Source organism: Sphaerodactylus townsendi, unplaced genomic scaffold (assembly GCF_021028975.2).
Source record: "Sphaerodactylus townsendi isolate TG3544 unplaced genomic scaffold, MPM_Stown_v2.3 scaffold_18, whole genome shotgun sequence".
NCBI lineage: Eukaryota > Metazoa > Chordata > Lepidosauria > Squamata > Sphaerodactylidae > Sphaerodactylus > Sphaerodactylus townsendi.
Window position 1 is genome coordinate 2,632,154 of NW_025950341.1, and position 60,948 is coordinate 2,693,101.

Consider the following 60,948-nt stretch of genomic DNA (forward strand, 5'->3'; position numbering starts at 1 on the left):
GAAGATGGATTCTATGCCATTTTACCCCACTGAAATCCACCCCCCATCCCTAAATCCCACCTTCCTCAGATGCCACCCCTAAAATCTTCAGGTATTACCCAACCTGGAACTGTCAACCCAATGGCTGGCAAGGTGTTCCAGCTATATATCTGCAAACTGCAAAATGCTTAGATCTGACTCATCTCCCTTATCTCATTTTCCTTCAACTGCTTCTTCTTGATCCCTCAAATTCTCATTTTTCACATTAATGGGAGAAGTCCTGTGAACATGCCCCGTCTCATTGGCTCAGGGAAAGGTTCTCTTGCATTATCCAGAACTGGCATTTGCATTGACTTCAGTGGGTGTAGAAGGGTGTGACTCTACTTCAAGTTGCACTGTTACAGTATACTTTTTCTGCATGTACACGGCTAGTCTCAGAAACTGTTCTGAGAATACATTTGCACAAAGACGTCTGTGAATTACCACGAGACGAAGTTGCTGCTTGGGGTGGGGGGAGGTGAAACCAGCGGATGCCGCCCAGGTAAGGGCGGAAGGGGAAGAGGACCCATTCCTGGCAAGGGCTAATGTCAATGGAGGAAAGGAGGGGCGAACCAAGACTTTAAGGGACTCGCCCTCCTTTGTGCCAGCCATGTGCTCACTGGCTGACAATTTGCCTCCTGCCTCTCCCTAAAATTTTCTTCTACGTTAATGCATGCTTCTCTGTCATAGCCTAGATAAGTTGGCGGTTTGGCGCATGGGTATTGATCTGGAAGGGCAAGGGGAAGGGAGCTAGGGAACTAGACCTTCCCCTTGAGAATGGCGGCAGCGGCAAGAGATGACCGCCCCTGCCAAACAGGACCGAGGGGGAACATCTCTTGCCAGAAGCGTCCACCCGGCAGAGCCCCTATTAGTGTAAAAGCTTCGAGATGCGGGGTGCCATGCAGAAGCTTCAGCACAACTCTGCCATGACCAGATCCAGACCCATGCTTAGCCTCACGCTTCCGCTCAATAAAATGGCTATGGCCAATTTATAACCCCAGCAACCGAGTGGCATGTGTTATTGGTAAAGGGTTTCGCACGAAAGAAAAATGGGTCCACCCTCGGACAGCAAAGACATGAAGTTGGTCTCAGTCCCCATAATCATTGTGCAAAATGGGTTTTTGTGCATTCTATATTGTAAAAAGCCAGATATAGCTTTATCTCATTATCATGAAATGCCACTTACAAAAACAGACGTGATTGTTATTTCTAGCGAGCCAAACTATATACAGCAGCTAGTGACAGACTGGCCTAGTAACGGTGCAGAGCTTGTTCCAAAAAGAGATGGAGAGAAAAGAAATGTCATGAGGAATGGCTTTTTGGTCACACCAACCCATTAGCACATTGATTGAGTAACAGTCAAAGTAGAAAGGTTGTCATCACACAGAGAGGATGAAGCGTTGTCTCTTGAAGCATGCCATCTGACAAGTGACAAAAACAGAACCAAACCCACAATTGTTCCTTATTTGTGACATGATCATCGCCTTGGTGTGGGCTTGATTTTATTTTTCTGTGTATGTGTGTAGGGTTTTTCACAATATCTCTTAACTTCTATTCGTACAAGCATCCATCAATCAAATGTGAGCCAAATGTATACTGTCCAAAGGCGAGTTTAGTAGCGAAGGAAATTAGGAATGAAAATCAGTGAAGAAATTAAAACAGAAATGAGAACATGATCCAGCCAAATGTTAAGCACTTTTAAGCCTTGCTGAGTTTCAACTCACGGGAAGCAATAGCATAATTCTTCCTTTGAAATCTGTGGGCGGAGACTATGCTGTTTTGAGTGTATTGTACCCTTAGGATTAATTGTTTTGCTTTGCCCAAAAAGACTCTTTGAGTATGTAGCATGACTATATTCTAGAGTTGCCAGTCAGCTGAACAATTTATATTTGCCTGCCTTATAACCAATTGAATACCTTTAATTATTACCAAAACCCATACACATGACCTTTTTTTGTGATAATCTGAGAATGAAATGGAGAGTCAGCATGGTGTAGTGGTTAAGAGCAGCAGACTCTAATTTGGAGAACCAGGTTCAGTTCTGTACTCCTCCACATGCGGCCTGCTTGGTGACTTTGGGCCAATCACAGTTCTCTCAGAACTCTTTCAGTCCACATGAAAGCAGGCAATGGTAAACCATCTCTGATTGTGTCTTGCTTTGAAAACCCTACAGGGTCACCATAAGTCAGCTGTGGTTTGTTGGCATTTCACACAGACTTAGATCCAAGTGTGAAATACTGTCTTTAATATTTTCATTTCCTATTATAGATACTCACTAGTTCAGGAGTCCCAACGTGGTGCCCATGGACATATGTGTTTCCTTGCACCTGCCAAGTGCTTTTATAAAGTGGATGGGGCCTGGTAGGACTTTTTGCCCAGCAGGCTTTCCAACTGGCTATGGAGAATTGTAAGAAGTTGCTTCAGTAACACCTTCCATCAATGTGCAAGGATCTTCACTGCATTTATTGCGTTTGTCCATTTTAAAAAGCGTTCTGTTAAACAGAGATTTGCCCTGAAATATTGAGGAGTTAGCATTAGAGTTATGCATAGCTTCGCTCTTTGTCATTTCATGGCTGGCTCTGACTCCCTTAGTAGTCATTTTATAGTTGCTTTCATCTCCTGTACAAGGTATTTTGTGGTTACACTCACCACCCTGTGTCGGAATTCTAATAGCTTGAATAGGTTGCGGACCCCTGCACTAGATTCATGACTTTTTTATTTAAAAAAAAAAACACCATGAGCCTTTAACTCTGAGCTCGGCCAGGTTAACATTTGCTTCTCCCAGTTAAAGCTAGCTATCAGCGATCAATCAACTACCTGAACTTGTACTGCCTTTGCCAGGCATGTTTACTTAGCTGCAAGTCCTGATTTGTTTCACAGGCCTTACTCACAGGTCTATCTGTACCTTGGATTGCAACAGTATTAATTGTAATCAGAAGATTCATCTGCTAAAAATGTAACCTTATACAGCTGCCCTGGGACTTCGGTGTAGGGCGGGGTATAAATGGAATAAATAAAATAAATAAAATATTTGATAATTAATGATAATAGGACTTATTTCCAAGATGATGGGGCTCAGACTGGTCTGCAAAATCACTTTCTGTGCACACTTTCTTTAACAGTTTCCACTGAACAAAGCGAGTCTTACCTGTAAATAAACAGGCTTTGGATTGGATTGCACAGATTGTAACCCTAGTAAAGACTACAGATACAATACACCAAAAGTTAAACCCTTTTAACCTTCACTGATTTTAACAAATGACCATTAAACACTTTACTGAAATCAGAATGTGCCTTTAATTTATTATTTCCATATTAGGAGGGTATAGCAAGGACAAATAAGAAATGGAAGAATATTTGGGACCCAATATTACAATGTTATCTGGAGCATAATTTGGACAGCACATTGGAAAAACAACAATCTTACTACCAGTATATCTTTGTCGAATAGATGGAGTATCATCTTGTGCTGCAAGAACTGTGCTAACAATGGCATTCAATTAACATTTATTGGAATCTACAGCTTGGCTTTGTGTTTTCAATCTGAGATTTAAGTCTCTTTTCAGTATCAAACTCCTATGGAGGTTTTTAACCTTTCTGAGAAAAGATACTTACAAAAGTGCCTGGGTGAAATTAGTGGCTACCATTTTGAGTCTCTTGCATTTTCTCTTACAATAGCCCAAAATATGGGCTATTAAAAAGCACTGAGAGAGATTAAAAAAGAGGTTAATCAGACCTGACAGAATTTGCATAGAGTTCCTGTTGGAAGTGAAGGACTCCGAGCTGTCTCTTAATCTCAAACTTCAAAGGGGGCTTGACCAGCGAGTTAGAGGAATAAAGGGGTCAAGGCACTGGGCATCCTTTCCCTACTACTCTGACACTATCCCGTTGATGTCTACATTGCTACTCCCAGAAAAACATCCTTCTTTCCTGCTTCTCCTCACACTTCCCCTCGCACGCACACACCCTCCTCCATCTTGCCTATAGCTGAATTGAAGGGGCAATTTCCTAATACTGCATTCTGCAAACACCTATGTTGCTTTGCCTCTAGCCTGATTGAGACCATTTTATGGTCTTCATTACAAAAAGTTTGGATTTTCCCACATTTTGAGCAAGCGCCAATTGCATGTTGTTTCTTTTTCATTGGCTGACATTAGTCCTGCAGTCATACAATCTGTGGCCAAATTCTTGTCTAATAACTTTGAGACACTCTACTGCTAAGTATTAATTTGACAATCTTGCAGTTTTACTATTGGCAACATTTTCTTTTGTCATTATTATATAACTGTTTTTGATATTTGCACTGTGATTTTATTGTATGGTTCAAGACCTCCAGTCAAAAGAGCTTACCATTAATGAAGGAAAGGCAACTGAAATAGAACGAAAGAAAGATGGATGAGTTTCTGATAACAGAGAGAAGAAATGGAGGGAAATGGAGGGAAGAAATGATAACAGAGAGAAGAAATGGAGAGAAATGGAGGGAATGTAGACATCAACGGGATAGTGTCAGAGTAGTTGGGAAAGGATGCCCAGTGCCTTGACCCCTTTATTCCTCTAACTCGCTGGTCAAGCCCTCTTTGAAGTCTGAGCTAGTACCAAAATTGCAGAAATGGTCTCTCAAAGGGGCTTTCCGCACTTACTGAGTTGTACTGGTTTCTACTTAGGTTCAACTCAGTGTATCCGCACTTCAACCGAGCTCAACGTTGTTCTGTCTCTGGTCCCCCCCCCCTCAGAACCGCGACATCCCTGTCGCAGTTATGAACTGCGACTTGCTGCTGGAACAAGGTCGATATTGCTTCGAAGCTTCGAAATGCGGGCGCATCGAAACGACACCACATCCATTCAACCAATCAGGAGCCGCTTCTTTCGCATGCACAGAACGGGAGAGTCGTGACGGGCAGAGAGCGCGCCTTTTTTTCATAAGTCTCTCTCACGTTTCGAAGCTACGAGATCGTTTCAGACTTGAAGCGACAATACAGCCAATTCATTGACTGACTAGTCTTCATTGACTCGAAGCAACGATACAATTAATCCTATTCCCTTCCTCCTTTTTTGCCGTTTGAGGGGTTTGAGGGGCTGTCATTGCCAATTTATTTCCCAAGGCCTTGCAGACATGGATAACAGGAATGACTGTCATGACAGCTCAGAGAGCAGAGAGGTGTGAGGCATTTGATGGAGGGAAGAAAAAACAGCAGACCTGATTGGTATCATGCTAGAGTTTCAATTGCACCAGACCCTGGAAGGGTCCAAAAGAAACATTCACATTTTTGACAAACTTGCTTCACAGATGCATGTCAGGGGTCACCACAGAAGTGCCATTGAGTGCAGAAATAAATACAAAACTCTGAAGAGAGACTTTAAAAAGGTTGTTCAGCAAAATGAGATGTGAGGGGGCACTAAGTAAAACCTGCCCCTTTGCTTGAACGAGATGAACAACCTTTTGGGGACCGATATCAACATAAGGCCACCTAACATCAGGAGGAGTGTTACTTGCACAGTAGCACCATGTGGGGCACCTCTGGTCACTATCACAGAGGGAGACATCACAGACACAGCCCGTTGCCAAAGTACTCAGGTAAGAATTTTTATTTCCAGAGGTTAATGAAATTTGCCCTGCTCTCACCTGTGTGTTGAGAATGGCCAATGCACTGGCACTCTGCAAGAGGTTACCTGTGCATTGTCTGCCCCTGCTGGATACTACCTGGTGTTTGATGATCCTCCTATGTTGGCCTTTCACCCCACAAGCAGGAACTGTACCCGGACCACTCTTTTTTTCCGATGGGGGGTGACAGTCAGGTGGATGAAACCATGATGCTGGGTGAGTGCTGGCAAACATGCTGGATACCCTTCTCACAGAGGTTGCAGGTGGCACTCATGGCAGCGCAGGTTGGAGGCTATGTCAGCTAAGTACAACTGTACCATTCCTTAGAGCTTCCCTAAGCAGCTCAAATTTTTTGTGAATGCCAGTATTCATTTTTGTCCAGTGAATCCTGGGCAAAATGGACCCCAGGGGCAACGCCTGCATAGCTTCTACCCAGCCCGGTAAATGGTCCTCTGCTGTGTTTCATAACAAATGTGTCTTCAAAACCAACCCTGGGAGGCAGCAGCCAGTGAATCAAGCTGCAGCCCAGGAGCCAAGTGGGTCTTCAGCAGCTAAGTTTCTCAGAAAAAAAAACCTCCAGCGGGAATGCTTCCATGAAACTACATCAGCAGTGGGTGTGTAAACCAAGGGACCCCAGAGGTCTTCCCTTTAAATCCTCCCTACAGGGAGAAACTTGGGTTCCACCCCTGTAAGCAACATTGAGTGTGTGTAACCCAAACCACCCATGATTTGTGCCGGCAGCACATATTATTTGGCAAAGCTATACAGTGGCTATGTTGTCCCGTTGGCATCTCTTCATGCCTGTTGTGGGAACCTTATGGGGATGCTGGCACCTGAGTATCCGTGGCCAGAGGGAACACAGATGCAGCAGCAGCTAACAGAATGTACTTTCGCGTCCTTCTCTGACTACTATCCTTCCATTCTGGAGAGGAACTCATGTATCCCACGCAGTCCAGTGTATTGCCATCCACGTTCTCTAACCACACTCCCCCAGGTGTTCCAGGAGCAGGTGAGCTCTTTCCGCAATCCCAATTTGTGATATTTCATGCATTTTGGAAATGTAAAAGGGATGGATTAATGATCGTCATGTAAGGAACTAACAGTCTTTGGGTGAGAAAAATAGAGGTCAACCAATAAGTGTGCCTTGTGCTAACAGCAGGCTTCCTGTGAAGAACCTGTGAGCAGACTTTTGACCTTCTTTAGGAGTTTAAGTAAATCATAAAACCTGAAAACACAATTTTTGTGGCTTTTTCAAGCAACTTCAAACTGTACTAAGTGAGCATGGAGTCTCATCACTCAGATGCTTTTGCAATGGGAACTGAGTTGCAGAACATGCTATTTTAGGCTGCTGATGAGTGAATGGTCCATACTTTGTTTCCAGTAATTGTTATGGTGTTTTGGTTTTTGCAGGATACATGACATGGCATCCTACCACACCACTCTGGGCACTTTTGCATATGCACAATACTGCGCTTTCAATCCAATTTCAATGCACTTTGCAGACAGATTCCAATGTGCAAGATAGCAAACTGCAAATTCAACTGTTGTCAGCTGTCTGCTCTACATTGCAGGTCCACCCATCCAGCCAAACACACAGGAATCTCTCCAGCTTAGGGCGGAGGTACGGCAGAGACGTGCTCGCCGGGTTGGCCTCCTTGTGGACATTGGCCAAAAGCTGCTGGAGCACTGCGAATGTGAAGAAGAGCTGAGAATCCAGGAGGAACAGGCAAGCCAGGAAGCAAGGGTTGCACTTCTTGAGGAACTGAGGATCCAGAAATAGCAAATAGCTGATGGTGTGAAAGCTGCAGCGTCAGCCATCACAATGGTGGCTGAGATAATAGCCCGGTGTGTGACTTCACAGCAGTCACACCCTCAGGTAGCTGCGGCCATCTGCACATGCTCCTCAAACTTGCCACAGGGCCAGGACACACCAGCACCCAGGGAACAGCCTCAACCAAAAAAACAAGCACGCAAGGAGAAACACATCTTTGACTTGCAGAGGGCTCACTGGGTGTTATTTATCTATTATTCAGTGTTATTATTGCACAGTTAACTGTTCATCATTAAACAGTTCCATGAAATGGTCAGAATTTGTACTTGTTTATTGCTGTCCAAACTTTTGTAATGCATCCACATTTGTGCACATGCCATCAGTACATGTTATTGCCACCAGCTGCATTGTGATCCCCCTCAACAGAACTGCGAAACACCTCCATTTTCCCCTGTAAGGAATCTCAGAGAACTGGCTTACAAACCCAGCTGCAGCTCCCTTTCTACACAGGAGACACTTTCGCTTTGGGCTGAAAGAGGTCTGAGGAACTCCTGAGTGAACAAAGGACACACCCCAAAGGCTCGCACCCCACTCCAAATTGGAGGAATTTGGAGCGAAACCCTGGATGCACAGCACACCTGCTCCCTAAACACTACACCATGCTGGCCGTGTAGCATGAAGAAAAACCAGTCCCTCACTGCTGGACTGGGGGATGGAGTGAGTTAGCTGAAACAGATGATAACTCAGAAGAAACATTTATTGAGCTTCACGTAATACAGAACAGCAGAACACCAAACACAACAAAGAAACTTACCAAACCCCCCACCCCCTCAAATAACACCAAGTCAAGCCTTCCCCCTGTGATTGTCCCTCTGCAGCATTCCCTGCAACAACTCCAAAATCTGGGCAATGCTGGTCTTCATGTCCCGCACATCCCTCAACAGCCTCGCTGTGAGGCGCTCCAGGCGGGCAATTCTTTGGTGGAAAGATTGCACTGCAGATGAGAATTAAGGGAGAGAAATATATCAGCGTTCATTCGTTCTTGCTATTACAAAATGGCAAGCTGTACTGGGTTGGAATACATTTAAAACATCTGGCCAAGCATGCATGTAGTAGTATTGGAATTACATTGCCAGAACACCTGGACCAATACGCACAGTCCACTCAATACTGCACACAGTCACACTTCCACAAACAATGATGCACCTACAAATGTCTCCTGTTCTTCCTGGTGCAGTCCTCTCCCTGTCTCCTTCCCCACATTCCTGGCTCTCTGCACCTGTGGGCACTGCAAGAGGGAGAACTTATTACCAAAAAGGGGGTTTCAGCATTGGTTACGTAATTTCATGTGGGACATTAAAAGGGTTTTTTGCTGATATAGGCTTGACCAGTACCTGCAGTTTCCTGTTCAGCATCTTCCTCCTCCTCTTCCTCTGTTTCCACCTCCACTTCTTCTGGTGGCTGTTGTGAAGGTCCCGCCTCCTCCTCTATCTGCTCCTCCTCCTCGCCCTCCTCCTCATGTACATTAACGGCTACAGAGAGCAATGGCACAGATGTTCATCAACATTAACACTGTGTGGCAGTGCAGTTGGAAAACAGACAAGTGAAGTTTCAGGTTAAGTACTGTCCAGAGGGGAGGTGCCGGGGTTGGTGTCACCGTGATGCTGGAATTCAGCCACAAACGGCATCAATATGAATGGTGTTTAGAAGGGGAACCTCACATTCTCATACGCCAACAAAAAGGATGCACAGAAGCACTATGGGTAACTTTATGGTGGGTGCCTGCTGTCAGAAGCACCAAACTTTCAGAGTATCTTTAGGAGACCCTCCTGATAGTACATCCTTAGGAGTTTAGTGAAGAGTCTAGGGGGTCCAAAGCTATGGACCCTCAAAGGTGTAGCCCCCATCTCCTATTAGCTTCCATTGGAAACAATGGGGGATGGGGCACCCCCTTTGGGAATCCATAACTTTGGACCCCCTGAACCAAACTTTACCAAACCTGGGTAGTATCATCAGGAGAGTCCCCCAAACAATCCCTGAAAGTTTGGTGCTGCTAGCCCAAACAACGCGCCCCCTACAGGTCAAAAACCCAAAAAGTGCTAAAATGTTTTTAAAACCCACAAACCAACACCAAATTGCTGCTTCACTAAACGAAAAGATGTGACATTGGCCAGATACCACACAGCCATAGCAAATCGCATATCCACAGGCAGTGCAGGACGCATGCAGGTGTCCTGGTGTTGCAAGTATGGCTGCAGGGTGTTGACCAGGCTCTGGAAGGTGCCCCTGGACATCCTGAAGTTGTCTATCCATTCCTGATCATCCCAGTGGGGGAGAACAAAGTTCTGCCACCAATGCCTGGATCTATTTGGATACACCCAGAACCATGGCCTCTGGGGTACTGCTACAAGGTTCATTCATCTCTGGCTACTGTGGTGAGCAACGGACATAGGGGAAGGGCCACCAAAACACTCCTGATTCATCAACTCCACAATGCTGCAAGTAGTTGACACCACAGCCTCAACAAGGCTCAACAAATTACTCAGCAGTGCAAGGATAATCTGAAGCACCTGCTCCAAATCAGGATCCATTGTGACAGCAGCTGTAGCACAACAAAAAGACCGCTGTAACAACAGATCTGTAACAATGAGGAGAAATCACTGACTGGAATTGGTGCGTCTATATATTTTGGCGCCAAAGCCAGAAATTCCGACTGGGACGCATCGAAGCAGTTCAGCTGGCGTTAATCGCCATGAAGCTGCGGTATATAACGGAAACTGTAAAAAACAACAACAAAGAACGCTCCCGTTTCCCGCCGTAACACAAGCGCCAATCACGATCGAGGAGCGAAACAGGTACCAAGATGATCCCGCCCACTTACCTTGGTTCCAGGGGGCCAAGTAAGTTGCTGTGCGGACAGCCTGGAATCGCCCCCCACTGAAGGGAACCGAGTCGACCTTAGCTCCCTTTTGTAGTGTGGAAAGCCCCAAAGAGTGGAAATTCAAGCTTAGATCTCCCATGTTCCTAGTTGCTCTACCACTGAGCTGTGGGCCCTCATAATTGTTCCCAGACTTTATTTTTTGCCACAGATCCTGCACTTCAACAGTATAACAAGAATGAAATGTAGCAGATGAACAGATGAAGCTTTCCATCACTGTATCATGCACCAAAAAGATTTCCTTGTTGAATGTCTGTCAGACAGCTATGAAAGGCAAACCTTCCCACCTACACAAGTCCTATTCTACAAGACAAATAACAAAAGCTTTCTATGACTGTTCTCTAATCACTCATCCTGCTTTTAAAAGTATGCAGAGGCTTCAACTAAATCAAATACATAGAATAATGTCTTAAGAAAATTCCTTATAGCTGCGTAGATGTAATGGGCCAGATCCCACAATTAGTCACACACACAGAGAGAGAGAGTTTATTGTATACATCCAAAGGCTGTTGTAACCCTCAATTAGTAAGGGGAAGGTGTAGGCAACTGCAGACCTTTCTCATGTCCCCAGAGGCGGAGCAAGGGGAAACTGTGCCTGGGGAGTGCGCACACCCCACGTCCCTACCACAGCACCACCTGCCCCCACCCCGGAATGCCCCCTCCACAACCTGGCCACGCCTCCACCACAGTTCTGCTTTCTTATATTAATCACAGCTGAACAAAGAAAACTGAATGTTATTAAAATAATTAATCTTATACTAATGAAAATCTGAACAGCAGTATTCGACCATTTACTAAATGACCTCCCATGCTATATATTATTCTTCAAATTGGATTTCTTCTAAATATGCAACCCATTGCTCCCATTGATTTCTAAAGCAACCATTACTAATTTATCATAACCTGATAGCTTATTTCAACTAAATCCAAAACTTTTCTTTGCCAATCCAAAATTGAGGGTATTATTTAATTTTTCCAATTTTTTGCTAATACTAATCTAACAGCAGTAGTCAAGTACTGCACCATTTTTACTATTTTTCCCATTGATAAATCACCTATGCCTAGAAGATAATTTCCGGTGTACATTTCATCTTAAATTTCATGATTTTAAAAATTTCTTTATGGATCCCTATCCAAAAGTTTCTTACTCTTTCACAATTCCACCATAGGTCAAAAAACGTACCTGGGTACTGGCATATGGAGATAATGACCAATGAGTCCAGCCGACAGCATTGATTGAAAGTGCAGCTGGGTAAAGGAACTCTGAGGCTTTGTTTTGTAATTGTTACTAAATACTCTGATCTCCAGTGCCCTTGTCTGAACAATTTAAACAGTGGAGAAAATTTTGATTGCTCGATTGAATGACTATCAATCCAAGCATCATTTTCAAAGACACAATTCCACAGATCAGATCCATCTGATAATGGTCTAAGGACGTCATCTGGGATAAACAATAATTCTGAATATTATTGTAGCAGAAGAACTGGAACACGTCTGTTTTAAAAAGTGACTCAAAGCACAATTTGGCAAATGTACCACTTGAGTTAGACCTTCATTTTAACCAGTATTTTAATAGGGTTAAATTAACTTGAGTTCCAATTGACAGGAGTTCAAGCTCTGCTCACATGTATTTTGCTGGGAATCCTTTTGGTAAGGCTAAAATGCTCCTAGAAAAATAATTTTGTATCCATTCCAAGTTGGGAATCAGTTTTTCATTCCAGCCTCAATACTGTAAAGCAGGTGGGGTAAAGCCTTACATACAAAAAAATTGCGCTGAATCTACAAGAACTCCCTCCTTTGTATGATAAAATCTCACAATGACTCCTATTATTATAAAGGCAGGGGCTTTTCTTATTGCTAAATGACTTTTCCAACCCAGTGTCTCAGACAAAGTCAACCCTAGATATTTAAATTCTCCATAAGAACCTCCTTGGTCATTTTCTAAAGACTATAACTTTGGTGTTGTAGATAATGCTCAGACCTCCTTTTTACAATATATCTGAGATGATACAGCAGTTTTTTTGGGCCTGTTCGAGGACACACGATTAGTACCATATCGTCAGCATATAAGAATATTGGAAAAATTTTGTTGTCCAAAACGGGGAAGCCGTCTAATTTTAATACAGTATCAATCAAATATAAATTGAAGAGCAAGGAGGCCAAGACACAACCTTGTTTCATTCCCCTTCAAATTAAAATAGGTTCCGTTAAAGAGCCAGGTATAGCAGCCCTAACAAGTAAAACAATTAGTTGATAATTGTTGAATCAGAGGTAAAAAAGTTTGTCAATATTTGTTCTATATCTTTATATTGTTTGTCTCATATTGATGACTAACTACTTTGCAAAGCAGCATTTTCCATTGACTTCATATTAATCCTGATAATGACTTGTTAAGCCACCTCCGCCTGGATTGTAATTGTGGGTTTGGGACTTTTTCTTCAGATCTGTATTAGCAATTTAGCATCTGTTCCAAGAAATCTGCAATTCCAATGTATCACTAAGCCTATTGTAACCCCTCTGAGACTAGTCTTAGCTTCTTTAATCTCCCTGTCTATCAGTTCTTGCCAAAATTATATATGGGGCTTGTACGTACAGTGCTCAGAGAAGAGGACAGAAATACATTCTTGTGGGCATGCCATCAGATAATAATGTTTTGAACTTGCCCACCTGTGTGGAGGCTGCGAGAACAGTATCCAAGTTTCGATGCAGATACAAGACTCAAAGAAACCTATGATCAAGCAGTGGGAACTGACAGGAAGCTGGGAGGCTGGAAGAAGAGAAGGTTGACGTGGACAAATGAAGAATATGTGGAGTCTTCTAGGTGTACAGCCTTGGTGGCCTCATTCCAGTATCTTCAGTGAGCCATCCTGAACAGCAGGGGACCATTAGCTTTTTTAATGTGCCAAGGTATTCAATAAACAGAACAATCTAATGATGTACCTGACCAGCAGGAAGACTTCAGAGCAATGCAAAACAAGGAAAGGTCTTATTTTAATATTCCCCAACCTTTGCTGGCCTGACTGACTGATTACCCCAAGAAATATTTTTCAGTTGCAGTGATTCTTCTGTACTCTATCCCTAGAGCAGAGGTCTCCAAATAACCTGAGGGCATCTTTGGAATTCTGAGGCAACATGGTGGGCACAGCCATAACATGGCTGCCACAAGGGGCAGAATCAGCCATTAAATGGTTGACACAGCTTACCTTCAGTAAAAAAATTAAGATTCTTGTGTTGTGGTGATAGCTGCTGCCAAAGCAATGCTTTTAAAAAACCCACACAGCCAACCTAATCTCCAATGGTCAACCAGAAGCTTTGCTTAGCAAAAGCTCAATTTCTTAAAAACTCTTAGTGGGTGACAGAAAAGATGTTTGTGGGGGGGAGCCATGGCACCAGGGGCATATCTGCCTGGGGACATGGGGTAACCCATGTCCCCGGGCGCAACTAATCTGGTCACATAGGTCGCAAAATCCTCCTCCACATGACCAAATGCCTTCTGCTGCAAAGGTGAAAAGCCAGCAGGAGCCCACCTGCCTTGTCGTCTTCAGCCTCCCTTGGCTCAGTCCATGTTGTTATCGACATGAGCAGGCCTGAAGGATGCCTCAGATGACAAGGACTTGGCTGCCTCCTCACTTGTAAATAGAGAAATACAAGGAAATTATATTTCAGCCCCACCATGCAGCTAAAAACCCGGAGCTAAGTGTTTCATGAGTAAAGGGCCAAAGAGTCATGTGACAGAATCTGATCTATGTTTACTCATGAATCCCACTGAATTCAATGGCATTTAATGCTAAACCCAGCAATTACAAAGTGTAAGGTTAATTCTCCTATGGATATCAGTAGGGTTTAAGTCTGCTTCCCTTGGTTAGGTAATACACATATTGTCAGATACAACATAAGCGCCCCCAACCTTACCTGAATCTCAACAACTGAGGCCATTTTCATTAATTACTTTTTATATTAAATAGTAGGTCAGAATCTGGATGAGGCCTTTTGAAATTGCATGAGGGTTTTTTTGGCAAAGACATAGATCCTTTGATGCCTCCTACACTAACAAGTTACTTCTTTCCTAAATGTCTCCAGATGGTGCTCGGGTTTGAAGGGCTTGTGTTGTGAATTATTTTTAGAACGTTTTCCCCACGTCTGCCTGAAACTGGCATGCTGCTGCACTGTTCCATTAAAAGGAAAAACAACATACTATTTTGGTTTACTTTTAATCCTCTTTCAGAAATATATTAGTAAATTGCAAAAAAACACAATCCCATAAGACTGATTATAAGCAGGTGAAAATAATACCTATGCTAAACTGATTCATCTCATCTTAACGAATGTGCTCTAGGTTGTGGTTTTCAATTGATTTGTGCCAAATCTCCCTTGTATTGTACTTCATCTCTTCGCCACCACTTTCTTCTTTCCAAACACCTGCCCCCTAAGAAAAGATAAAGACTAGGTTAGAATTGCTTTAACTCAGGGCCTGCTGTGGGGCTGTTTCCATATCACTGGCCCTTTCCCCACTTCTCCTGCTGCCCCCGTCGCTGCGCACTGCTCTGAGCGTCCCCACGACTCTCTGCGCGGGGTCATCCAAAGGTGCCGTTTTCTCCAGCGCCAGGGATGCTGCGCGCTGAGCGGGCGCAAGAGCGGCAGCGTCGGGGCGGCTGCGCTGTTGCCACCCCTGACGTGGGGAGTGCAGTGGGACCCCGCGCTACTTGCGGAGAGTAGCGTGGGGCTTAAGGTAAGTGGGGAAAGGGCCACTGTGACTCTCCATGTAACTTTTGTTGCTGCAAATGCAAAGACATTCCCACAGGCAATGGAGTCTATGCTAAGCAGTTCCTTCATGCTTTGCTTGCTTAACCTCCACAGCTACAATCCACTCCTGCATACTACCAAAAAACTTTTGGCAGAAGGGATTTTTTAAAATGGGAAATTGACAGATTAGTAGAGTATAGCAATAGATTTCTATTGGGCAAGAATATTATGATAGTTTCAAGCTTATCTGGCAATTCTCATTGCTGAGTTATAAGGGGAAATAAGCAACATGCCCCTTTTCCTTTATAATTCAACAATGAAAAGGGATGGAGACCGAATGTAATGAAAAAAGGGTAAATATGAACTAAAAGAATATAGCTATAGATCATTATATCACTCTAGATATGCATGATTTGCAGAAGAGAGGCAAATTGATCTGTAGACCCATGGAAATTCCTCCAACACAAATGTTTTTCCCCTTGCTCCGCCTCTGGGGACATGAAACGCTTGGCTAATTATTTAAAGAAGAGAAAGGAAAAACAGAAGTTTGAAGTTGGACAGAAGTTTGAAGAGTTTTATCAAAGGCTCTTCAAATATGAACAGAATGTAAATATTGATGTGAAATTGAATAAAGGTCTGTCCCAGGATGAAAAAGATCGCATGGAAGAATTGATAACCCAAGAGAAAATAACATTAGTAATTAAAGAGTTGAAAAACAACAAATCTCTGGGAATTGATGGGTTTACTGCAGAATATTATAAGGAAATGGCAGAGGTGTTAGTCCATGAACTGCAAATATTATTTAATAATATACTAAAAGGACAGAAAATTCCCGAGTCATGGAGGGAGGCGGAAATTATAACAATTTTAAAACCAGGATGTAAACCATACCAGGTAGATTCATATAGGCCAATTAGTTTATTGAATCAAGATTATAAAATTTTTGCAAAATTTTTTACAGATGAAATAATATATTACCAAAGTTAATGAAAAAAACCAATATGGATTTGTTAGAGGTAGAGATATTAGTCATCCATTAAGAAACATTCTAAATGTAATAGAGCATGGGAAAAACAAAAAATATGCAATAATAAAGTTAGATGTGTATAAAGCATTTGATATAGTTGGCCATGAATTTTTGTTTCAAACATTAACTATGGGTTTGGGAATGGATTTATAGGGGTGTTAAAAGAGTTATATAAAGGAGGGAAATTAAGGATTAGAATAAATGAAGGGTGGTCTGGAATGGTGAATATTGGAAGGGGAGTAAACAAGGTTGTCCATTGTCACCGCCTTTGTTTGTGATGGCAATGGAATTCTTGGCAGAAAGAATTAGAAATAATGGTAAAATAAAGGGATATAGGGTGAACCAAGAAGAGATAAGGGTAAATTTATTTGCAGATGATATATTAATAATAAGAGTTAACCCTGTTGATACTATGACAGTTAAAAATAATTTTGGAGGATTTTCAAAAGTACTCGGTTGAGGAAAAAACAGAAATCTTGGGTGTGAACATTGAAAAGAGACTGTTGGATAAGGAATTAGTAAAAAAGATTAAGTATTTGGGAATTACTATAGCAAGTAGAACAGAGAAGATGTATAAATATAATTATGAAGAAGCGTGGAAAAATATTAAAACAATTAAAAGATTGGAAAAAGAAGTTCTTATCCATAACGGGGAGAATAAGAGCATTGAAAATGTGTATTATGCCAAAAATGTTTTACTTATTTAGAACTCTTCCACTGGAGATTAAAAAACAACAATTTGAGGAGTGGGACAGGCAGCTTAAATTATGGGTGTTTAACCAAAACAGGTCAAGGACAATGAATAAAATAGTTTATATGACAAAGAAATATATGGGCTGGGGGATTCCGAAACTGCAAGAATATTTTGATGCATTTCAAATAAAGAGCCTGATGGGAATAAAGGAAGATAAAATGGAGAGATAGATTAAATTTGAAAATGAGGCAAATGGAGGAGTTGGCAGATTTGGGATATTTACAAATGATATGAAAAGAGAAAAACAAGCTGTAATAGGGCCAAGGATGGTGGCATTAGAAATATGGAAGAAATGGAAAGTGAAATGGATGCCAAGCATTTTGGACACGGCACCTTTGGGAAGTGTAGTCGGAAAAGAAGGAGGGGCGATGACAAGGAATTTGAAGAGAAAAGGGATTCAAATTGTAGCAAATTTATTTTATGAAAGGTGAAATCATAAGTTTACAAAATTGTATAGATACAGGGTGTGGAGAAATTGGTTATACCACTTTAATTTCTTCAACCTGTAGCTGTTTCAGCTAACAGTCATGCCCAGATGTAGACTATGTTCTTTCTAATTAGGACTCTCACCAACTCATTAAGCATTTACACCTGTTAGCAACTATGACTTTTTGCCAAGCTGACTCAGCAAATTACCATGAGAACATTATTGGTCTGTTTATACAATTGCCTTTCAATACTCTCATTATCTATCTATCTATCTATCTATCTATCTATCTATCTATCTATCTATCTATCTATCTATCTATCTATCTATCTATCTATCTATCTATCTATCTATCTATCTATCTATCTATCTATCTATCTATCTATCTATCTATCTATCTATCTATCTTTATTTTCATTTTTACCTTCATTTCTGTTACTTTGTTTTGAAGTCCTGCCTGTTATCCTAAGTATTTTCAACCCGTTAATCTCTGCCAATTAGTTTTATCAGTTATATTTCTTGTTATCCTTTGCTTGCATTTGCTGTAAGGAAAGCTACGCTATGGAATGTTTTAAACTGTTATTTTTTTCTTGCTTATGCATTTTCGGTTGTTTTGTTTATTGAGCGGGAGCAGCTCTCAATAAGCCTTAAAATATATTTTATTAAAAGTTCTTTTGTTTCTGAATTCTTGCATACATTAACAAAATCCCAACCCACGTTTCTTTTTTAAGAGGTGGCGGTAAGCCTCTCATTCATTACAAAGGGGAAACGGGGAATTGGCTGGTGTTGAGAGGTATATAGGAAAGGATAAAGGTTTCAAGAATAAAAGGAGAGAGTATAATGGGGAAATGCTTAGAAAGGCATGAAAAAAGAAAAGAAAGTCTTAGGTGTCTTATACAACACAACACAACACAAGCCTTTATTGGCATATATAGGTGTCTTATATAAATATATGATAGAAGACAAGGACTTTATGATTAGAGTTTTGACTCAAAAATGGGAGTATGACGGGTCTACAGATAGTGATAGAATGGAAAAATTGATGGAAGGTATGCAAACTATTAAAATTGAAAAATATTTGGAGCTGGAAAGAAAAGTGATATTAAAATGGTAGGGTACTCCAAAGCAACTGGCATACATGATTAAGGGTCTCATCCCAAAGTGTTGGCATTGTGGGGACAAAAGAAGCATTTTATTTGCAAAGGTGGATTGAATGTGAAGAATTGAAATTTTTTTGGGAAAAAGCATTGATGTACATAGAGAAATTAGTGAAAGTTAAAATATAAATAAATAAAGATTTACTGTTTAGGGGGATAATGGAAGACAGCAGAGTGGATAAAGGACAAAGACCATTGTATAAAATAATGATAAGAACTTTACATGCAGTTATAGTGTTGGGTTGGAAAGATAAGAAAATATGGACAATACAGAAATGGTTAGAATATACTTGGGAACAGGTACAGTTAGAAATCTTTGAAATTATGTCAAGGGACCAACTTTGGCAGGATAGACAAAATGAAATCATGAGGATATGGATTCTGTTTGTGGACTGGATGAGAGAAGTCGGAGTTAAAGACAAAAGATGGGAGAAGAGGCTAGAAGGAATGAACCTGCTGCTGCTTCGCTAAGAAGGAAAGAAGAACTCAACTCCTTGGGGGGGAGGGAGGGAAAAAAGGGGGGAAATTGTATGTTTTGGACAAAGTGTAATGGATATACATGTATGTACTGGATTGTGTCCGTCTATACAATTTTTTTAAAGTGACAGACTGAAGAAAAAAGTATGATTTTTAAAAGTGCAGTTCTGGCTACAGCCATTATTGTTTACACTCAGAGTGATGTCTGGAAACAGGAAAGACTCTGATTGGCTGGCAACCCTCCACGCTGATTGGTCACAGAGGACTTGATGTCTCTGAGAGCGAGAAAGTTATCTCCCTGTGTAAAACCATCTGAGAGGCTTTTGGAGTTTGAAGTTACTGAACTGAACAGCTATCTGCCTTTGCTGCACTTTGCATATAACCCTCTGAAGAAAGTAATTCAACCAGTGAAGTAAATCTATCTAATTCTACTGTGGACAGCCCTGTGTGCTGTGGTTTAAGCAAATATACACAGAATAGAGAGAACTGGTAGTTAGGTTATTGAGGAGCCCAGATTGAGGGGCATATATATAACCAGGGAGGGATATATCTTCCAGGAAGATGGAAGAAGAATCCCAAATACCAGTTAGTCTGGGGTATTGGATTTTGCTTTGAGTTTCCTCTAAAGACAGTGTTTTATATTTATTTTGGAGGTTTCTATCTGAGGGCTGAGTGAAGGTACTGAAGTTAATGTACCAAGCCTGATGCAACCCAGGGTGTTTAATTCTTAAATCAGAACACCTTAAGTAATAAGGTCACAGCCCCCCCCCCCCCCAGGTGAGTCACAGGACAGAGGGCCTTAGAGGATGAAGATCAGTGCAGAGGGAAGCAGTGAGTCTCAGAATGAAACCGGTGATGATGAAGAGGAGGAGGAGGAGGGGGGGATCTCTGGGATGAGTCTGCCAACAAATGTCTTCAGAAATTGGAGGAGAAGGAGGAGGAAACCTCTCCCAACAAGCCGCAAGGCCCCAGTCCAGGGCACAGAAGCAAAGCAGGCAGCAGGAAGGGCTAGCTGGGGGGGTCACCAGTCGATCTGGAGAAGATGGCTGAGGAGTGGAATGCTGAGCAGTCCAGGAGGAGAAAAAAGAAAAAGTTCAGGCTGCTCTCAATCAACCTGTCCAGCTGTAAGTATGAGAGCATGAAAAGTGCTGCTCAGCGCTGCGGCCTGAAAGAAGTAGGCGAAGACGAGGAATGGACAGTTTACTGGACTGACTACTCCATCTCGCTGGAGCAGGTCATGGAGATGAAGAGGTTTCAGAAAATAAACCATTTCCCAGGCATGGCTCAGATCTGCTGCAAGGACCTGTTGGCCCGCAACCTCAACCGCATGCTCAAGCTCTTCCCCAAGGAGTACAGCATCTTCCCCCACATGCGGTGTTTGCCGGCTGACTATGGGGACTTCCAAGCCTACGGGTAAATGAGGAAGAACAGGACATACATTTGCAAGCTGGACAGCGACTGCCAAGAACAAGGCATCTTCATTACATGCAACCCCAAGGAGGTCAAGCATGGCAAGCACATGATCTGCCAGGAGTACATCAGCAAGCCCTTCCTTGTTGACGGCTTAAAGTTTGACATGTGCATCTATGTCCTGGTCACTTCCTGTGACCTGCTGAAAAATTTTCTCTATGAGGAGGGACTGGCCCTCTTTGCCACCATGAGGTACATTGGGCCCAGCAGCAGCAACCTGGAAGACACCTGCATGCATCTGACCAGTAAGAAAGTAAGAGGAAGCTGTCCATGGTGAAAGTCTGGATGTGGGAGCACAACTACGACACGGCTGAGCTGTGGCAGGATATTGAGGACATCATCAAGACCCTGATTGCTGCCCACCCAGTGCTGAAGCACAACTAGTGCATCTGCTTCCCCAACCACGTCTCGGGCTGTGCCTGCTTTGAGATCCTTGGCTTCAACATCCTCCTGGACATGAAGCTCAAGCCCTGGCTTTTGGAGGTCAACCACTCCCCCAGCTTCACCACGGACTCCCGGCTGGACGGAGAAGTGAAAGATGCCCTGCTCTATGATGCTCTCAACCTCATCAGCGTGCGGGCCTATTACAGGAGGAAGGTGCTGGAGGAGGACGAGGCGGGTCAAGGACCACCTTCTGCAAGCCCACCAGTCTCCTTGCGAAGCCAGGTGTGAACAGATGGAGAGCAGCCAGGCTGCCTGGCTGGCACAGGCAGAAAAGTACGAAAACAGCAACCTGGGTGGCTACCGATGCATTTTCCCAGCATGGGGCACAGAAAAATATGTGCCTTTTTTCAAGCACAGTGGATCCCTCTTCCAGGAGACAGTGGCCTCCAAGGCCAGAAAAGAGTGTGCCAAGAAACAGCTGGAGATCCACCAAAAGCAGGAGCAGAGAGACAGCACAGCTGGGAAGAAGAAAAGGGACATGAAGGAGAAGTTGGAAGAAGAAGCTGCCAGGGAAAAGTCCCACGAGAAGGGAAAGGGAAAGGCAGCTCTTGCGTGGGTTGCTGACAGCCACAGCAAGACCTGGAACACAAAGGGGCCATCTTTGCCATATGACAGCATGACTCCCCAAGCGATAGTGGAGGAAGAGGAGGCGGAGAGGATGAAAGCCCTTTTATGGCAAGAGAACCTCATCCGGAGTCTGGGCATTGTAGACCAGTTGACCTGCCTGCTCCGGAACACGGAGCCACATCAATGCCTCTGAAAGCCAGCCCCACTTCTTCCAGGATGTGTTCAGTAACCGAGACCCCCAACACCTGATGAGCCTCGGCCCCCTCTCCCTCCAAGAGCTCAGTCAACAGATCATCCAGCAATTCCACCCGGAGCAGGCCCAGCTTTTGGGCCACCAAGGCTTCATCCCCACCAACTCCTCCTGCTCCTCCCACGTCAAGCCACAACTCCAGGTCCAGCCCCCCAACAACATGAGTTGTCTGGGCACGGCCATGGGGGCGAGCCTTGCACTCAGGCCCGAATGCTGAGTGCCAAGAACAAGACCAGAGGGGGCAGCCCAGCCAGCATGAGGCTGCTGTACCTGGGCACGGGCTCGCTGAGTTGCCTGTCACAGATGGCAGGCAAGCCGAGTCCCGGGGCCGTCCACCAGGCCCACACTGCACCCTCCAACCGCACCAAGGCATGCAATCTGGCCATCAACTTCACCTCAGCCCTGCTCATCCCATGCGCCAGCCCACACTGCTCTGCTGACGTGCCCCTGCTGCCCCTCAGCCAGTCCAGGGAACCCCACCCACCCCACCGGGGAGCACCTCCCCTCCCCCTCTCTGCCGAGCTGCCTTTTCTCCCGCAGAAAGAGCCCGTGAGTCACCTCTCCGTGAAGCCACCAGGAGGCGCTGCGGGTGGCGCAGCCAGCGCTCACCCCACGCAGGAGGAGGGAAAGGGTGGACAGGGCCGCTTTCCCGGCGGGGCTCCGTACAAAGCCTTGGAGGCGGCGGGGGGGGGGGCACTCCAGCGGGACCGACTCGCTTTTGTAACCGACTTTGTATTAAATATGCATAGGGTGAGAATGCACATTAGATTATTTGTTGTATTTCTTCAATTGCAGTTCAGGACAGGAAACTTAAAAAAAAAATCTTATTAGCTAATAACCATAATGTTATGTTATTCATTCCATGTTTATTGACATTAGGTTTTTGTTAAGTTGTTCCTGAATGTTATGATATTGTTATTGTTATTTTGCAGCTGTTGTTCACTGTCCTGAGCCCTTCGGGGGAGGGCGGTATACAAATTTAATAAACTAAACTAATACCAGTATCTTAGCAACTATACTATCTGAAGAATATCTTACTGAAATTAACCAACATATTTGAGCCTGTGCCTGAAAATAAATGTGCTTAGCTGCCAAAGCTCTTTTTATAAATATATATTTATCCTGCCTTATTCATTCCTTTCTCCAAGTTATTCACCTTCCATTCCTATATCCTCTCTTGTTAAATAAATCTTTCATTCTGTTTTAGTTATCTCTGCCTCCGTATTATTATTTGTGACTCATAAATGGGTTAGTCAAGAAAGGTTTTAAATAACGGCCTTCCTTCCCCTTCTGGGGGAGTGTGTCAGGGCTGAGGGAAAGTGCTTCATACAATCTTACACTGCCATAATAGAAGCATAATAGAAGCAGCTCAATGCTTGAAGTGAAAAAGTCCTTGAAGTGAAAAAGGCGGGAAAATCTGACAAGCCAGTCAGAAAGTGATTTCCCAGTCTTGGTAATATTGGAAAGAGACTGTTTCATCCCACCACACATTTCAGGGAAAGCATCAGGATAGAAGCCAGCATAGTTCAGTGGGTGAAAGATTAGCCATAAGCTATCTTGCAGATAGTCTTTCTTTGCAGGCTGCACTGGAAAACTGGAAAAAAAACCACATACACACACATGCATAATGGCAAGAAAGGCCAGAGGCAATTTAATGGGATAGAATCCTGGATTCTGTTTTTGAAATATCTCCTCCAGTATGCAGCTGTCAATTACACGAGACAAATTCCTCTAATATACACGGCAGCAAATACAAAGTGGAATGCAGGGCTCTTCCTTTGATTAAAGGCAATGAAACTGTAGTTCCCGATGCCCTTTATGGTTTGGAGAGAAGTAATTGAATGACTAAGCTTAGCAACCTCATTCGCCTCCTGTCCTCCCCACCCCAGAAAAAAAATACAACAGTTCAATTGTGCCTGCTTGAGAATCTGGCTACAAGAGTTTACCTTCAGCTCAACAGCAGCAGCACATAAGCTGGCTGTTCAGAAAGCTTAAAGCAGGGAAGGAAGGGGTGTAGGACCAGAAGTCATTTGGAGTGGGTCAAATCAATCACAGCTCCTGCTGTTCTGTTTGTTCAGAGGACACCATAGCATCAGCCTTAGGCAAACGGTCAAGGCGAATTCTGTGTCCTGAATGAAAGGATCTTTTGTGACGAAGAGGTGGAAGGTTTGGCAAGGATCCTGTACCTGGCACACTGTATTTCATACCATATCACAACAGCATAAGCAGCAACAGTTTAAAAAAAAACATCTTTAGGAAGATCAATCTAGCACATGACCTACTGAAGGAACAGATGAATTTGTTTGGCATATTCTGTGAGCAAGGAAAGAGCCGGTGTGGTGTAGCAGCTAGTGTTTTAGTTTAGGACCTGGGAAACAGGGGTTCAAATCTCTACTCTCACAAAATGTATTGGATGATAGAAAACCACTCTTTTTTAGCCTGAATTACCTCCATTATTGCAATGGATATGGATATGCAGCTGGATGGATATGCAGATAGCAACTAGTTTTGTTTCTCCTTGAGCCAGGTGTTTCAAGTTTGAAACAGGTGCTTGGGGAAGGTAATGGGATGAAACCCATTCCAAACAAGACTGAGGTGCTGCTGATCAATGGGGAAGCTGCTCAGAGACTGCCCAGCCAGCCTGTCCTGGAGGAGGACGCACTCCCCTGAAGGAGAAGGTTTGCAGGATCTGAGGGTACGGCCGGCTCTTGGCCTCCAGTCAGAGACTCAGGTGTCCTCTGTGGCACTTAACACCTATTATCAGTTGTGCCTAGTATGCCAGCTATGACACTTCCTCAAGAAGCATATTCTGACCATGGTGATTGACACTCTAATCACATCCAGTTTGAATTTCTGTAACACACCTTGCATAAAGCTGCTTCTGAAAACTTCAGAAAATGTGGTTGGTCCAGGATGTAGCAGCTAGTTTATTCTCAGTGGCCAGATTGTGGGATCATATCCTTATGCTGAAAGATCTGTTCTGGTCTCCTATTTATTACCAACCACAATTCAAAGTACTGGTTCTCAGTTTAAAAATCCAGCTGTTCAGAGCCAAGGCAGGGTACTTGAAGAACCACTTCTTCCCATACAGTCCAGCCCACCATCTAAGCTCTTCCTCGCAATCCTGGTTTTCTGTGCCTTCAAGGGTGAGGTCGGGGGAAACCAAAGAGAGATTTCCATGATTAACACTTCAACCTGTGGAATATCTTTCTCTTCAGACTTGCCAGGTGCTTGCATTGCTCCCTTTCAAGCAGCAGGCCAAAACTTAACCCAGGCTGGTTTTTAATGCCATGTTTATCACCTACTCTTTAGTCTGAATATGCTTTAATTGCATTTATTATTTTATTACTTTTTATTATTTTAATTATTTTAGCAGTTTAGCATTATGTGGTTTTACTCTGAGCTTTACCTCATGGGTGGACATGTGGAAAAATTGCCATCAGTAACTAGAACCCTTCCTCAGTATGATCTAGCCCAAAGAGGCTCCCATTGGTGCCATGGCATCCACCAACGGTTTTTAGAAAGTGGGTAAGGCTTTTCTCCAGCAGATCTTTTGATTGGCTGTGAAGAATTTTTTTAAGTTGCTTCAGCAACAGCTGCCACCCCAGCACAAGAATTGTCATTGCATTACTATGTGTGTTCATTTTAAAAGGCATCCTGTTAAACAGAGATTCAGCAAAAATGCTGAAGAGTTACTGTTAAGTTATGAACAGCTTCATTTTCTGACGTTCTTCAGTTGGTTCTGGCTCCACCAGCAGTCATTTTGTAATTGGCTCCACCTCCTGAGGCAGCCATCTTGTAGTTGCACCCATCTCCCTGTGTCAGAATCCCCACATGTGTCTGCAGACTTGAAAAGATTGGGAACCGCTGCTCTAGCCCAACAAACTGAAGCCAGTTCCCAGCGCTCCATCACACCAAAATCATCATCCTCATCAGACGATGCAAAATGCAGATTGCACAAAGCAGCTCACGAAACTGTAGATCATGTCCTCAGCTGCTGCAAAACGATTGCCCAGACTGAGTACAGAGGCACAACTCAGTGGCCAAGATGATCCACTGGTTTCGGAATTTATGTAAGAATTACAACATAAGATCAGCTAAGAACTGGTGGGAACACTGTCCAGAGAAAGTAATGGAAAATGAGAAGGTCAAGATCCTGTGGGACTTTCGAAACCAATCAGACAAAGTGTTGACACACAATACACCAGACATCACTGCGATCGAGGACAAGAAAGTGACCATCATTGACATAGCAGTACCTGGTGAAAGCAGGATCATTGAAAAAGAACACAAGATGGTCACTAGATACCACGATTTGAAAATCAAGCTTCAGCGTCTATGGTACAAACCAGCTGAGGTCGTTCCAGTGGTAACTGGCACACTGAGCGCCATTCTGAAAACACTAGGGCAGCAAACATCTTCGAATTGACAAAATTAACATCTGTCAAATTCAGAAGGCTGGGATACGCACAAATACTACACCAATACATTAAAACTTCCTAGGCCTCTGGGTGAGGCTCGAATTGTAATGAATGGCCATCAACCAGATAAAGATCTGGCAGCTGTGAAATCTACAACAACAACAACAACAACAACATAATGGAAAAGGAGGTATGGAAATGTAGAAAAGATGGAGCTAAACAGAGGCTGGTCAGTTTACCTTCTGAATATATAAGATTCCACTGATTTCTGATGTGAGGAAGTCAGAGTCTCAATTTGGAATTACCAGGAACGGATTTAAATCTCAACAGTAGTATCCCCAACCATTTGCTTCTTTATAAAATATTCGCTTCTGTGAGAAAACCAAAAATCTTATAACTCAGGGGTTGCCGACTTCATGCCAGTGATCTAGTGGTAAAATTGTGTGTGTGTGTGGAAGGGGAGGGGGGCTCAATAACAGCAATAATTCAGTGTTTCTTGGATATTGTCTAAATTTGTATTATGTTGTCGTCCCCCTGCCTTTGTTATATAGTGCAAACTCCTGTATCATAAAACAGTATTGTTTCTGACTGTGTCTATAAATAGCACAGTAGCCAGCTCTTATGCAAAAGCGCCCTCTGGTGTGTACATCATGCATCAGTCTCGGTGCTCCATTTCTCAAATGGAGAGGTGCCTGGACTCAGTGTTATCCCGAAACCATTCCTTGTATCTAGAAGTACTCCCTCTAAACCTTGGCAGGAGAGGACATTAACTCCAATGGAGAAGGAATAAAGCTTGGGAAAGCCTGTTAAGAGGCACTCTCTTCTATCCTTAGTTCACAGTATCCAAACCCTTGGCTTCGAATACAGACGTTAGGGATGCGCTTTGGAACAAATCCACTCCTGATACATAAAGACTTGCACTTTGAAAGTGCACAACTGCAGCTCTGAGTAACTCCCCCCTCCCAAAAACTTCTTCTGCTATTGAGCCATGTGTGGCTACAGTCAAGCAACCAGTCAATCAGCACCTAAAACCAATAATCTCTTGAAAATTCAGTTTACACAACTGATGGTAATCAAGGCATGAGCAATCGAATGATGAGAAGTTAGCCTAAGAGTATGCCTCTGCTCATGCCTGGACTCAGAAACAGCATTTTCTGAGGATTCTGCATCAGGGATCCTCCAACATGGTGCCAGAGGGCCCCATGGAACAAACCAATCTGTTTCCTGGTACCCACTTGTTTCTTTCCATAGCATCCATTCCCTAAAGCAGTGGGCCAGTCCTAGCTTTCCTCTTAGGATTGTCACTTACTACTGCCAGCAGGGGATCTTTTGCTGGTACTGCTCCCCACCACCACCACCTCTCAATGGAGCAAGAGGACGGCGGGGCGGGGGGGGGGGGAATCATGGGACGTATCAAGGTCAATTCCAGGCAAAGATTGAAAGTCACATCATCCTGTTGAATGAAATGCTAGGAATCTCCCAAATCTCTATAGTTTTATGTTGATGGGTTGACCCTGCTGGGGTTTTTATTTTGCTGATTTTTCAGTTCCCCAATGCGGCAAAATAATTCTTTTCCCCATGCACAGCTTTTGTGATGAAAAATGACTGCAAGGGGGAACATTACTGAGTATCTCCCCTTGTCAAAAAACTGCAAGTAAGTCAGGGAGAAAGATTCTAACTCATTCACTCAATTGCAGGTAATATTCAAAATTCTATTTCCTCTTTTATTATAATTCCAAAATCATAGAATCTAGAGCAGTTTAAAGCCACATTAATACGTCACATGATTCCACCCTCTTATGGCTCTGGGTTGAAAGGGGCTATAAAGAACTCGGGTGGGTCTCTTTCTTCCATTTTTGTTTCATACTGTTTGCACTTAACCTATGCCCCATTTACCTAAGAAGACCCTCTGTGCATTCCCGAGTGCCAGTGTCTTACAGTACTGTTCATTCAGGTTCCTCGAGCTTTTTAACATGTCTTTCTGCTATATACACAGGACTAAATATACATCTGAGAGAAGATGGAACAGCCACTGAAATTCAGAGAATGACCGATTAATTAAGTGACAGATCAGAAGGTGCAGCAAATTACAGCAATTAGACAATCAGAGACACCAGTGAAACCATACAGATAATTAGAAATTGCACAGTTCATTAATTCAGGAGAGGAACAACAAACAAGCTATGATTGAATTTTGTTGAAGGTATTTGTCTACTGCACCAACACCCCTCTCAGACGCTGTGGAGAAAACAGAGCCTCTTGTAAAAAGGAGGGAAACTCTGTTTGTGGGGCTTGGATTTATAAAAACATACAGGCACTACCCCGTTCAGACAAACAGTACTGATACTTGGTAACGTGAAAAACAAAACTAAAGTTTATTTTACAGATTGGTTTAGCTTCTCCGATGGAACAGAGAGGTTTCAAAAGCATATTTGGTTTCATAGGTTGGTGTTTCTTTCTTGGATCTTTCAGCACAGACTTCAATATAGATTTATTCACCCACAGGTGCCTCCTGAGGGAAAACTTTCCACCCTTGGTCTAGCACACTCCTAAATCACCTGTCCTTTAACACCAAAAGGGAATGGTCACTGACTTTAGGAGGGCCTCCACCCATGAAGTTTCCCTATTTCAGAGTGTCAGGCTATCTAGCCTCTTACAACCACTGTTCCTCCCTGACAGTCTGAGATATTGAGGACTGTGGTCCCCTAGCCTTCCTTTCACTGTCTCTCCCTGGCCACACTGCCACTGGACACAATCTCCAGACTCAAGGAACTGGGTGCTGACATGATCCGTGTCTGTCTGCTCAGTCTGTGTCCCTTCACACACAGACAGTTTCAAAAGAAGTTTTAAGAAACAGAAGAATCTCACTGAGAGGCTTTTCCCTTTTATAGTCCTTAGCTCCCCCTACCTGTGTCTCTAGGCTAACTGCGACTCTGCCAGCCAATCAGGAGGTGATTACACTTACATTAGCGTTGCTAAGGCCTGCTCTTCTGTACCTTAAAAATAAATTAACCCTTTAACCTGGGCTAGTCCGTCACATATACCTCATGGTTTCCTAGAGCAGACGAGTAGAAAAGGATGAGAAAATATTGAGGAAAAATAACCAAGAAGCTCCTTTTAAGCCTCTCGTTGACTTTCTGAGGAGGGCTCTGCACTGCCTATTTTGCTGGGGGCTTCAGAGAGCAAGCAAACCTTGCCAAGTGCAAATCAATGGCAGAGTGATGACCTGAAGGCGTAGGTCAAGGAATGTGCTTCCTCCAGATACCAGTGGCTGTGTCCCTGATTAACATCAGTCTGCCTCAATTGATCGACTCAACTTTGGCTTTGTACAGGTGAGGCCAATAGTGTGTGGGGATTGCTGGTATGCCAAGCCCCATGGGGCTTTCCACTCACCCAAACACCCATTCCTACACAAACACACCAGCAAGCTGTTTCCTTATATGCCGTTCTTTAATCCTCATCCAAGGCCACCAGGGCTCCCTGGTGCTGCGGTATCGTTACGCTTAGGGGGGATTCTGACTTAGAGGCGTTCAGTCATAATCCCACAGATGGTAGCTTCGCCCCATTGGCTCCTCAGCCAAGCACATACACCAAATGTCTGAACCTGCGGTTCCTCTCGTACTGAGCAGGATTACTATTGATTGATTGATTGATTGATAAATTTATATACCACCCTTCCCCAAGGGGCTCTGGGCGGTGAACAAATGGCAACATCATCAGTAGGGTAAAACTAACCCGTTTCAGGATGGTCTAAACCCAGTTCATGTTCCCTATTAGTGGCTGAACAGTCCAACACTTGGTGAATTCTGCTTCACAATGATAGGAAGAGCCGACATTGAAGGATCAAAAAGTGACGTCGCTATGAACTCTTGGTTGCCACAAGCCAGTTATCCTTGTGGTAATTTTTCTGACATCTCCTGCTTAAAACCCAAAAAGTCAGAAGGATCGTGAGGCCCCGCTTTCATGGTCTGTATTCACACTGAAAATCAAGTGAGCTTTTGCCCTTCCTTGCAAAAGATGCTATTTCTGCTGACAGAACAGTTGCCACTGCATCCGCAGGTTGACAAGATAGACTTTCCTCCTGGGATTTTTGGGCAACCTTATGGAAAACAATTCGACATGAGAATGAAATATGATCAGTTACATAACCTTGTGCAAGACTGATCCATAAACCATGACTAACCACACTTAGATTTCTTTTGTACCAGGAACATACAAAATCAGTCTATCCCTGGTCTAAAACAAAACATCTTTTCAGAACCAAGTCCTCAAGAGGAGACCCTTTTAAATCCTTTTTAAAATTACTTCATCTGTCTCTTTTTCCCTTATCTTACTCCCCACCCCCATTTATTTTCTCTATTCCATCCCCATTTATCATCTCTTTCCTTCTCTAACGAACAAAAGCCTTGAACAAAAAGGATGACAGTCCAGCTCCCTTAATTAAGGACTGACTAAATCACAATAAGTGATCCAGGGCATGTTTTCCATGAATTCCTTCCATTTTACTTTGGAGAAGTCAGCATTTAACACTGGATCATAGGGCCATTTCAAGACATTTTATCACCCCAAGCAAGGTACTATTTATTGTATTAGCTATTAACTGGGGCTTAAACAGAAGATGACACATTTCACACCTGGAACTGGTATTAAAGTAGATTAATATAATTAGGATGATTGCATTACCACCCATTATGGTGATTGAATTTTTGAATTTTGCAAACTATTTCATGGTGAGGCAGTGACGTTCAAAATTTTTCCCTTTATAACCAAATCTGTCACCATGACAAGGTTGTCATTTGGAGAAAAATATCCTGTCCCTTTGAAAGCTTATGCTACAATAGATCTGTCTTTCAGGGGTGTCTTTTCGGTTTTGTTAAAATGGACTAACATGGTGTGATGGACAGCTGCATTCCAAGGAGTTGTCCCAGGTGAATGACAGAATTCTGAGAGTGGCAATTAGAACTCTGATATTTAAGAACTGACAGCTGACTAGGAGAGAAGTTAACCAAGTTTGGAAACAGCTGTGTAAATTGTAAGCTGTCTGCTGGAGGATTTTCTCCTCAAAGAGTCAAAAGGATTTTTGGATCAGGACAAGATCCACAATCAGTTATACAAAGAAAACAGCTCTAAAGTTTACAGAGTGGGTCTGAAGAGTTTAATAGGAGTTAGTCTGTGAAAAGAGTGATTACTGGCCAGTTTAAGAGAGAAACTGGGAGGTGGGTTAATGTTCTTAATTCCTACAAGTAAAGAAACTCCTTAACTCCTACATGTAAAAGAAAACTTAAGTTTAAGAAACAAACCAGAGACTGCCAAGAAAAAGCCCTGTCAGTACAAAATACAGATTTAAACACTTATATGTGACTGGTTGTGGTGGGTTTTCTGGGCTGTGTGGCCATGGTCTGGTGGATCTTGTTCCTAACGTTTCGCCTGCATCTGTGGCTGGCATCTTCAGAGGTGTATCATAGAGGGAACTTCCCTCTGTGATACACCTCTGAAGATGCCAGCCACAGATGCAGGCGAAACATTAGGAACAAGATCCACCAGACCATGGCCACACAGCCCAGAAAACCCACCACAACCAGTTGAATCCGGCCATGAAAGCCTTCAACAATACTTATGTGTAAACCTTTGATATATTTACAAGTATATTTCTTGAACTAACCATTTCAGTTCTCAGTTCTGTTATTCTGTAGCATTTACATTTCCTGTTATAAATAACTTGCTAACCTGACTTTTAAAATCCCCAAAAAGAGATAAATAAAACTAATTTCAGGTTGTGTTTTTAAAAGCTGCTTGAGGGTCAAAAATATTTTGGACCATCTTATTGTCTAAAATAACCCCTTCCATCATGAACACCCTTCTGGGATTACTTTGTGCTTAAAGTAAGCTGAGCCCAGAAGTCTGTTTTCAGCACTGGGTCTAAATCTTGGGAGAAAAAGTATCTCTGAGCATGCACAGAATGCCTTCCCTCACTACTTAATACCTACTGCCTCCCCACACACTTAACAAACCAAGAGCAGGCTCTTTCTCTGTGTCACAGACAGAAACACATCTTACCATGACATGCCTCTTTAGATGCTGGCCATAGGTGTGGGCAGATTGTTAGGACAAAAACTATCAGACCACAGCCACACAGCCGGGAAAACCTGCAACAAGCAGTTGATTCCAGCCGTGACAGTCTTCAACAATGCAAGAGCAGGCTACCTCTTGACACAAGCAGGATTTTCAGATATAAAGACTGACCCTGCAACCCCTTATCTCTGGGGGTGAGGAACTCCGCTCCTGTTTTTCTCTCCCCAGTTTTGTCAACTTTTAGCCACTTACAACATAAAGATGTATTTTTAAAAAAACAACAGAACAGCACAAGAAACAATCTCATTAAAAAAAAAAACCACCGGTTTTGATACAGACTTTGATACGGACAAGAATGAAGAAAGCCTTTCCTTACCCCACATCTTTACTCTTCTAAGTTTCCACTGCAGTCCTTGGCTAACAATCCTCAATTAGAGTGGGCTAGTATTACACACAACCAATAGTAAATGCCTCCACTTTGCATTTAACATTGATGTTGCTGGGATGAAAGGAGGCATATATTTTATGCTTGCTTCTTTACGTGTCTTATTTCCTTAATTATATGATCAACAATGGGGGGTGATGTTATCAGTGCAACGCGACTGATTTCAAATTAAAGGGTCAGCTTTTGTTATAAGTCCAGACACAGAGCAAAAGGGGAGGCTGTTGCTTTAAAAAGCATAGAGGAGACCCTTGTGCTGGCCAGATTAGCCCTTCCTAATGGAAAAGGGTGGAAGTAGAAGCTATCAAAGGGACACTGTAGCTGTTGGGCGGTGGGATGGTCCACATTATACCATCCCCACCTATTTGCTTATGCGGCATGCGCAGACCACCAGTCCTGGTTACAGGTTTCTTCCTAAGAGCCAGTGTGGCATAGTGGTTGAGAAGGTGAACTCTAATATGCGGAAACGGGTTTGATTCTCCGCTCTGCCACTTGAGCTGTGGAGGCTTGTCTGGTGAATCAGATTAGCTTGTGCACTCCAACACATGCCAGCTGGGTGACCTTGGGCTAGCCACAGTTCTTCAGAGCTCTTTCAGCCCCACTTACCTCACAGGGTGTTTGCTGTGAGGGGGGAAGAGAAAGGAGAATGTAAGCCCCTTTGAGTGTCTTACAGGAGAGAAAGGGGGGGATATAAATTCAAACTCTTCTTCTTCCATGTCTTTGTGGGTTTAAATCACCACTAATATTCTGCTATAGAAACTGGGGGGGAAATGTCTGATGTTACATAGCAAGTTCAAAGTGAGGGGAGACTACAAATACCTGCAAGGATCAGACACATTTAACATAGGGGGGATTCACACCAAAACAGGTTTACTACTGTATATAAGCATAAGCATAAGCATAAGCATAAGCATAAGCATTTTATTGTCATTGTGCACGCACAACGAAATTTACAGCAGCATTCCTCGATGCACACAATTTCAGACTCATACAATTTCAGACTCATGCAATTTCATGCAATTTATATTAACATTTCTCTGCCCTAAAAAAACTGAAACATTATTTTAAAAAAATGAAAGCTGTGATTTTTTTAATATGACTCAGTAAGCAGAAAAAAAAGGACGTTCTACAGAAATTTAAACCGTTTGAATGAGAAAGGTCCTGCTAGTGTTATCTCACTGGCCACACCAAACTTGAATTCAAACAGCTGAGAAAACTGTATATTCCAATCCCTTAGCTCCAAGTCTTCCTTTGGATCACCTCCCACTTCTGAGCTTGTAAAATAAGAAGTCTTTGTACTTGAAAAAATGCCTGTGTGGTCCTTGGTCACTGGAGAACCTTTTTAATGGATTTTTTTTAAAAAAACAAACAAATTATATTAGCTGCTTCTGAGAGGCTTTCCCTCACAAAAAAAAATCCCAGCAAGAAATGCCAAGATACATTTTGAAAGTAAGACCTACCTTTAGACGGAGTTGCTGCAAGGCTTGGAGAAGAATGTCCTGTCCTTTTAACGGAGCTTAATTTGTGGAAATAGGCAGCTGAAACGTTTCATGGCATGGAAGTAAATAACATCCCATTAACCCTCTCTAAAAGGGTTAGGATTTTTTTCTCCAAACCAACTGGCAAAATTGCCCCCAAGAGAGGAAAGTCTGGATTTATACCTTGCCTTTCTCTACTGTAAGGAGGCTCAAGACAATTTACAAACTCCTTCCCTTCCTCTCTCCACAACAGACACCTTGTGAGGTAGGTGAGGCTGAGAGAGTTCTGAGAGAACTGTGACTAGCCCAGGGGTAGGGAACCTGTGGCTCTCCAGATGTTCAGGAACTACAATTCCCATCAGCCCCTGTCAGCATGGCCAATTGGCCATGCTGGCAGAGGCTGATGGGAATTGTAGTACCTGAACATCTGGAGAGCCGCAGGTTCCCTACCCCTGGACTAGCCCAAGGTCAAACAGAATGTTTTTGTGTAGGAGTGAGGAAACAAATCTAGTTCACCAGATGAGAGTCGACGCTCATGTGGGTGAGTGGGGAATCAAACCCACTTCTCCAGATTAGAATCTACCTGCTCTTAATACTACACCATGCTTGGGTGCTGTGTGGTTTCCGGGCTGTATGGCCGTGTTCTAGCAGCATTCTCTCCTGACGTTTCGCCTGCGTCTGTGGCTGGCATCTTCAGAGGATCTGATGTTGGGAAAGCAAGTGGAGTATATATCTGTTGGAGTGTCCAGGGTGGGTGGGGAAACCTTGTCTGTGAGTAACGAAGGCGGCAACCAGGTCAATAGTTGAGGGCATCTGAATAGAAGTATGAGTAACAATGAAGACTATAGCCTGGGAGTAACCCTGTAGTAGCAAATAGTAGTAGTAACTCTGTAATAGCAAATTTTTATATGGAACATTTTGAGAAACAAGCCCTGAAAACAGCACCAAAAAAGCCCACCATATGGTTCCGTTATGTGGATGACACATTCACCATTTGGAGCCACGGAGAAGAAGAACTAAACAAGTTCCTGGACCATATCAACAGGATCCACCCAAACATCCAATTTACTATGGAGAAAGAAAATGAAGGAAAACTGCCATTTTTAGATGTTTTAGTCATCCGCAAACCAAACCAGCAATTGGGACACACAGTATACAGAAAACCTACTCACACAGACAGATATCTACACAAAAACTCCAATCACCATCCAGGGCAAAAAAGGAGCACCATAAAAACTTTGGTACATCGCGCACACAGAATCTGTGAACCTCACCTCCTACAAGATGAATTGAATCACCTAAACAGGGCTGTACAGGCTAATGGTTACTCTAATACAGAAATCAGAAGGGCTGCAAGACCAAGAACAAGCCACATGAACAAAGATAAAGAGCCATCTAGAGGGAAGGTGTTCTTACCATACATCAAGGGAACCACTGATCGCTAGGGAAAACTGATGAAGAAGCACAACCTACAAACAATCTACAGACCCACTAAGAAAATTCAACAGATGCTACGCTCAGCAAAGGATAAGAGGGATCCTTTAGCTACTGCAGGAGTCTATCGTGATACCATGCAGCTGTGGACAAGTCTACATAGGAACCACCAAACGCAGCGACAGACACGTGACAAAGAACACGAAAAGGCACTGCAGACTATTTCAGCCAGAAAAATCAGCAATAGCAGAACACATGATAAACCAACCTGGACATAGAATATTATTTGCCAAAACTGAAAATCTGGACCACTCTGTAAGCCACAACGCCCGACTACACAGCGAAGCAATTGAAATCCATAAGCACATGGACAATTTTAACAGGAAGGAAGAAACTATGAAAATGGACAGAACTTGGCTGCCAGTGTTGAAAAAATACTAGGGTCAAGACTGTGTCAAACCAGCTCCACACAAACATAGGATGACCATAGACAAAAGAAACAAAGGCCAGGATACTTCTATTCAGATGCTCCCACCAGTGACCTTGCTATCTACAGGGTTACTCCCAGGCTATAGTCTTCATTGTTACTCATACTTCTATTCAGATGCCCTCAACTATTGACCTGGTTGCCTTCTTTGTTACTCACAGACAAGGTTTCCCCACCCACCCTGGACACTCCAACAGATATATACTCCACTTGCTTTCCCAACATCAGATCCTCTGAAGATGCCAGCCACAGATGCAGGCGAAACGTCAGGAGAGAATGCTGCTAGAACACGGCCATACAGCCCGGAAACCACACAGCACCCAAGTGATTCCGGCCGTGAAAGCCTTCGACACTACACCATGCTGTTGTAGTGGGTGAAATCTCATAAGCTGTGGGTTCATACAACACTCTAATATCCTCCAGGATATTTAGCATTGAACAGACAAGGATAATGCAAGAATTTGAAAAACACGTCCCTATATTTCATGCCTCAGTAAACCTGAAAGACAACACGTGATTAGCTACCATACAGAAAAGAGACCAATCAGAATAAAGCTCAGGACTGGGGTATGCAACAGGAAGACACAACTTTATGCATCATTGTGTACATCATTGTACTGTTTTCTCCCATGCAAACAGAGGCCTGAGAATGGCCAAAGGCAGTAATTCTCAAACTTTCTGAAGTGGAACCTTCTTCCAAATTTACTGATGCTTTTAGGATTCACTTGCAAAGTAACTCCATGTTCCTTTTCCCCTCATAAAACACAGGAATCTCACACCAGTGGTCTTTTTACACAGAGGGCTCCCCACAGTTTGGGGGTTGACTCTCAGCAGTTCCCCCCACAAAACTTCCTCACACACTTGTTGTTGGTTATCCCTTGCGGGTTGTTCCGCTGTGCTTTCCCAAATTGGATCCTAGATGGTTTGAGAAAGTGTGTAGAAATGGTGAGGAGGTATCAGAAAGGCAAAAAATGGAAAACTCAGAGGTGAGGAAGCTGAAAGAAAAACATGGCAGGTCAGCAACCACACTTTTGTGTGAAGACCCTACACAACACTGAATGGGTTTACATTTTATTTTGAGTATTTAGCATTACTGAGTAATAGGCTATGTTCCGAGGCCATGTCAACATTATGCACAGGCAAACTCAAAATTGCCATCAAGCCTCCCAGAGCCCTTCCCCCGCCCAATCACAGTTCCTTCTCCTCTACCCTCACAACCACACAATGAGAAACAAACCACCCACTTTGGGATCCTGACCCAGAGTTTGAGAACTACTAGCCCAAACAAAGTGGTAAAATGGAACACGCCAAATAAGGCTGCAGAATGCATTTTGAAATGTTTCCTTTTGCAAAAGAAAACTTGCTCCTGAAGCCAACATGGGAAGCAAAGCTTTCTCCCTTTCTATTGCTTTCTATTGGAATGCAGGTTTTTTGTATACAAGAACATTCAAACAAGAAGAAAAGAGCTTGGATTTATACCCTGCCTTCTCTCCTGCAAGGAGACTCAAGGCAGCTTACAAACTTCTTTCCCTTCCTCTCCCCACAACAGACACTTTGTGAGGTAGGTGGGGCTGGGAGAGTTCCAAAGACCTGTGACTAGCCCAAGGTCACCCAGAAGGAATGCAAGAGTGGGAAAACAAATCTGATTAATCAGATAAGAGTACATCGCTCAAGTGGAGGAGTGGGGAATCAAACCCGGTTCTCCAGATTAGAATCCATCTGCTCTTAACCATTACACCACGCTGGAAACCATCCCCCAAAGAAGTGGCGCATCCCACTCTACCTCCTCAATATTTTACCCTCATTTTTGACCAGCATAAATCAGGCCTTGACCATGACCAAAGTCTTAAAAGTCAGCAGCTGAAAAGCATAATAAGGGGAGTAACCTGCCCAAGTTTCTGCTCATTTTCAGGGAGAAAAGGGTTAAACAATCTGGTGCCTCTAAGGCAATAAGCAGGACCAACCAGGTTTCACTCTTGTCAAAATATGGCTCCAATCAGAATCTAGTCACCAACCAGGAATTTTAAATGGTGGGTTTAGGAAAGTGGTATAATGCCAAAGAGTCCACCCTTCAAAGTCAGGTGAACTGATCTTGGTCATCCAGAGATCAAGTATAATAACAGATTTCCAGGTGCCATCTGGAGATTGGCAACCAGTGAGCATGATACCTGTGTCTGGAAGCAATGTCTACATGTATGTTCCCTGCCCACAATCAGGGGCACTGTTTTTTTAATGTTATTGTTCATGGGGGAGGAGTGTGTACATCGACACTGTCTCCATGCTTTGGTGTTATACTCATGTGCTGGTGATCACAAGGGGGTAGAGACAGCGCTGGCCCTCTCTGTTCATTCAAAAAGCTCAGGGCTGTGTATAGACGGCTCCCGCATCACACCACTGGTCTATCGAGCTTGGTTCTGTCTGCTCTGACTAGCAGTGACCCTATATAAAAGTATTGTGATGATTAATAACTTCAGCTTCAGTCCACTAGGTTAGGCAATGCTTTTTTGGAGCCTCAATAGAGGGAGAAGAGTGATGTCATCTTTTTTTCCAGCTGCTGCACATCTGTATCAAAAGGGAAAGTGTGGAATGTCTGCTTCTGAATACAAACTTTGTCCAACACCCCTAAACAGGTGCTACAATTGCTTTAAAACCAAACGCATGGGGGAAATCTGCTAAAACAAGCTGAGGCCTTTGTAAAATTAAGTGCTGTTCGGTACCTAGGGCGCAATTATCGAGTCAGGAACAAAGGCTCGCAAATTCCTTCTGCTTCAGTAACATGCCTGCAAATATAACTTTACCTGCCTAAACTGAATGAGGAGGAGAGGACAGATTCTTGAACTGGCCCATGACCTCTTTGAGGTCCCATTTTTTATTGCAAAATATGCATTTCGATGTCTTGCCAATTCTCAGGACTTAGCAAGGATTTGCAAAGCAGATGTTGAACCCGAATGCACTTTTATCCATTGACATAACACATTTTCAGACTGGCTGCGGCTCTCTCATCTCAAGAGCCGCTTTCTTTTTTTCCGCCACTGTTTATTGTCCAAGTCTTCAGGGTCATCAGGAGGGTCGGGCATGGCAAAACCATCTGTCAGCTTATAGTACACTATTGTCGAATCTGACTCAACTATAGCCAGGGTGACGGACATCGGGGAATCGGACACAGTATGTGTTCTCTTCATGATCTGCCTTATCCTGAAAGAAAACAACAAAAAAGGTCAGCTGTCATGATTCAAGATCATGCAACTTTTGTTCAAATTTCACTCGAAGCCAACCTAGTAAAGAGAACAAATGTACACTGCTGCTATCAAACTCCGGGGGTTGGGCGGTATAAAAATCCCATCCATCCATACATACATACATACATACATACATACATACATACATACATACATACATACATACATACATACACACATAAATGTGGGTTGCCAACTTGGGAAGGGGAAGTACGCTACCGTGTTTCCCCGAATATAAGACAGTGTCTTATATTAATTTTTGCTCCCAAAGATGTGCTATGTCTTATTTTCAGGGGATGTCTTATATTTCTGTATTCTGTTCGTCAGGCATGCTTCCAAACAAAAACTTTGCTACGTCTTACTTTTGGGGGATGCCTTATATTTCGCACTTCAGCAAAACCTCTACTACGTCTTATTTTCCGGGGATGTCTTATATTCGGGGAAACAGGGTACTAGGTGTGCTAAGTTTTCATCTTTTGCTGGTAAGGCTACTGCGATTTTAAAACTGCAATACTGTAAGAAATGGTAGAAGCACTGTGGTGTAGGGTTGCCAGGCAACGGCTGACAAATTGTGGGTGGGTGGGGCCACACAGGGCTGCCTGCTGCTTTGCATGCGGTACTGCATCATTTCCAATAAGAAGGTGAAGAAAAGTTCGAATTCATACCCCACTTTTTGCAGCCATAGGGAGTCTCAAAGCAGTTTTCAAACTCCTTGTTCTTCCTCTCCTCACAACAGACACCTTGTGAGGTAGGTGGGGCTGAGAGAGTTCTGAGAGAACTGTGACTAGCCCAAAGTCACCCAGCAAGCTCCATGTGGAGGGCAGTGGAAACAAACCTGGTTCACCAGATTAGAGTCTGCTGCTCATGTAGAGAAGAAGGAAATTAGACCTATTTCTCCAGACTAGAGTCCACCAGCTCTTAACCATTACACCATGCTAGTAAAAACCAGAAGTGAAAAAGAGAAATTAGAGTCATGGTCCAGCTGGACTTAGCTACGCCAGGGGGCCCTGAGGACTCCTCAGATGAGGAATTAGACTCTGGCATCACACCCTTTCCTCAGCCACCAACAGAGGCACCAGAGAAAGTTCATGCAAGACAAGACTCAGAGCTGCAGCTACCCTTTGTCAATTCCAGTAAGAACTTCCAGGAAGTTCTTGTCGTGTTTTTATTTTTCTCCCACAGCCACTCTGAATGGGGACAGCCAATGGGACTTGAAGGCTGGCAATCTCCCACCAGAACCTTGGCAGCCCAACTGTGGTATAATGGTGTTGGACTATGGTCTGAGAGACCTCAGTTCAAATCCCCCCACCGAAGCTTGTTGGATAGCCATGGATGAGCCAGTCACATGCTCAGTCTAACCTACCTCACAGGGTTGTTGTGAGAATTGAATGGATTTTTGCCTGAGAAAATCTTGCCATCCAGGGCTGAGCTTTCCCATCTACTCAATTTCCACCACTAGATACAGGTCTGTGAAAGAACTTGAAAGCTGGGCCACTATTGTTAATTAGTGGTTATTTGGTGTTTTTATTATTATAGGAAGCTTTATGTTGGTTAGCCTCCTTAAATGTTCTTTTGAACAGAACAGGCAAAATATAAATAAATGATTACACTGAGACAGAGGCTGGTTATACACTGTGCTGTGCCCTGCAGTGAAGGAATGTTTCCTTTGAGGCAGAGATTTCTGTACTGATGTGCTGTATGTTACGGTGCCACAGATGCCGAAATCTCTGCGGTTAGTGAGAGTGAGGAAACCCTGATGTTTTCTCTCACTTTGGGGTTTCCACTCCATCTGATCGTTCCCTCCTCCCCACTGCCCACAGGCATTTCCGGGGATCTACAGCTGTCCTCTGCAAAAAGCAAAAAAATATCAATATAGCATAGAAATAATATAAAAAATTAAAGGTCTTTAAAACAAAACTAGCAATCTTGGACGACTGGCAGCGACCGAGAGGTGGGGGCAGGAAAGCTGCACAATTGGCAGTGGGGCACCTCCTCGTGTACAAACACAGAAATGCAAAGAGACCCCACTACAACCCCACTGTGCAGTAAAGAGCCCCAAGTAAAACATTCCATACATAATTGAACAGAATTACTGGTCCAGGGTCTCCCAGCAAGCTTCCATGGAACAGTGGGGATTTGAAACAAGATTTCCCAGTTTCTATTCAGACACTGTAACCACTACACCACGCTGGCTCTTATTACGTATGCACCCTCCTCCCGCTTTCAGGAACAATTTTAACTCCAATCCAATACGCTCACAGAATGAGCAGTCCAGAGTATAGGCCTTCACTCAGTTATGTGACAGCTAGGTCTTCGTACTCTAATCCACAAATAACAAACTCTGGTCTCCTGCCTTACAGATAGCTACTGTGCTTTAGAACAGGTTCTTCAACTTTCCAGACCCAGGAGCCAGGGGGCCTCATGGGACCTACTCAGTTCCAACCAGTAGTAGGGCAGAGACATATGAGAAGAGAATCAAAGTTATGACCTGTTTGGTGGGAAGGGGGAGATCCACAGAGAGAGCATTTGAAACCTGACTGATAGGTTATATAGATGATCTGGCTGGAGATAACGAGGGAGTCAGAGGAGGAACTACTTTGCTAAAGAGGAATACTCTTTGCTGATGAGTTACTAATTTTGCCTTCTTTGCTCTTCCTCTTAGGACCAAACTAGACCATAGTGCATCCCTGAGGATGTGACACCATTTTAAGCTTTGTTTTTAACCTTTCAGAACTCTATCCTGCTGGAAACTATGACACAGGAGGATGAGGGGCTCCTGCCTCTCCCCCCACCAACACATGTCATTTTGACTCTTGAAAATGTGTTCTAACACCCACTATAGGCCTTAACCCATATATTAAAGACCACTGATTTAGAAGACCCCTTGATATCCATAAACTATAGGTTTATGTCTCACTCACAGCAGTCAATGTGTGTCTGTCCTATTCCATGTGGGGCTTGAATGCACATTAATAAAAAAAACAACACAGTTCTCTCTACATAAAAAACTAGAATGTCAGAGGAAAATGCTAGAACTCTTTACATCAATGTTTTCTGCCTGAAGGGATATTTTTAAATAAAGGGAACATTACCAAATGAAGCTCTAATTTTTCCTGCAGTTTCCACTATAAGCATGGACACAGAAGTAAGAATTAAGTTACAGTAGAAGCTTAACGACAAACACAGAAGAAATAGAGTTGCTTTAAAAGGAAGAGACTCTAGAGATCATACTGCAAACTGATAGTGATAGAGTATACAAGAGAATTTCAAAAGAAAATCAGCTCGTGTTTCGTAGATTATAGCAAAGCTTTTGACTGTGTGGATGATTAAAACTGTGGCTGTTTTTTTTAAAAGCATATGTCACGGTATCTGATTGTTTTGATGAACAACCTGTACTTCAGATAAGAAGCTACTGTTAGGACAGAATAAGGAGAAACAGAATGGTTTCCAGTTGGCAAAGGTGTCAGACAATGAAGTATTTTATATCCCTATCTCTTCAATCTATATACAGAAGATATCATAAAGAAAGCTGGATTAGATTTAGATGAAGTGAAAAGTGGCAAAGGAACATTAACTATTAAAAATATGCAGATGATATCACATTACTGGCAGAAAATAGAGAAGACCTGAAATTACTAAAGGTTAAAGCAGAAAACTCCAAAGCAGGACTCCAGCTGAACATCAAAAAGACAAAAATAATGGCTACTGAGGTATTACTCAGCTTTAAGGTTGACAATGAAGAAATTGAAAATGTTCAAAATTTTCTCTTCCTGGGCTCCATCATCAATCAAAAGGGAAATTGCACCCAAGAAATCAGAAGGAGACTGAGACTAGAAGGGTAGCCATGAAGGAGCTAGAAAAGAGTCTTAAGTGAAAGGATGTCAAGTTCATTGATGCCACAGTATTCCCCATTACCTTGTGTGGGTATGAAAGCTGACAAATAAAGTAGATTTCTTTGAAATGTGGTGTTGGAGGACTGTTTTACAGATCTGTGGGCAGTCAAAACAACAAATGAGTGGGTTCGAGATAAATCAAGTCTGAACTCTCCCTAGAAGCTCTCAAGACTGAACTGAGGCTACCATCCTTTGGTCACGTCATGAGAAGACAAGAATCACTGGAAGAGACAATGATACTAGGAAAAAATGAAGGCAGAATGAAAAGAGGATGACCAAATATAAGATGGACTGACTATCAAAAAAACTACAGCCCTCAGTTTGCAAGACCTGAACAAGGTGGTTAACCAGTGGTGTAGCACCAAGGGGGTGGGTGTGTGTGCGTGCAATGCACCAGGCGTGCACCGGTGCGGGGTTTGTTCTGGGAGCATTCCAGGGTGTGGCTGAGGCGTTCTGGTGTGAACGGGGGCAGGGCAGGGGGCGCATGCGTGCCCCAGGCGCAGTTCCCTCTCACTCCGGCCCTGCAATAGGACATTTTTGGAAAACATTAATTCATAGTATTGTCATAAGTCAGAAGTGCCTTGACACACACATAGCTTACTTAAAGTACAGACATTTAATAGATAAAACCCAATTACTGAAAACAGGATGCAAGGAAAAAAGAAAAGCGGTAATAGAGAGACTGATTCGATAGGGTTGATTTTATCCACCTATTTCAAGAACAGCTAAATACATGTAAGATTTACACAATCTGCTTAACTAGTCACAATGTTACTGGGTATATCAATTATGAGGCAGTCCTTTTTATGCTAGATGAGGAAGAAACCACATAATCAATCTGCAATTTACTCACTGCATCTTAATTATTATCTATTATGTCAACAGGCTGAGAACCTCAACAGGGCAACACATTGGAGAAAGTAGATCAGATTTAATGGATGGCGTCACATTGCCAAATGCAACAATTCTTCCTCCAAAAGTGAAAAGGGAACACAGCTCCTGTGGAAGGATGCAGAGGGTCACTTTGCCTGGCATTTCCAAAGCTTACAATGGAGCCTGTTGATGGATTTTTTCCCCTCCTCAGCAAGATTCACAGCCCTCTTTTATGGCAGTTTACCCATGGGTTGTTTGCCCTGGCTTGCATGTTACTGGGAATTGGGGTTTTCTCCTACTTCTTCACAGGCTGAATCCCCACCAGGAAATTCAATCTAGATCAAACCAAGTTTGAAAATAAACTGCACCTTTTCATTGAGGTTTCAACCTCCCCACCTCAGTATGTTTTCAGTGAAGACATCTTGGCCTATCTCGGATTCAAGAAATGTAACAATCCCCACTACCATGCAATCGGCTTGGCGGGTCTCTCCTGATTGGCTGTCGTGCCATGTTGGGGTGGGACCTTTTTTTTCTCCTGCAAAAACGTACTCACGTTATGACGTCATCATGTCAGCATGTCTCCCCTGCCCAAGTTTCTGGTTGGTTATCGTTCTCTCGCAAGGACAGCACCGTGCGCACCAATTGGTTGTAAGGCATTTGCGTCACGCTCCATGGTGAGAAATTTGAATCAGGATTAATCCCCTGATCCTCCCCTCCAAACTGGATCAAAAACATGTTTTTTTAAAAAAGTAGCAGTTCAGCAAAGACGTGGTATAAGGGGGAGAATGAGCACCAGAACCGGAATGAATCCTTGTTCGTCGATCAGTGAGAGGGGAGTTCTTCCTGAATCCTTGATAATTCGCGTATCACACAATTAATTGACCATGGGGAATCGGCCACAGTATCATGGAGCTTCTGTATACCTTCTGGGTTTTCTCTGTTTTTTCCTCTGAACCTTCCAAAATCTTCTTTGTTGCAATATTTTGGGGGAAATGGTAGCAAAGCCCAGGTGGTCCCCACATGTATAGGAAAGTCCTGATCTTCCTAGTCCCACCTATGTCAGTACCATTGTCACTGTTCCAGTTCTTCTTGGCAGCAATCCCTCTCCCACAAGAGGGCATTTTTAAAAAGAGGAGCAATTAACAAATTGTTGTAGTGTTATAAAGTTATAACAAACAACCAGGTTCTCTGAATTCTCAACTTTCAGATCTCCCCTTTGTTGGGGAGATATGCCTTTCCCCTTATATCTCCTCAATAAAAGCAGCTAGAAGCTTACTTTTTAAAAAGCACAAACTGGAAATCGAGAACCTGCTAGATAAATTGGTAGGCGTTAGAACACTATAGCAATATGTCAAGTTCTGATTTAAAAAAAAAAAAACCCTGAAAAAGCCCTTTGTGGAAAGCGGCTCCATGGGCTGCTAGGGCAAGGAAAATGAAGGCAGCCCTGCAATATGAAAGCCCCATTGCTTCCATGCTGTATCAGCAGTCATGACCAAAGCAGGGAAACCACACAAATCCATTCCCATGTGGAAAACACCTTAACACAAAAGTAAGAGATAATTCAGGACCTATTGGCCTCGTTTCCCTTCGTGTTCTGAAGTAACTCTTACAGCTTGGTCATTAGTTCCTAGGCAGGTAACCAGATGTCTCAATCAACACTAGACTCCCTTGTGCACACAGAATGGAGGACCACTACTGGGTACAGGTATGCTGCAGGCAGAACGTACCTGGTAAACTGCTAGCAATTAATTTTTCCATTTGGGGTCAATTTAATGAATGCCGCCAAGAACAAAGTGGATACTACATTGGGCATACAAATATGTCATCTGGTTGCCACATACCCACTCTGCACAGGATATGGGTTAGAGGCTTTTCTTTATGGTATGCATCTTTGGAATTAAGATAAATCTGAACCAGAGCTTCAGCTGCCTCGAGGGAACATTGCTGGGACAAACGTGCAGAATTTCCCAATCAAGTCTGCTTCTGCACAGGCTATTTGTAAAGGAAACAGAGGGGAAGATCCGACTGTGGAGCTCTTTTTCAGTGATCACACAGAAGGCATTGTGTGCAGCACATCTGCCGTGAATGGAGATATTGACAAATGGCATGTCAAGCTGATAGCACAACGCACACGTGCCAAGAGGCTTTTCTACTTCAAAAAGCACTGCAGGGCCAAGAACGGAAATACCAGTGAGAGAAGGATAGAGAGACAGGTGCTCTCTCTCCATATAGCCCATATTATTTTCAACCTTTCCTCCTCGGAACTTCTAAGAGCCAGCACAAGACAACACAAGAGTATGATAACTGGGAGAATCCAAATTTCAAGAGTCTGATTGTGATGGAGGGTTTTCCCCCCAATCATTTGAGCTCTCATGGAAGAGCAGAAAGTGGATGGCAGTGCGAGAAAATATCTTTTTCTGAATTAGACATCTAAAGAATGTAAATGTTGAATTTTTTCGCTTGCATGCAAGCAGTCACATAAACACAGTTATAATCCCAGACTAGCCACCAAGTTGTAGCACAAATAAAGAAGAATCTTGCTAAATCTCTAAAAGCTAACTCGCTTTTTTAATTCTAGCATACGCTTTTGTGGAACTAGAAGCCACTTTGACAGAGGCATGTGACCAAGCAGGGTTAAAGGCATTAGAAGGGTTAAAGACTACGCTGGCCAGGCAGTGAAGAAAGAGATCACAGTGAAGAAAGAGATGAAGAAAGGGCTCAAAGAAGTGCCCAATTTATAACAATGAGCATTTCTGTGCCAGATGCCCAATGAACAGAGCTCAGATGAGGGTGCCAGACCAAGATGCCACTGTTATTGCAAGTTATTTTTTATTTCCTGTTCAAAAGAGCATTTATAATAAAGCATGGTTTCATGTTCCCTCTTGAAGCATGCCATTTGCACTCATTACAATCATTACATTGCAGAATGACCCTTTGCTCTGCTTTCCAGAATAGTAGTGGATGGTTCAGATCCTGCTAAGGGCAAAGTCTTCCATTAGCATGTCTGGCTTCCAAAGCTCCAGCCTCAGGGATATTTGGGGGGTGGGGGGGGAGGTCCATCTTGCAGATGTTTCTCACATTGCATTCTTGCTTCAATGTTTGTTTTTCCTGTCCATTTATGTTTTCTTTCATTTTGCAGGCCACGACCACTACCTCTCTAGGAAAGTCATTTCATTGTCATGGAACAGGGGAACATGGAAAGTTGCACATTTTTCACCAATGACAGGTAATTGGGGCAGGTGCAGAATGAATTAAGCAAATAAAGTACCCTTTATATGAGACTCTTCTGTCTTTTTGAGATGTCAGAGTCATCCTCGGGCAAACACTGATGTGGACCAAGCAACAACAGGCCAATCTCAGACAGCAAGCCAGTGTCCTTATCTCTCCTGGCTAGGAATCCTAAATGTGAAGTAGAAAACCTTACCCATGCCCATACGACAAAGGAAGCAATGTGCTATACTGATCTGCACATATAGGTCCAATGTCCCCTAACCCTTTCCACAGCAGAAAAAAGGGAGAAAATGGTGCAAACAAGTCCTATGTGCCCAGGACTGCAAGTTGCGTGCCTGAAATAGCAACAAACTTCTGTGAAGACGCTAGGGGTGGCAGTGGGGTAGGGAATCAAATTCTCAGGAACTATTGTTGATTAAAGCCAATTGGCCATGCTGCCAGGGGCTGATGGGAATTGTAGTCCATGAACATCTGGAGAGCCACAGGTTGCAGACCCCTGGCCTATAGGCATTCAGATGACAGAGGGGCCCAAGATAATAGCATTCCTTCATACAAAAGAACTGCCTTCATAAAGACAAACCTCTGCTTGCAATGGGTAGAAACACAGCTGCCTGCCATGCTTGAACACCCACTTCCTGCTCCTCAACTGGAGGCTTCTCCAGGCATTGGTGGCCTCCAATGGGCCGAGCAAGGTGGAGTTTATTTCCTCTCCAGAAATGGAGATACTAAAGGGACAAAAGCGCTATTCTTAGAAAATTTAAGGTCCAATCATCCTTCAAAGAGCCTTCCTTCAACTTAAAGGGCTTTTTTTTGGAGGATGAGCCACTTAAGTGGGAGGAAGGCTTCCAACTTTGCCCAGTAGAGTGGTAACAGAGGCAGTAGGATCCACCCCACTGATCACATTTCTCCAATGCACCTTGCTCTAGAAAGCTGAAAAACAAAAATATTGATCTGTAACCTGCTCTGAAGCTGGCAAAAACAGCTCAGATGTGGTAAAAAGTTAAAAGATATGTGAATACTTGGCCCTCAGTTTAAAAACCCTAATTCTTAGAAAGTTAGCATGTCAAGAAGATGGTGAGGACAGTCAGTAGCTTTCCACAGCTGAGATCACTTTGAGATATGGGGCATTCAAGCTTCTTTACGCTTTAAAGTCAGAACAGGGCTGTGGTTCTGCTGAGTTTTGAAGAAGTGCTCCCATGTGCCATAAATTCAAATTCTGAACTTTGGCCCTGAATTCTGCTGCAGAGAAGCAAGGTTGCTTTACTTCAATGGTTGCTTTACAACCAATGCTGTTTACTTCATCATAAGTAGAAGCTTTTCTATAGCCACACAGGCAAACTGACACCAGCTCCTAAGTGAAGTTCCTTAGCAGCTAGGAAGCTAGCTCAGACAGAGCAAGCTTGAGTGAAATCACATGATGCGTATTTGCTCAATAGGAAAGGCTGGTCACAAACTGAACTTTCCATCAATGTAATTCATTCACCCATTCCAAGAATGCATCCCTTTCACTCAGATGCCAAAGACAGAGCAAACAGCATCCCCACCATACAGATTCAAGGAAGCATTGCATGAATGAATAACTACAGGGAACGAGCAGAAGATGCATACATTATAGAATAACCTCCAGTAATACAAAGTGGTTTCTACACAGATTTGCAGGAGCCTACCCAATGCCTAGGGGAGTTAGCAGGTCACAGTTTCTAACTGTGACCAACAGAGATCTGGAAATTATTGGAGGAGATATGAGTCTCATAAGGGCAGATTCCAGAGTCGTGTGTATTTCATAGTTTGGCTTCTGCATTATATAAGTAGGAAGTGGGGAAGATCTTGCTAGCTGGCTAACAGCTGCTCAGTGGGATTTGGCTGAGTTTGTTTCTTCTCTGCCAGAGTTACTTGAAGCTTTGGTGTTCCCGGAGGTTTGAACCAATGTGGAAAAGCCAAAGAGTTCTTCTCCTTCACAGCTATTATCCTGAGGGTCATAGCCTTGAGAAATCAGACTTTTGAGGAAGATCTGTTAATAGAGAGTGAGAAGAAGACTAGGTCTGCAGAAGTCTTTCTTCTTTTTCCCTGTTTGTTTGTTCTTTGATTGGGGTTTGTTTTTGGATGGGGGCAGGTTGTAATGTAAGATCCTTTTGATCCCCATTTGGAAAAAAGCGGAATATAAATAATTAGAACTCACACAATAGAAATAAAACTGATACAAGATCCAAACACTAGCCCTTGAAAAACTTCAGCTCTCTCATTTTCAAAATCCACCTTGCAAAAAGGGCACAACACTGTATTTACGGTTGCCAGCTCTAGGTTTTCCTGGAGATTTGGAGGTGGAGACTGGGGTGGTAGGGGCCTCAGCAGGGTATAGGCTTGCCACAAAGACCACCATTTTCTCCAGGGGACCTGATTTACATAGGCTGGAGATCAGCTGTAATTCCAGAAAATCTCCAGGCCCCACCTGGAGGTTGACAAGCCTAACTGTACCACCAAATTGAAAGTCAACGGGTATATTCGTACATAATCCTGTTTGCAGAGTAACGAGCAGAATGTAACTTTGTGCGCCACTTTATATGAACAGTTATCTTGCTAAAGATCAGCCTTTTTAACTTCAGAAATCATAAACAAAAGAGAACGTTGTGGAACTTTGCTTCAGGGGGCAGTGGGAGTTGGGCCTTACCCTTTTGGGGGCCCATAGCATTGAACCCCCTGAAGCAAAGTTCCCCAAACCTGGATGGTGTCATCCAGAGACTCTCCTGAAGATACCCTGAAAGTTTTGTGACTGTACCTGCAGAAATGTGCACCCCACAGCCCTCCACCAGAAACTCCACATTGACAGCAATGCAGCAAAGTCACTGTGCAGAACAAAGGATCTCACAAACGAGCGGAGCAACACCAACCAAACCCGGTCACACATTCCAGAACACACACAATGCTTGCTGGAACTGGTTGCTTGGGCACACAAGCCTCTTTCTGTGGCTGGCTTCTTAGGGCACCTTCAAGCACCTCTGAGGATGCCAGCCAGCCACAGATGCAGCTCAAACGAGGGGAGCAACAACTACCAGACCCCAAACACACAGGCCAGAACACACACAACACTTGCAAGAATTAGCCATGTGACAGCAATTTCTATTGATATGATATTCCCTCATACCACAGTGATTTCTCAAAAGGAGGAAGTCGCACAAAGAATTCATTGAAGTGTTACTTAACCTTTATTGCACCCTTACAACTCTTTTACACATAAAAACACATAATATACACAAATACACATAATATACACAGCCATGAAAACCCCCCACAACCAGTTGTTCACTGAGGTATCTCAGAACTCTTCCACCATCTCCCTTGCCCACACAGATCCCTAACTCCTACAGAGCCTCCTCCATCTCTAAAAGTGTTGCCAGACACCATAAAATACACTGTGGCCCTGAGTCTGCTACTAAACAGACACAAAAACAACATGCAACAGTGGGCCAGTCAGAAAACCATAAGCCACACTTCGGAAAACCACTTAAACTGGAAATATTACACAACAGAGACTCCAACGTCCCTGTGGGTGAGCTTGGCCTAATCCCAGCTCTCTCAGAACTCTCTCCATTCCAGCAAGGAATTCCAGACAAGTGAATTGAAATACTGAAAACTCTGTACAACAGCACTGTATGCAAGACAGCACAATTCCCCCCCCCCCAGCTGAGCTGTGATTCCTGCCAGCTGGGTTTTTTTCCTTTTTAAAAACTTTTTTCCTTTTTCGGACGAACCCCATGGGTTCGGATGGGGGGGCTCAGTCCAAACCATGGGTTCGGACGGGCCGAGCCGCCAACTCTAGACACTAAACAATCATTCATATAAAACAAGAGGCAGGTACCGTGTTCCCCCGAATATAAGACAGTGTCTTATATTAATTTTTGCTCCCAAAGATGTGCTATGTCTTATTTTCCGGGGATGTCTTATTTTTCTGTGTTCTGTTCGTCAGGCATGCTTCCAAACAAAAACTTTGCTGTGTCTTACTTTCGGGGGATGCCTTATATTTCGCACTTCAGCAACACCTCTACTATGTCTTATTTTTCGGGGATGTCTTATATTCGGGGAAACAGGGTAGGTATTCCTAAATTTCCTGAAGAGGGAGGAAACATGTCTAAAGTCTAAAGGCGACGGCAACAGGGGTGTTCTAGGTCATAATCCTGAGCTCAGAATATATCCTTCAGTGCTCCATTTATGAAGTCTTAAGTGTAAATTGCTACTGAATGTTCAGTAGGCTTAAAGTCCTATGCACAACCAAACAACTGTTCTCAAAGTCAGAACACCGACAACATAGTGTTAGAACCATCTAAGTCCATTAACTTCAGCTGGTTTAACAAGATGTAACTGTTTGAAATGGCCCTGCAAACAAGTTAAAAAAGAGAGAATTATGTGATCCTTTTGCATATTAACATCCTTGCCCCCTAACAATATGAATCTGCTTCTTCTATTTATTATGCACAAGTCTGAAATATTTTAAAATTAGGAATGTTTCCCCAAAATTCACCTATTTCTCATTTACTATTACTTGATCTTCATATATATTTTTTCTCTTGTCTTTCTCTCAAAATTCGAACCAAGGAACTCTACACTGTGCCTCGAGAAAAGCTAAATTCTGCAAAATGTATTAACTGTGCAAAACAATTCATTTTGTTTTGCATAAAAGAGTGATGTGGAAGTACAAGAAGCTGGGCAGACCACTGAATCCATGTCCACAGCTACCGGAAATCTTATCAACAATGCATCTGGCTTCTACAAGTCGACAGAGCAAAACTACAACATGAAATCAGCTCTGAACATCCTCAGTTTTGTCTAGCTGCAAACTCAAAGGCAAAGTGCTCCATGAATACTTACTTACCTCTCATGACTAAACGACACATGGACTGGAGTTGGTACCACTACTTGTAAATCATCAGTTTCTCTCTCACGCCCATGAAGACATATCAGCTGGAATTCTGCGAGTCCAACATAGGAGACCTCATGCCAGTTTCTAGCTGATGCAACGGTCAATGCAGAGTGGTACATTAGAGACCAGACCAAAATGAAAATAAACAGCAATCAGATGTTATGGACCCATTTATGTTATGGACCCATTTATGGACCTATTTTCACCCTTACAACCTTTTAACAATTTGATATTCAAAGACAGCACTTTGCTAGTACATTTTTCTTTTCCCTTGCCTCTGAAAAGCTCACATGCCATTCTCCTGGGCAATACCAGCTAAGCTCTCTTTAGCAACCCATCACTTTGATTCTCAACGAGTGGCAATAGCTATCATGTTCCAATGAAATCAACAAGAAGCCTATAAAGATCTGGATGAAACTTCATGGAACATAGAGGATCAGGACTTTCCCAGGTCCCCTTCCAGTGCCCTTCTAATAAACATGGGACTAAACAGATTACATACAACTGTTGAGATTTTTGTGTACAAACACTCCGGGAGAGACCTGGTTGAGCAGGGACAGTGCTGCTGCCATACTGCCCCACTGCCACCAGAGGGCTTTTCAGCAGTGCAGGGAGGCAAAAATATAAAACAAACCTCCCTGCCACCAGAAAGCCCTGCATTGAGCAACATGGAGTTATGCCACCAAAAGGGTGGCGTAAATCAGAGTCCCATGCCACAGTGAAACAGGACAATGCCTCCATAACACCTCCACTACATTGGCAGGGCCACACAGCGCTCAGTGCCACTTAGAGGGCTGCACTGGCTGCCTGCTGGCATATTTGCCCCTCTGCTACACTTAGACCTGCAGAGGGCAAATCTACTGGCGTGGCCCCCCACCACTTTCAGGAGTTGCTTCAGCCCCTTCCCCACCCAATTTGGATTGGGCTGTAAATCCAATATTATGGAGGCTAAGTGGACCTGGGGATAGGTTCCAAAATCCCAGCTTCACGTGGGTTCAAGATGCATATGCATTTCCTTCCAGCACAAGAATGACATTCTTGGCACTCTTCTTATTCCAGAACAAAATGTCTTAGTTTATTTCAGAGATTGCCCTGAGAAAGGACCTTAATTAGCTTACCTTCTAAGAGGTCCAAGTATACTAAGAAAGCGGTATACACACAGCCGCTGTCAGCCACATCCAATGACATCATCTTTGTCAGCTGAAACACACAAAAAGCAAGTAATGGGTCTCTTGCAGGAAGTGTGGGAGAAATCATATTGCATGGAATAAAATGCAAGCTGAACATTATCCACAGGCTTTGGATATGTTTTCCCACAGACTCCAGAGACTTCTGGCAGAAACCCAAGCAAAGCACAACATGCACAAATTCTTTTGGAAAAAATAAAACAAAATACATAGCCTGTTGAAGAATTTATTGCTAGATACAGCCTGTTGAAAGACTTACAGGCAATTAAAAAAACAGTAAATTTTTCTTTCCAAATAAGCATTTTAAAGAGTCAATGTGTGTATGTGTGCAGGGTTTGGGGCTTGCGGGAAGGAAGAACTATTGCACTAAATGCATTGCACAGAAACAAGCTAAGTTTTCTTGTGAGTCTTTTGGAAAACAGACTATTTTATTCCTGTGTTCTGGAGAATACCTGGATGGGGGTGTGGGAAGCCATACCCAAATACAGGCCTGGAATGGACATTTTCCAGCCAAGGCATGGAAGTCCATACTGGAACCAGAATGGGAACAAGAGCTGCTGCTGGAGCCATGGATTAAGCAGAAATCAATCCCAAACGCAAGAGGCAAACAATGCTGATCTGTTGACCAGGCAATGGGAGATGACCAGTATTCATCTCCCATTCCCCAACTCAGAAACTTCATACTGTATGTCACTAGCAATGGGTGATACTGTACAACTCCAATCCCTTCAATGCCTGAAGGGATCTCCTAATCTTGAGCACACGCTGTCATAGATCAATCCCTAGGTTAAGTCTCCTATGATGTTTAAGCCTTGCAGATCCTGAGATGCATAGCTAGAGTGGTAGCAGAGGTGTACTGCCCATGAGGATGGGGGGGGGGGGGACAGATGACCCCAGGTGCAACAGCGGGGGGGGGGAGAAATCACCTCAACCCCTCCTCCCCTGCGCCAACCCGGCTCGGAAGAGCTGGGTCGGCAAGGGGAAGACACCTAAAGACAGCCAGTCTGCTGCCAGAAAACAAACCTTCCTGCCACCAGGAAGCCCTTCATGGCACCAGAAAGCCCTGCTGCTGTGGCGCCTGACCGGGAGGGGGGGCTCGGGGGGGGGGCGGAGCTGGCCTGCCGCTGCAGTGCCTGTTTGAGCTGCCCCCACCCCCTGCCCCTGAGTCCTGCCTGAGCGTGGGGAGGTAGAGTGTGTGGGGGCGGTTAGAGTCACCCCCAAGCCCCCCTCCAAGTGTGGGGGTGGGAGGGACAGGGGGGCACCTGAAGGAGGTGTTGTCCTCAGGCACCATTTCCCCCCAAGATGCCTCTGTGTGGTAGTAATGTCTGTCAGCAATATTCTGAGGGAAAAGTATAGAGTCTCTGTTGTGCTTGGCACAGTAAAATGCATCAGCCACTTTATAGAGTCTGATCCTTCTGTATATTGAGAATTAAAAGCCAAAAAGCTAAATACTTGAGATGCAAATTTTGCCCTTTATAGGCTTAAACAAGCTAATGCTTTTCCAGACGCCTGACTGTTTGTATTATCCAACTGGCCAAAGTAACTCTATTTCAACATGCCGAACTCCTAAGAGGGTTGTAGCAGTAAAAAGCACATCAGCTCATGGAGTAAGTGCCACATCCTGATAAAGATATGTGAGCACTGCCCTGGTACAGAGAACTATTGTAGAAAGTTCTGCAAAACTTTAAAAGCTTATGCACATTTAATCTGATAAATTCAGATTAGTCCATTTAAACTGACTGCATTGACCAGCTTTTTATTTATTGAACACTTTCTGAGGCTTTATAGGAGGTTTTTTTTTGTCCTAATCTAGAATATTGCTTTTATGCCCAGGAAGCAGAGCTTTGTGAGATTAATTTCAGTCTGCATTTAAGATAATGGTTCTGTCCTGACAACACACAAAATTATGGTTTAATTATTTTATCCATTGCTGTTTTTCTTTATTTTGTTCTTATTATCTTAGCATAATTATTATATCAAACTTTTGAGATGACACAGGCTAGGTGAGTTATCAGTTAGGTCCAGAGTGACTGTGTGAACACAAGCCACTCTATGATTATTTATTTTTATTTATTTAAAACATTTCTATGCTGTCTTTCCACCAAAATAGAGTCCCTAAGCATTGAACATCCAACCATTTAAATGTTTTAAATGGTGTTAAAATATTGATACAATTCAGCAAAAACATGTAAACATACAAACATAACATAGTTAGGGTCTGTCATCAGGTCTGGAACCATGGTTCAAAGTTAATTAATTAATTGGATTTAGTCTTAACAATTATTTTTCTCATATGCAAATACCGACATCTTGTTTTAATTCTGGCTCACAGAGTATAGAATTCTGGCTCACAGGATGCAGAATTCTGGCTCACAAAGTACAGAGAAAATATGATAAAACCGTCATTTGTTGAGGCAAACCAAGATTTAATTGGCCATCTGCAGTCTTAATCCTGATAAAAATAAACCATGGTTTTGTGGCATAATCAAACCACGTCACTGTTTGAAAGATCACTAAATTCAGACAACTATTACTCTTGCCATCCACATTAGTGGTTTTCAGACTTTCAATATTGCTGGAATCCCTTTTACGGTGACATGTCTGCTAAGGAATCCCAGCGTCACTGTCACAGAATCTCACTTCTCTTCCAAGGATGCTGGGAGAATGTGTGTGCATGGGGGAATATTCTACAGAATGCAGTATGTAAAAATGGGGTTCTGGACTTACTGTTAGCCTACATCAGGGTCCCCAGTGTAATGGACACCATGACGTCTGCTAACGTGTTTTCTGGTCCCTGCCAAGTGCTTTTAGAAAGGTGGCATGGCCAGGTGGATCTTTTGCACAGCAAAGATTCTGATTAGACATTGGAGATGACTGTCCAATTCAAAAACACACTGCTTTGGCAGCAGCTGTCTCCATAATACAAGGATCTTCACTGAGTGACTGAAGGTAAGCTGTATGTAAGAGAGAGAGAAATTGAATAATATGTTCATTTAAAAGACATCTGTGATGGGACTCCCCCTCCCCCCCCCCCACACACACATCCTCTTCAGGTAGGGAACCACTCAATGACTTGTCCTGTCAGTTTTTTCATGCCTTTTCCTCTTCAGGGACTGAGGAGCTTCAGAAAATGGAAGTGTTTGATTGAAAGCACTTCCCCTCAGCCCTGTAACACGCCCAGAAGGTGAAGTATGCCCAATGACTTTATTCATTAACCCAGGCAGGCCCAGTTAGACAAGAAGTGGGTGGGGGCAATTTTCTGCCCCCCACGTGACTTGAGTGGGTCCTGCCCATGTTCCCGGATGTTCCCATGGGCCCTACGCCTCTGCTAAGGAGGGATGTTGAGGTTCAGTCACTGGATGCTAAGGAATCAGTGGTGGGATTAACAACCGGTTCGGCGAACTAAATGAAACACTAGCTAGCAGTTCTGCAGGACCGGTGTGAACCGGCTGAATCCCACCTCTGTCTTAAATGCTGTTGATGGGCAGAGTTGAGAGAAGCAGCAAGGAGAAACTGGTTGAGACTTCAGTAAGCAGTTGCAGGGCAGGCACCGGGCTGCCTCCTTGTGTGTGAACAGAGAAATGTGAAGAGAGCCCTCTGCAAGCCCGCTGCAGAGAGAAGAGTCCCAAGTAAGTCTTCTCTGCATAATCAACTGTTGACTACTTCCCTCATAGATGTTTAGTTTTTCACACAAAATTAAGGCAGACAGCACTAAACGCAGGAATGCTCAAGACCAAATAGCTTTTCAAATTATTCTCTCAGGGAGTTAATCTCCTCCCCCTTCTGCATCATACAGTTACTTAGAATTCAGGAGGCCACAGCCAGTCAGGTGGCTCCCCTGTTCTTAGGCCTTTCTGCTTCTCTCTGACTGTACCATATAAATTAAGTGGGGATCAGTGCACATGGTGAATACCAGTACAAAATACACTGCAAAAAGGCTCACAGCAGTTGCTATCTATGTTTAAATAAAGGTTAACAACACTCTTCTGAAAAATTCTCTCGTGTATTGTGTGAATCATCAAATACATCATCAAATACACTTTCAAATGTACAAGAGTTACTGATAGAGTTATCCATAATCTCACTTCTTGGTATGTTGCGGCTGATTCTGCCTCCTGCAGCAGCCATTTTGTGGTTGTGCCCACTACCCTTTGTCAGAATTCCACAGGTACCCATAGCCTCAACAAGGTTGGGGACCATTGGCCTATATCAACTGATGTGACAGAACAGAAATAAACTAATTAATTAAAACTAAGGTACTTAGTCCAGCTGCATGCAGTTGCTGTGTGGGCAACATATGCATTTTTTCCATGCATGTACAACTTTGCTACATGCAAATGCATACTTCAGAAAATCTAGTGTTCCATTCATGGTTCTTGCACAAAAAAATGAACATCTGCAAAGGGCTCATCTTTGTTGACATTTCGATGCCAGGTGCTTTGATGCTAATGTGTCTGAATCTCCCTTCCCTCAGTAATCCTTACTGATTCTGTTTTATTGCCACTGTAGAAACTTTTTGGTACTATTTAAACATTGCTGTTCAGCATTATTGTTCTTAAATTGCGAGTCCTAAGACTCAGTTCACTCTAGGACAGTACTGAAGTTGAGGATGCCCTGTGTTTTAAGGGTGGAAAATTACCACAACTTAACTTTGCCTGAAAGCTTTTTTGATTACTTGTTTGTTTGTGCAAGTAGAACTTTTTGGCACATCAAGAAGAAAAGAGATTTGGAAGATGTTGAGTTTTCAAACCACAGATATTTCTCAGCTGTAGATACAACAAGGTGAACAGACAAATCCAAAATAGTAATTTATAAATGAAAATTAAATTGTCTTGTTATATAGTATCCAATTTTGGTTTGCCAGAACTTAATTATGAGATCATTAGCCTCATCTGGACAAGCATATGTAATCTGAACTCTGAAACATCAAGGAATGACTTGCATATATGAACAGCTCATAAAAGAACTTTCATTTCACTGTTAAATCTCCAAGACACAAGAGAGGTTATAAGCATGGTTTTAGATCTTATTTTTGCAAACAGATGTTAATAACCCAGAACTGTAAATTTAAACAAAAGCATCACAAACCAGATAAATAAAATCTGATTTATGGATAATTTTTTGAGATTCAGTGAAAATATTTATCTGAAAGATGGAAGGCACCTAAACGACCATTTCTGACAACTTGGAAACACTTTCTTGATTTTTGACATCTTAAACTGAAATTGAATTTTAAGATGTTTAATTGTTACACTGTTAAAAGGTGACATGATTTAAGCATTTATTATGAATAATATTTATTAATTAAAATATTTATACCAGTCTTCCTATAGCCATATTCAAGGCAGTTTACAAAATACAATAAAACATAATAATACAATTTTCTCTTAAGTGTCTACTTTCCTTTGCAATTTGGGAGTTTTTCTTTTTAGCTACTCTTGTTTATAGTTGTATAAATGTAATCATCATCAGGAAATTGTATTTTCTTTTGTATTACCTCAGACAAGTGCTTTTTGATTGCATTCAGTTCATACAGTCATAGGCTGGGTGCCATATACGGAGAGACCAAACACCAAGAAATGATGGACAGAGTACATCCAAGTCTAAATGAGGCCTATATTTTAAAAATAATTGAGGAAACAAATTTTAAAAATGCTTTTACCAGTGAAGCATTACATGCTCTCTGTATCAATCCAGTTTCATGGGCCTGCCATTTTTAAAAGCAATTTAAAATGTTGGGTTTCTTTGAGGTCTCTGTTTGCATCTAGGACATTCAGAAAAACACAGAGTAACTACTACAAATAAAGGAATGTAAATATATATTTTATCACCTAAATGTACTGTAATTACTCTGTATGTCCCCCAAAAGTTAGACAGCGCCGGTGCAATCCTATGCAGAGTTATTCCAGCCCAGGCCACTGGCATCAATAGATTTAGAGTGGAGTAACTCTTACTGTCATCCAAAGAGAATTGACCTGGGACATTTGTCTTTTTGTTTAGTAACACCATGAATCACTAAATGTCTCCATCAGTCTCTTCAATCCTGCTATTCTATTCTATTCTATTCTATTCTATTCTATTCTATTCCTTTATGATGATACTTATAAGTTTTCTGAATTCAGTGTGTATGCTATTCCCCTCCCCAAGTCCTCTTCAAAGTCTACGTACGGAGCTGGGTTTCTTGTTAATTTTTGGATAGCCCTAGAATAGTGATATCAGTGATGATAAATGAAGAGAAAGTGGCTGCACACACTATATCAACCATGCGGTCCCTTCACGCTCATTCAGATTCAAGGATATGCTCCTTAACACATGTATTCCCGCTGCCACTTCTAATAGTCAAGGGTAGCCAAAAAGACCCAACAGGAGATGTACTGACTCAATCAAAGAAGCCATGACCCTCAGTTTTCAAGACCTGAGCAAGGATGTTATGGGCCACCATAAGTTGGAAGCAATTTGACAGCTCTCTCTCTCTCTGATTTGAAACCCCATACAGCTAAGGCCACGATTTAATTTCCTACAAACCCAAGAGCAACTCTAGGTCTACAGAAAAATCTGATTAAAAAAAACCAAGGGAGTAAAATAATAAAATGATAGCAGTTACACCTGAACATCTGCATACATTTTTTAAAAATCATTGAGGCAGTATATTGGGTTGCCCTAACAATGCCGTAAAAGTTCCACTGCCAGCAACAGCAGGTGCAACAGGGCAGTTAAACCACTGGTGCTTGCTTCCCCACACCCATTACTTCTCCTATGACAGCAAGGAGATAGACACAAATCTAAAGGGGGGGGGGAGTGATCCAGGAGGAACCCTGATATGGCAGTATCCCCTCTCCTGTTAGATCACACCAAAGGACTACAAAATGTACCAGGCACAGAATAAATTTCCATTTATGGTCAAAGCCACTCGTTACAGAAACTCCTATTTCCATCCAGGAACGCTTTTTAACAAAAACTGAGAAAGGCAACGACTTGCTATTTTTGCTAGATTGAAAAAGCAGATCAAGGCTGCTCTGCCCTCTGCACATGCTCTTAGACAACTCTAGCAAGTCAGAGCATCGCTTTCAAAAAAGCCTTGTGCCCTATACAACTCTATGGAAGTTTGCCGATATTTCTTTGCAGGGATGGGACACTAAAGAGGAGGCTTCGCCTTGCAGAATCTCCGATAGGGTATAGTATTTCGAGGACAGTTGCTTTGAACAGGGAAAGCGGACCCGGACAACTTCACATCACCAACCGTAGGATGAGCAGCCAGCCAGTCTTTTCGGAGGTCCCATCTTCCAGGTTCTGGGGCGTCCTGTTCCTGATCAGACAAACCGGAGTCCCCCAATAACAGACCGCTACTCTTTGCAATTTCGAGCCCAAAAGTACTACTATGCGCTTCTTCCATTCTGGATACTCGTGCCTCGCAGCTTCGCTCCGGCCAGTGTCTCAGTATTTCGGGCACGGTTAGAAACATACGAACAAGCACGAAGGTTCCGCTTTCCCTTATAAGAATGTAAGCCTGAAGAAGCCTCAGTAAAAGAGCTGGTTTTTATTATGAAGGAGTTGTGGGTTAAACCCCCCCCCCCCCGCCCGCCTTCTGAGTAAAAACCAGTGCTTTAACTTTTTAAAACTTTTTTTGTTTA

At 43.1% G+C, this 60,948-nt stretch overlaps 2 protein-coding genes and 1 pseudogene across 2 annotated transcripts; 1 reads left to right on the forward strand and 2 right to left on the reverse strand.

Moving 5' to 3' along the window:
- Positions 1 to 8,236: 8,236 nt before the first annotated feature.
- On the reverse strand, positions 8,237 to 9,079 carry LOC125425054 (bone sialoprotein 2-like). Its single transcript, XM_048482531.1, has 4 exons — positions 9,016 to 9,079; positions 8,786 to 8,923; positions 8,602 to 8,679; positions 8,237 to 8,385 (listed from the first exon to the last, which is right to left on the reverse strand). The coding sequence occupies exons 1-4, from the start codon at positions 9,077 to 9,079 to the stop codon at positions 8,237 to 8,239; spliced, it is 429 nt and encodes a 142-aa protein (XP_048338488.1).
- A 10,641-nt stretch (positions 9,080 to 19,720) lies between these two features.
- On the forward strand, positions 19,721 to 29,573 carry LOC125425055 (annotated as a pseudogene).
- A 9,236-nt stretch (positions 29,574 to 38,809) lies between these two features.
- Positions 38,810 to 60,735, reverse strand: TSEN15 (tRNA splicing endonuclease subunit 15). Its single transcript, XM_048482468.1, has 4 exons — positions 60,558 to 60,735; positions 53,249 to 53,330; positions 52,083 to 52,218; positions 38,810 to 39,174 (listed from the first exon to the last, which is right to left on the reverse strand). The coding sequence occupies exons 1-4, from the start codon at positions 60,708 to 60,710 to the stop codon at positions 38,979 to 38,981; spliced, it is 567 nt and encodes a 188-aa protein (XP_048338425.1). The 5' UTR covers positions 60,711 to 60,735; the 3' UTR covers positions 38,810 to 38,978.
- Positions 60,736 to 60,948: the final 213 nt, after the last annotated feature.

What these genes read in the sequence shown, in the direction of transcription:
- TSEN15 (XM_048482468.1), bottom strand. Translation starts at nt 60,710, where the DNA reads ATGGAAGAAGCGCATAGTAGTACTTTTGGGCTCGAAATTGCAAAGAGT. An exon ending in GGCTGGCTGCTCATCCTACG is followed by an intron (nt 53,331 to 60,557) that starts GTTGGTGATGTG and finishes TGTGTGTTTCAG; the next exon opens with CTGACAAAGATGATGTCATT. An exon ending in ATACTTGGACCTCTTAGAAG is followed by an intron (nt 52,219 to 53,248) that starts GTAAGCTAATTA and finishes CCGTTGCATCAG; the next exon opens with CTAGAAACTGGCATGAGGTC.
- LOC125425054 (XM_048482531.1), bottom strand. Translation starts at nt 9,079, where the DNA reads ATGCCGTTTGTGGCTGAATTCCAGCATCACGGTGACACCAACCCCGGC. An exon ending in CGGCACCTCCCCTCTGGACA is followed by an intron (nt 8,924 to 9,015) that starts GTACTTAACCTG and finishes TGCTCTCTGTAG; the next exon opens with CCGTTAATGTACATGAGGAG. An exon ending in TGCTGAACAGGAAACTGCAG is followed by an intron (nt 8,680 to 8,785) that starts GTACTGGTCAAG and finishes TCCCTCTTGCAG; the next exon opens with TGCCCACAGGTGCAGAGAGC.